We start from the raw sequence: 72,089 nt of genomic DNA on the forward strand, positions 1-72,089 counted from the left end.
CAGGCTGGCTGTGCTGCCGCTTCCTCTCCACCCCTTGTCCTGGGGAGGACATGCTCTCAGCTCTCCCACACTATAATTATCCCAGGACACTGTTCACTTTACACAGTATGGTGCTGTGCAATAGGTTCCTTGAAGACTGGTTCTGGGGGATAGCAGCACAAGTTACACAAATAAAGGGTTCCATTTTCAGGAAAAGTTTGAAAAACTCTGGAAGGAATTAAATCAAACAAGTTGTTTCTTACTTGGCTTCACAGAGTGTGCTAAGGAGCATGGTACCTCTTGTGAGGGGTAGACTGGGTGCACCCAATTTAGGGCCCCCCAAAAATTCACATCCACCTGGAACCTCAGGATGAGATCTTACTTGGAAACAGGGTCTTCGTAGATGTAATTACAGTCATGCATCGCTTAACGACAGGGCTATGTTCTGAGAAATGCATCCGGCGATTTGGTTGTTGTGTGAACAGCATAGAGTGCACTTACACAAACCTAGATGGTACAACCTACTACACCCCTAGGCTACGTGGTCCCATAAGATTATGGGCAGTCCATGTCGTATAGGCAGTCTATCATTGACTGAAATGTCATTATGCACGCACGACTATAGTTAAATTAAGATGAGATCATACCACATTATGTGGGCCCTGAGGCCAATCTGACTGGTGGTTTTATAAGAAGACAGACACACAGGGGGAGGGCCATGTGACCACAGAGACAAAGACTGGAGCGATGCAGCCACAAGCCAAGGAACACCTGGAACCACCAGAAGCTGGAAGAGGCCAGGAAGGATCCTCCCTAGGAGCCTTTGGAGGGAGTGTGGCCATGCCAAAACCTTGACATCACAGTTTCTGTCATTTTAAGCCACGCAGGACTTTGTTACGGCAGCCCCAGAAAACGAATACCATGTGCACATTTCCCCAGGCTGTTTGAGGAGGGAAGCCTTTACACGGGGAGCTGCAGCTGTTGGAGAGTGTGAAAGCCACACCGAGAGGAAGCAGATGCTGGGCAGGTCGGACTCATCCCTCTCCTCTGATCCCAGCAGCGTAAGCCAGCCCCAGGGCAGCTCACCCCAGTTCCCTCTGCACACCCCAGTTTCACCTCCAGCAAAGAGCATGACCACACTCTAGGCCTCGTTTTACCCCCGTCGACCCCCTCTCAGAGTAAGGGTTTGCCTCCCGGGACCCTCCACAGAGACAGGGTCCTCACTCTCAGCCTCCCCTGGGCCTCCTGGGTGTCCTTAGCTAGCACGGACCCTGGTGGCCATCTTGCTCCCCAGACCCCAGTGGATGGTGCAGCATCCCTTCGAGTCATGCTCAGAGGTCCCCTTTTTCCTGGAGAAGTGCTGTTAGTGGGTCCTAAGGTGGCATTTAGGGTCTGACAGTGGGCCCTCGTGTGAGGCTGGGGGGAGCCCCATTTCCCTGGGCCCCCTCCTCACAGAGACCCCCACACCGTCATAAAGGATAGAGAAGTCTGCACAGGGATGCAGCAAGTGTGTCCAGGGAAAGGCTTCTGACCTACAGACTGGAAAATAAAATATGTCAGTGGGTAAAGTTCACACCATGTGGCCCAATCACTCTACTTTCAAACATGCCACCTCGTTGAAAAATATCCTAGGATCCTTGGCATCTGTGGATTCCAAAGTCTAGGTTTCAACTAGTCCACACGAGAAGGGATTTGCCACTTTGCTTAGGCAGCCACCCAACTCTGGCAGTGGGAGCTGGTGGCCGTGGGCCTCACTTGGCTGGTGACTGATCTGATCTCACATGACCGTGGCCCTGGCACGGCTTAGCTCTCTCCCGGCTCACCAGGCAGTGACCCTGCAGGGACAGGCTTGGCCCCCGAGGATGCTCCTGGGAAACACCAGGGTCGGAGGAGAAACCTACTCCCTGGCCTCGCCCATGATGTTTCTCTCATGTTGATTAATTAGTTCAATGGGTCCTTTTCTGTGACATTGGACTGAACATCTGGGAGAAAATCACATCTGTGCCCTGGAGATCCAGAGCCCAGGGGACATGTTCCCTGCAAGTGCAGAGGGTTGACTGCTCTATGAGGCCATTTTGCAAGTAAGAAAGCTGAGGCTTAAAGACATCAACTCATTTTATCGGGGTCATGCGGTCGGGTCGGGTGCCCTGACTCCTACCCAGCACTTCACTGGTTCATGGAACCCATGTTTGTCTGGGGCCGCCACGAGCAGGCACATGGTGAGGGGCGGGGCTGCAACAATGAGCAAAAGGGGCAGAAGCTCCTGCCATAGAAGCTCCCACCCTGGTCGGAGGAAGGGACCGAACAACTGGCAGGGACAGGTCAGCCGGTGGTGAGGAAGCACAGGGCAGGGACAGCACATCAGGCCAGGCCGTAAACAGCTGTCTGCTCACCGAAAGTCTTAAAAGAAAACTTTTCCCGGATCCCAAAAAGGCGTGCACTGAATTGCGATACATAACACTGACCCAAGGGGCTCTCTGGTTGAGGTGGAAGCAGGGAGGGTCCTCTCAGTGCCCCTCCCTGGACCCCAGCCCATCCCTCATCCCCAGCCCCTGAAGCCCATCTGGGGAGCATCGGGGTCCATGGACCCCAGAGGGAAATTGGGTCTGCTGACTGGGACCCTGGTCCCCAGGACATCTAGACTTTTGCCTCAGTTCGGCCTTTTCGTTCTACTCCACTGGCCAGGCCTGGAGGTGAGCTGCCCTCTGAGAGACCAGCCAGGCTAAACTGGCAGGCTGGCAGTGCCCGAGACCCGCCACCATGCCGGCCCCGCATCAGTGACACCCAGGGGCTATCCCCCCACCTTTCAGCCTACTTCCCGATGCTTCCATATTGAAAGGGAGACGCTGAGAACCTGGAACCTCCCAGGAGGAAGGGGGCCACCTCAAGGGTGCTTTCCTGGAAACCAATGATGGTGACAAAAGGCCCTCTTGTCTAAAAGGCTCAGATGTCCATAGTGGCGAGCACCCAGGCCATGCCACATTAGTAGGGTCCTGAGAAAAGCTGGCCGCCTGGGCCGCCTCTCCGGGCCTCTATTCACTCGTCCACACTCTTTCTGCAGTGGAGACGGATCCAGTCATGGGACAATGAGCAGTGGAACATAAGAGTTCACCAGAACATAAGAGAAGCCTTTGATTCTGTGTTAGCTGGAGGCTGCGCGTGGAGTGGAATACTGAAATAAGGGGGCAAGCTATGCGGGGAGCACCGCGGAGCTCAGCCTTCCTTCCCTCAAGTTGCCCATCACCAGGAAGAAGCCCACCCTCTCCAAGGGCTCTCCCCACTCGCTTCTGTTCATTCCTGGGTTTGCTTAAGTGTCTCTCAATCTTCATGCTGGCATCTCTCTGTCTCCTTCTCCTCTCTCCTTCCTTCGACCTTTAGTATCACTGCCAGCTCCTTTCCTGGACTGCATTAAGTGCCCACTCTAGAATGGCAGATGAATCAGACTAAAAAGCTGGAAATTATTAAAGGGAAATCAGCATCATGAAGCCTGGTCCCTTTTGTGATCAGTTTCCTTATTATTAACAAATGAGTAGGACGCTGTAGATAGCCAGAGTTAGGGAGGCCATAAAATAAAGAGGCACAGTGGACACCTGTGCCCAGGCCCTTCTGCCTGGATGACCTCATTCCCCACCCGATGGACACAGGGGTCGGCTCCTCACTGTGACCCCCCAACTCCAGCTCACTGCCCTTCACTGTCCCCTGCCCCTTCCTCTTCATGCCACACACCCCCATCCCTGACCACTGTGACTTCCGGGTAGCACAGCTTTGGGCACCCTTCACATCGTGGGGTGAATGGCCCCTCGTGTGGCACCTTATGTACGTGTGGTTACCTGGGTGTGCGTTTGTCTCCCCACCACGCCCAATCCATCCACCTGGGATCTTTAAGCACAGGATTTGAGCCTTATCCATCTTCATAACCCAGTACTTCCCTGTGCTTGGCACCATGGGAGCTCCGCAGGGCTCGTCTTGGCCCCAAACCCCCACCCAGCATGTTCATCATGGAACTCCTCCTCACAGTCTACTGTGATCCTGCATCCCAAGCCTGCCTCCCCTGAGACCTTGGGACCTCCCTGAGGACAAGGAGCTATGGCTGCCTTGGCTTTGCTTCCTAGGACCTCAATCAGTGTCTGCGAAGCTGAATTGTTGAATGTCGCAATGACATCCTGGGATGCATCTCAAGCTGTAGAGTCCCAGTCATGAGTCGGCGTCCATAAATCCACCACGCTCCCTCCCCACCCCCTAAATACAGTAGCTCATAAGGCAAAGTCACCAAAACAGGCCAAAACATTGTTAAAATAGGGACATTTCCGAGACCAAACCTTCCAGAAGAAATTTGGGATAAAACTGGAGAACACACCCAAGGTTCAAATTTCCAGCCGACAGAACTGCCACGGTCGAGAAAGGCTCAGTTTCAGAAACAAGGAGCTTATCGGGTCCCCTTCCCTATGTCCCTGCTCCTCCCCAAACATCCCAGGGAGGCCTCCAAGTCCTAACGACCCATTCCTCCCCCAGAACCTGCTTCCCAACCTACACCCAGCAGGTGAACAGCAGGCTGTGGAGCAAAATGTTGATTCTTGAAAAATGGAGAAGAGGGTGCGCTCAGATGCTGGGAAGGTCCTCATGGCTCCAAGAATCTCTGAGTGGCTGGGTTGATCTGCTGAGAAGTTTTCCCATGTCAGTCCGTCAATAGGATGTGGAGCAATTGACTCTCAGATGGAAGCTCAACTCCACTTTGTGCACAAAACCCCTCTACACTATCCTAGGAAAGTAGACTAAGGCCTCCTCTTGGTTGCCTCTGTTGACCAGAACATCATCACCACTAATTCACATTGGTGCTAATGACCTGGGAATCTTTATACTGAGCCAGCCTCCAGCTCCTCACCCTGGAACCCCTCATCTGGAAGCATATAGAAGGAGTCTAACCCACATCCACGTGTACCATCTCAAGTCAGTCCTTCTCATTCCCTGACCAAGGCTGCCCAACCGCTTAGATATCACCTGTCCCCACCCCTCTCAAAGTCCAGCCTGGGACCCAGGGCCACGCTGCAAATGTGATCTGACCTGGGCACAGCCAGGGGAACCAGAGCCTTCTCTAGCCTTGACGTGATGGGCTATTTCAGTCTCAGAGCCGGGGGACGCTTGGGCAGCCACACTGTTGTCCTGACACTCTATATTTACAGCCGACTGTCTCCTTCCTGTCTCATTTTCAGATGTCCTGTTGCAAAACCAACTCTTTCTGCCCAACTGTCTTTAGTAGTTGGGTTTTTCTGTACTTCAGTGAGACTTTAAAATAACCCCCATTGCCTGTCTGCAAAGATACTTGAGTATCTTATAATAAATATACACACAACACAGCACACAGTATAGGCAAAATGGAGAAGCTGCAAGTATATGAAAGAAAGGCACAGCTAATTCCTCCAGGTCCCTGAAATTTGAGAATTATTACATTGGAGCAAGCTTTCACACAGAGCTTCCTTGAAGACAATGCAAAAAGGGAAGCGTGACAGGTTTCCACTGACAGGTAAAAGGAGGCATGGTGGACCTTGAGTCAAGACCAACGTCTTCCTGGCAGGAACTCAAAAAGAAATATGTATCACATATTTTCCTGTGTAAACGCCGTTAGGTAAAATAATAGGACAAATCGGCCACAGTAGGGTTCTTCAGGTTGACGTTTCTCATAATCAGATGTGGAGAGGACAAGCCGTCTGGCGCTCCCACCGGGATGCAGAGGCAGCGCCATCTTGGTCACATTTCAGCACCTTCAGTTCACTGCATAATCCAGCCCACGGGGTCTGTTGGGATCCGGAGCTGTTTCCAGAAAACTTAATGTCCTGCACAGCCTTGTGTCACTTGCAAGTTTAATCCACAGGTGGTCCAAGTTTGCATCTGATGACATTGATAACAGGGTCAAGCAGACAGCAACAGGGCAGGGTCAGAAGACACCGCACTGTGTGACTTTGACCAGAAGATGCAGAGCTTTGCGTCCCAGCCGGAGACTGATCAGCGTCTCTGTGGCCAAGAATAAAGCAGGTCCTGACAGAGGGCACGCCACCAGGGAGACAGAGGGGCCATGAGGGGCCAAGAGCAGAGACAAGGCCCAGGAAGCTGTTTTACTCTCAGGACAACAGAGCAGCGGCTGAGCACACAGCCCTGGGCTGGCTTTGCACCCCGGTGCCAGGCTGAGACTTCAGGGCCTCGGGAGCTAAACGTTGCCCTCAGATCATCTTAGATTATTGAATTTATCCTTTTTAATCCTTTCTTCCTGCTTTCACTCTGCCTCCATCTTAATTTTCCTTTCTAGTTTATTTTTCCCTTTTGTTTTTCTGAGTATGATTTTCTACTTATTTTTCTTGTTTTTCTTGTTAGTTTAAAAATCAGGTAAGCAGTAAGCAGGATGAAGGGAATCTCCACTCTCAGCACTTCTTCCTTCCAGGTGGCCCCTGGACAGCCCTTCCGTCCCCCCACCTTCTGAGATAAAGCTTCCAGCACCTTCCATGGTAAATCCCTATGAGATGAAATGTTCTTCTAGACCAAGGATGACTCTGCTTGATGGTAGCACATGGGTCCTGCAGGGTCAGAGGTGCTTCCTCCTTCCCTGATCTTGAGCCATTTGGTCTCTGAGAATGAACAAAATTAAGTCCTGTCTCTGCCTGTGCCTCATGGGGCACCACACACACCTCGCGAACCCGTCAGTCCTCGTTAAACCCTCTAGCAAGTTTGCTATCAGCAGCTCATTCAGCCAGGATCTGTCCTGTCACCAATCCTGTCCATGTGTCATGAGCACCCATAGGTGTTAAATATCGGAATCTTATCAGGCTACACAACATGGTGGGAAGAGCACAGGTTTGGGATTTGGATCCCCATGGCAGCTCTTCATCTTTCCCACTCATGTGCTCCTGGGCAACACCACTAGCCCTCTCTACAGCCAGCTTGCACATTTGTGGAATGGGGTGGTGGTGCAATCCGTTCACACTCACTGTCCAGAGTGAGGTCCTGCTTGTGAACATCCTGGCACAAGTCCCATCATGTGTCAGATGTAAGAGGTGGTGTCTATAGTTATAATTAGGAATATAAGAGAGGCTGCTTCCGGAGGAGGAATTCTGCCATCACTGGAGAGGTAACTCCACTGGTTGACCCCTGATGTCATGGGGGAAAGAGCACAGACAGTAGACACATGCCTGGGAAAATGCAAGACCTTTGTCCCTCTTCCCAGCCAGAGACGTGATTCCATTCTCTTTGGGTCTACTCTGTGTCCAGGCCTCTGCAGGGTGGTAATGAGAAGACAAGAGATGCAGAGCCTCCTCCTGAAGAGTAGTTGTGATAATCACAGGGAAGCAAGATGGTCATATAATCAAGAAGTAAAGTGTAAAGGTCATAGGCCTATGAAAAATGACATGTGATTGGGTTGGAAGAGAAGAGAAGGGATTTAAGATAGATGTCAACTCCACTAGCCTCACATGTTGGATAGAAGAGACGACAAGTGGTGGCGGAAGAGGGAACAGCATGGGCAAAGGCAGGAGGTGGGGGCCCAGCGGGCTGAGCATCTTTATTCCACTGCACAGTAGGCAGAGGCACCATTTTCAAACAGGCTGAGGCGAACAACTTGGACTGACTCGCCCCTCAACCCTGTATCCTGCAAAGCACTGGCTCCTCCCTTTCTCTTCTTCCGAGAAAGGAGAATGCTCCCAGTGCCCTCCCTTGGTCATCTCCCCTTCACTTAATGCTTTACCTTAATTACCTCTTTAAGGACTCTGTCTCCAAATACAGTCACACCGAGGTACTGGGTGTTAGGGCTTCAATATAAGAATTACGGGGGGACACAATTCAGCCCAAAGCACACCCCCTAAATAAGCACTTCACAAGGCTGTCCTCTCCTCCATCCCCTCTGCTTAGCAATGGTCCTCACACTATTGTCCAGCAGCTGGAACATACTCCCCCAGGCCTCCAGCCTCCAGGCTCTCATCTCCCTAATTCACCTCTCACGCTGCCCTCAGTCGGCCGTGCTGCTCCGTTGCTTAAATATCGTCACTGTAACACTGTTACTGCAAGAAAAGAAAAGACTCATGGCTCTTCACCATCTGTCCCAGCTGTTTGTTCCCTCACCCTCTGCCCTGCCCACCAGGTGCCCTGAATTGACACAGGAACAAACTTCCGGGCAGCAGTCCTGGGCTGCTCTTTCCCTGTCCCTGGGCCCCATGTTCCACTCATCCCTTACTTATTTACCTGGAAAACCAAACCGCTCCTCCTCCTTCAAGATCCCACCAATGTCGCTCCATTGGAGGCTTCCTGCACACTCCCCAGGTTGATGGTGACTCCATCCTCTGTGCACCCGGAGGGCATTCTGCAGACCTCATCTCCCACACGGAGCCCGAGGGAGGCTGTTTGCATGCTTGTCACCCACCAACTCCAGCCAACAGAGGCCAAGCCCTTTTCATCTTGTATTTACAGCGGCTGGCACAAGGTAGACACCCCTAGGTACTGGATAAATGAATGAATGATCGATTCAATGAAACAATGTACAGCCTCAGGTCTCCTCTACTAGGAGTCAACACAGCACCTTACTGAGAGCTTATTTTGCACTAACTTGCAGCCTCTGAAAAATAAATAACTGTCCCTGAATTCTGAGAAATCCAATATCTACTCCCTCAATGGGAGGCTGACACATGCTTGGTACCAACCCGGCAGAGGAATGTAAGGGGCTCTGGGTTTCACAGCATCCATCAGTCTGTACAAGCCTCAAAGCCCCCGAAATGCTCCGCAGGGAGACAGCATCGTCATTCATCCCGGCCTGCTGCAGGATCAACTTAGGGGAATGCTGAATGTTTCATTCCACATTTATTTTGCAGGCACACATAATTAATGTGAAGGGCCACAGGAGCTCCAGTGAATAAACAGCAAGGAAAAGCTCTCCTCTGTCTGCTGGTTGGAGCAAGCAGGAAAGATAGTTAGGAGCATGGCTCACCCTGAGAGTTTCCAGGTCTGCCTTAATCAGCTGCAAGGCTTGGGTTACAGCTGGAAAGCAGGGGCATTTGGGTTCTGTCTCCGAAGCAGGAAAGATTGGAAGAGGGAGAAGGTTTTCTGCATAATAAAGAGTTTGCGCGTTGGCATGGAATCTATTCCTTGGCGTATAGACATGAATGCTCGGTGCTTGCTAAGTCTCACATCTTCTCCTTCAGAAAGTGGCACAAAACCCAAAACCTTAAACTGCACAGAGCTCTCACTTCTGCCTGCCAAATCCCCATCAGTATTCCGGGCCACGCGCCGTCACCTTTTTTCTGGGTTCAATGCAACCTTACACGCTCTGAAGGCACCCTGAGCCTCTGAAACAGAGCAGGTGAAGAAGCCAGCCTCGTCGGGCCAGTTCTCATTTTCTGGCACAGGTCATGCCCAGCCCGTATCTCAGTTTCCCATGGGGATTTACAGAGCCCGGCCTCAGGAAGATGCTGACCCAGGACTACCAGCACCGCTCTTTCCTCCGTCAGTAGCAATATCCTCATCTACTCACCCATTCAACAAACCCTTCTTGAGCAGGTACTGTATGCCAGGCACAGCTCTAGGCACCGAGGGTGCTACAGTGACAGAGTCAGGCTAAACCCTGGTCTTTTTCCACCCTGGCCATCACCTTCTCCTTCCGACTCTCCCATATCCCCTGAACTTCATGGCTTCTTTCTTCTGCCTCCTTCACTAGCTCTACTTTCTTCCCTTCCCCAAACATGGAGGTGCCTCCAATAACCCACTCCCGGTCTGATTCTCTTCCACCTGGTGGTAAACTAAATAATGTACCACCACCCCCAAGAGAGATGCCCAAGTCCTAATCCTTGTAACCTGTGAATGTTTCCTTACACGGTGAAAGGGACTTTGCAGATGTAATGAAGATAGAGAGATCTCTCTTGGTATGGAGAGATTATCCTGGATTATCTAGGTGGGCCATAAATGGAATCACAAATGTTTTTATAAGAAGGAGGCAGAGGAAGATCTGACCACAGAAGAGAGAAGGGAATGTGGTGATGTAGGCAGAGGTTGGAGTGATGTGCTTTGAAGATGGAGGAAGGGGCCACGAGCCAAGGAATTCAGGTGGCTTCTAGAAACTGAAAAGGCAGGAGACAGAATCTCCCCTAAAAGCTTCCAGAAGGAACCAGCCCTGCCAACACCTTGACTTTAGCCCAACGAAACTGACTTTGGACTTCTGACCTCCAGAACTTTAAAAGAATAAATGTATGTTGTTTTAACCTACTAAGTTAGGGGTAATTTGTTACAGCAGCCATACGAAACTAGGACATGCCCCTTCTCTCTTGGGGATTTCATGGCGCCATAGTACCCAGGGCTGGAAGGAACATTCCAGGCCATCTAATATTTCTCCATAGTTGTGATATTCATCAATTCACCAATTGGGCAACTGTTATGGAGCATGTCTAAGCCAGGCATGGTGCTACTGCTGGGAATGGAGGCGATGAGAACAGTCCCCTGGTACCTGGCCTCATGCAGTCTCCTGCCTTGATGCTGCTTGCACACACCCAGCGACAGGGAACTCACTCTGATCCAATGAAGCCCATGTATCCTCAAATAGCTTTCACTCTTAGAAAGATATTTCTTTGAATAGAATAGGACTCCTGGGAAATTACTTCTTCCAACCAGTCCTGAGAAAGTGAGCTGCCCAGAGATGAGCACAGTATTTCAGGGTTGTCTTCTGTATCTTCATTCCACGTTCTACGCCGTGGTGAATGTAGCCTGCAGCTGAATCAACACATCTTGAATACATTACATCCTCCTCTGGATCCCCGGCCTCTCACACACCTACCATCATTCAGACACCTCTTCCTTATATCTACGCAATTGGTTTTTCTGAAGCCAAGTTAATTTTGTTATGAAACTCCATCTTTTTAGGTATTTTCCAGGATTCCCCCCGATTATGTCATCCCAACACATTCATAGACTTCTCAGCTATATGTCATCAGAGAAGTATTTCTTCTATTTTTCTGTCCAAGTAAAAACTTCAACGATATCTTTATGCAGCTCACTCCAAGCCCACGCCTCCGGATTCCCAGGCCTGCCCTGCTAAGGGCCATTGGACCCACATCAGAATGTCCTGCAGTGGAATGCCTACCACCACCTCCTTCATCTGACCTCTCAAGGCAGTGCCAGCTTCCTACCAAGCAAGAAATGGTTAACACAGCCCCTCACCCTCATCTATCTGGAGACCCAGACATCAGCCCTCCGGTGTGTTCATTCCATGAGTATTAGGGTACCAGGCAAAACCCTCCCAGAGGGATTCCACGGAAGACACATGGAGACAAAGAGTATGCTTATCATGACGCTGGCCTCCAGCAGAGATTGGTGAAGCCTTCCTTATCTGTCTTGAGAACTGCAGCCAGTCGCCCAAAGCACACACTAATCCTGCAGGAGAAAACAGATATCAGTAATGAGGGGCATGCCATTTATTAGAGACAAAGAGCTGTGTAACTGGAAAGCTAAGTTTGGGAGTACTGGAAGAAAACAATCAAAATACAGTTGGGGAGTGATAGCCCTCTGTGCATCCTTCCCAACCCTCCAGTAAAGTACATTCTCACACTTCGGGCTGGTGCTATACTTTGCTCACACCCTGGTCACAGCACAGGAATAAAGGGATATGTAAAAAACAGGGTAAGTTCCCATGGTCGTCCCTGCTACCATCCTCCCACTGTCCAGAAATAACCACTAATAACAGTTTGTGTTTTATCTTTCCAGATCTTTTCCTGAGCATCTACACAGGTAAAGCTATTATGGACACATGTGAGAGCCTCGAAACGGTTTTTTGGTATTTGGTTTTTTTCTTTGCATACATATGTCTTACAGGTTATACATTGTTTTGCAATTTGCTTTTTCCAGTCAACAGTATGGGTTGGATTTCCTTTCACGTTTGGATATATAAACTTATTTCACTCTTTTTCACAGCAGCAGAGCACTTGGCTGTAGGGACACACTTCCATTTGTCTCACCATTCCCTTCATGATGAACATTTGGGTTGTTTCCAGCTATTTTCTATTACTAACGGTGCTCCCTGAAGTCTTTGTTAACCTACCCCCTCTGTCATCATTTGTGAAGGTTGGTCTCCCCGGTTCCTTTCCCTGAGTCATCTCCCACAGTTCCTCCAGGAGCAGCACAGGGAGCCACATGCCACAGCCTAGCACTCGCTGAGGTTCCCCGCACCTCGAAGTGGCCCACTCAGTGGCCTCATCGGACGCCCTCTGCACAGCCTCTTAGCTATCCACCAGACCAGCCTCCTCTTCCTTCCCGCTCGGCTCCATGGAGACCTCTACTGCAGCCCTCACGCATCTTCCCAGGCAGTTTGTTGCCCCTGTCCTTAGAGCACTTCTCGCTTTGTCATCCTCACTTTGCATCCCAGAACCTGGCACGGTGCCTGGAATAGAGCAGGCGTCAATAAATAATGGTTGAATGGATGCAAGAGCGAATGAGCCTCGTGCAATGTTTGACGAATGTGGCGTGGGTGCCTCTTGCAGTTCACACCCACCCACAGGCAATACTCAACTCATTACTGTAGACCTCTTTGGAGGTCTACCTGTTTGCATTTCCTGTGTCACTATCAGCCACCCCTCAATGTCATGTCCCTTCAACAAACATCTGTATTTCTGTATTCCATCCAGGGGAAGCTCTTGGTGGTGCTGCAAGGAAGCAAAGAGAGTTTGCCGAGTATCACCCTGTGCCAGGCACCAAGGCAGAGCCTTTTGAGGCTATATCTCATTCATTTTGGTTCAAGAATTACCAAAGGTGCCAAATTGCCAGGTCCATCTGTACCGGGCTGAATAGTGTCTCTCCAAAATCTGTGTCTACACGGAACTTGTGAATGTGACCTTATTTGGAATTAGAGTCTTTGCTGATGTAATCAGGTTAAGTTGAGGTCATACTGGATTAGAGTGGGCTCTAAATCCAACGTGATTGGTGTTATAGAATGAATGATTGTGTCTCCCCAAATCTCTAATCCCAATGTGATGGTATTTGGAGGAGGGGGCTTTGGGAGGTAAATAGGTCTTGAGGATGGAGCCCTCATGAACGGGATTAGTGCCCATTCTTATAAGAAGAGACCAGCAAACTGGGTAGCTCTCTTTCTGCCGTGTGAGGACACAAGGAGTAGCTGGCAATCTGCAACCTGAAGTGGGCTCTCACCAGCACCCAAGCATGCTGGCACCCTGATCTCAGACTTCCAGTCTCCAGAACCATGAGAGAGAAATTGCTGCTGTGTATAAACCACCCAGTCTATGGCATTTTCTTATAGTAGCTGAACTAAGACAATTGGTGTCCTCATCAAAAGAGGAGAGATGCACAGAGACATGCAATGGGAGAACATAGCATGACAGGGGAGGCAGAGACTAAATAGCTACAGCTTCCAACTAAGGAACACTGAGGATTGCTGACAATCACCAGACACTGGGAAGGAGTCTCCCCTTCAACCCTCAGACATGGCATGGCCCTGTGGCACCTGGATTTCAGACTTCCAGCCTCCGGAACTGTGAAATAATACGTTTTGTTGTTTTAAGTTATCTAGGTTGTGGCACCTTTTTTATAGCAGCCTAGGAAACGAACCTGCCTTCCTTCCTTCCTCCCTTCTTCCTTCCTCCTTCCCTCACTAAGTAGTGAAGGCAGGGAACCTGGTTACACAAAATCCTCCTCTCATAAGGCTGATATTCACACAGGCTCTAGTACCCCCAGAGAGGCCATCAGACCCAGAGCCAGCTACATAGTTTGCAGAGCCCAGCACAAAATGAACACGCAAGGTCTCTGGTTCAAACAGCTGTCTCTTTTCTTCTGCAGTCTCTCTGTCCACCTATCATGGTGGGTTTTATTTGCTATTTACGTCACCCTCGCTTGGGCACAGGGATATCTGCAGGGTGACTGTAGACCTTCACAGGTGCCAGGCACCACCCTGCAACTCAGTGCACTCACCCTGACCCTCACCATGCCCACCCAGGCCTTCGCTGAGGGTGGAGGGCAGCGGAGGTTGCAGACCAAGAGTGGGTGAGGGAAAGGGAGTGCAGGGAACCAGCAGGGGGCGCACACTCCATTGTCCCATCAGACTTCGCTTACAAAACACAAATTGAAAGATAAAACCATCAAGGATTTCAAGATGGTGACCGCAGAGCATTCAACCCCAAGTACGCAGCCCTTCTGAGCGCAGGCGGTGTGGCTGAGCTGGTCACACACCCAGGAGGCCAGCACTGATCAGACCAACCCAAGGCCGCTGGGAAGGAGGATGTAAACATTTATTGAGTCCTTTGTGCGTCCAGGCTCGGCAACTTAAAAACCTCATCTCCCATTTCCACCAGGCCCTGGAAAGGCAGATGATGTGAGTACTGCTTTTTCCCAGGTGAGAAAGCTGAGGCTCACCGAGGTAGATCAGGTCTTACTCCAGAGTGCTCACTTGGAACGCCGGCATCGTTTGCATGAGCGTTCAGCTCCCTCTGACAGTCAAGTCTCAGCCACCACCCAGCACACACCACTGATAGAGAAGAAAGTGGCCTATTTCCAGGGCAGGTTTGGGGCAATTTACACTAAGAAAGATGCAGTAAATCCAAAAACCACTGAAGAATAAAGAGCCAAGAGTCAAAGAATAAGGCGGGGGAGGCGAATACTCTTACCAGAAAACCTAAGCTGAGGTAAACGACCCCCATCGCAGCACAGCACTTAGCTCCAAGCTTTCCGGCAGCTGCAACAAAGAGAGGACACGATAATCACACAGACCTTATTCTCTAATTAAAGGGAGTGCGCCTAGAGAAAGAGCGCTTTTCCTAAGGCAGAGCTGTGGAAGGAACGTAATGCCTGCGTCTTCGAGGGATGGACACAGAGCAGCATGATGGACTTCTAGAATTTTGGGATAGGGGTTTTATAAAAACGTGCAGATGCTCCGAATCAGGCCACTTCATAAAATGATGCTTTGTATGAAAATCGAGGGCAACATGTAAAGGTGATTATGGGGTACAGGAAGAGTGGTTTAGCACAAAAGGTGCAAATCAGTTTCAACCAGACCCAGCGCTTACATCCTAAGCCTTGAGGACCTAGGTGGGCTTTTGGAAGGACTTGTAAGCGAGTCACACTGGCCTGGCTGGCCCCCAGTATTCCATGCTGTCGGTGGAAAGGAGATCTAGACGCACAAGTGACTGTTGTGTAAGTGTTGAATGAGATGGTGGGTGCTAAGAAATGCCACCCTGTAGACAATAAATGCCCCTCCTCCCCAAATCCCGAATAGACACCTGGACACGCTAACTCCATACACAAAAAATGTATTTTAAGTAAAACCAAAGGCTTTAAAGTAGCCAAAATAATATTCCCTTCTCTAAAAGGTTGATGTTTTTGTTTTATTTGAGATAAAAGTATGTTTCTAGCAGAAGTGCTTTTTTAGCCATGTAAAATGTGCCCTTGGCAGGGAGATGCTCAGCTGGTGGCCTTGGCAAACATCAACCTTGGAGAGAATCCTAGAGAAAAAACAAACCCAGCAGATGGTGCAGTGGACTCAGATCTTGCAGTTGAGCGTGGACTGAGGAGCAGCTGCAGTTGGGGACAGGAGATTTGTTGCACATTAAGTGGCCTCTGCCTTACTTGAAGAGCTGCAGGTGGGCTGAGGAGAGGCATGGCAAGGGCAGCCCGTGCCTACAGCCAGGCCATCCGGGCTCCCTCCCAGCCCACCCCAGACCAGCTGTGCGCCTGCAGGCAAGCCCAGCCTCCGCATCTGTACACAGGGACCATAACGCTGAGAGGGGCCCAATGAACAAACATCAAGTACCCAGCCCAGCATTGGAAACACGTCCTCCAAGACATCACTTCCCTCCTCCACCCAGTTTGGTGGCCCACCTCCTACATGTGCACGTACACACACCCCATGATACAGAGGAGTTCTGGGTCCCTTGGAAGAAGGCATTGTGGCAAATGAAATCTGTTCCAGGGGACATCTCGGCTCAGAGTCACCTGACTCCTGCACAGGAATCGCTGAGGTCCCTGCAGGGAGGAGGTGCAGCCCTCCTGAGTCTTTGTAATCTTAGCTCAAGTGAAGAATAGTGGGGAACCTTGACCAATTGGAAAACGTGACTATGGGTCTGGCTATTTTTCCTTAAATCCCACTGTTCCATGGGTACCGGCAAAGATGGTGGAGAGAGAGCTCACCCACTGGAGCCACAGAAGGACACCAATGAGCAAAGGCTGGGTGGGTCTGTTTCCAAGCCAGGCGAGGCTGCCCAGTGCTTGGCCGGTGTAGACGAGGAGTCTCAGGTTCAATGATCTGTGGCCTTCCCATGAGGACCGCAATGCCAAGAAGAGGCTGCCCCTTCAAGGAGCCAGAACAGAGGTCCATCAGGCCAAATGGGCTGCTTCCTGCTCTGCAACACAGAGGGGAGGGAGAACCTGGAGGGTCGGGGCACGGTTGTTTTGTAGCTCAGGATATGGAGCAGCTGGGGGTCATGAGGTCCTACTCTTCTGAGCCGGGGGCTGCGGAGCAGACAGCACGGAGAAGGGCAAACCTAAGCCAGTGACCTTCTTATGACATGCTGAGTAAGCCCTGCCTGAAGGTCAACTAGGAGACCAGGATGAAGGACCCCAAGGATTCAGGCCACCCTAGGACCCCCCTGTGTGAGCCACAATGTGGACTCAGCACGAAACCCCTCTTAGCGGGAATTGGAGGCACAGAGAGGAAGCAATTAGGGGATTTTTCAGTCTGTGTAACTGATCCAAGAGCCTGGAGGCCTCTGGAGATGCTTTAAGAGATCTACTTAGCTGCAGACTTTCCCTGTGCTGGACCAAGCCCCTTGCAAGGGGGCAGCTTCAGAAAGGTGGCAGGTGAGCAGTCCCTTAGCTTCTATGCATGTGACCACTCATAGCAGAAACCAATCATTATCCCCAAACTATCCTTCCAAAGGATATAAAGAAAATTTGAATTTTAGTAAATAAAGATCAGTCATTTGTTGCTTTCCATTGAGTAAACTGCTCACTTCACCTCTTCTTCACTTCATCCTGTTCCAGTTCCCTCGATGCACATGTCCTGAGAACCTTAAGCCATGGGTAGGTGTGAGGCTGGTGGAGATATGAATAAGGTACCATCCCTGCCCTTGGAGAACTCACAGTCTGATACAGAAAGAGGACCAGGCGTGTGGTCTTCATGGTCAGACACATGGTTAAGTAGCAATAAGCTTCAATCCCATGTACCCCAAGACTGGACTCTAACATGTTCAGCAGGCAATGGCCACTTTGTCTGGTCCCCAGGCCCCGTTGCTATGTTTGACCCAATGAGATACCCCAACCTCAGGCTTCCTTAGTGCTGGTCCTAGAGCAAGGTGGCCAATAAGTTTCCCCTTTGAGGTCAACCCTAGCTGATTGGCGGTGGCTTCTGTGAGCACTGTGTTAAAGGGATTTTGAGCCAGGCCTGCTAGAGTCAGTGGGGGAGAGAACCAGGACGGATAAGCCATGCCTGCCACCAACATCAACGGTGTTAGTGATGCTACACATTCAGTCCTGACCTAAAGATATTTCTGCTCAACCGGCTTCATTCCCGCAGCTTGACCCAAGTGAACGACCCAACTTCATAAGAGCTCCTCTAACTCAATATCACCGTGACCTTCATAGCTTCCCAGTTCAGCCTCCATCCCTCCTGATAACCACTGAGTGTGCAATAGGAGGCCTGCCTGGCCCCAGGGTGCAGCTGGCCTGAGATGGTTACCAAAATAAATTTGGATCTAATTTGTTCACTCAAACGGTCTACCACCAAAAGCAGGCTAGAAGGTTTGGGCTGATGAATAATTGTTACTGAAGCTGAAGGTAATTAGTTATGTAATTTTGAGCAGTTGAACTCTAATTCCACTGAGCTTACATCACAAGACTGAAGCATTAGCAAGGATTGCTTTCAAAGGGCTAATAGGTACGACTAAGCTTCCATGTTCTCTCCACTTGCATTTGAACCAAGTCCAGTGCCAAAAGCTCACTATCAACTTGACATTGTTTTAATAAAACGTTTGTGGAGCCAAAACACAGGAGGATTTCTTTGTCGAAAAACCCTGATGTCCACTCCAAAACTGAGAGCACTGCTCTCAGGTGGTACATCAGCACCGGATGGGTTCCCCCATCTTCCGCCCCAGTGAGGCTGTCTGGTTGCAGCTGTCCCTGTCGCTCTCTGCCCAAAGCATGGCTTTTCTCCTCATTTCTTTACTGTCACGACTGACACATTGTGGAGCTTTACTTTCTATGTGTTGTTGCAGCTGCCGGTAGCTTTTATCATCGTGACCTGAAAAAAGTCCCTCGACCTTGTCTTCCTAAATTTGCCCCTGTAAGACCGTAGGTGATCGATGGATTCAACTTGTGTACCCTTTGGGTATGTTCTGTTTGCAAGAACATGAAATCTGGCCCTGGGCTAATTTCTAAAATAAGCATATACGGTATACGGCTAAAATTCCTGAACAGCCCTGGTCACGCATCACTCTCCCGTTTTCTAAATTAAGCCACCTGGGTGCTTGGGGCTCCATGATGGTGAAGGAGTTGGTTTTCGGTTCTTTTGTAATATTACATGTATTCGTACATAAAGCACGTAGAAGAGCACCTGGCCATGAATAAGGGCTCTATAAGTCTTTGCCTCCGTCAGCCAGCCACAAACCGTCTCTTTCTAACTCATCCCAGGTCACATCAAAAGAAAACCCATCCCGCTGTACCGTAAAGAAAAGATGGCCTAGGAATTAATCAGACCCACACCCCAATGCCAGTGGCCTCACCCCAGGCATGTTGATGTGAGAGGTCACAAGGATGCAGTCTTGCAAGGTGACCTTGAAGGCCTGAGATGGTGAATAACAAGCCCTCGTCAGACTGTAGGAACCGGATGAGACATGGGAGATCTGATGGCACAAAGAAACTGTGCCTTCTTCCATATCTCAGAATTCTAGCTCCATGGCCTGGGAGCATAGGTCTTTCCCACCCACATTCCGGGCTCGTCTCTTGTTTAGTAAGATCTCATCAAGGAGCTGTCATCTAAAAACTTTGTTTTATTTTGAAAATCCAGCCCAACGCAAACAAATGAGGGACAATGTTGATCGAGTTATTCATTATTTTGCTTATTTCCCCATTTCTTTCTACAATAAGTCCGAAGTAGGTTACAAATATACACAATGACTTGATTTTTTTTTAAATACCAAGCAAAAGTGAGAAAGTATATAAGTCAGGAGCTAAGAAAGTGGCTGGGATTAATTAAAATTTGGCTCTATGTCTTGCATTTAAAGATGGCCATTTGAGCCCATGGACTTCATCCCCCTCCACCCTTAAAAATTCCCACTGAATTATCTTTCAAAATAGGAGAGAAATTCTGCAGCTGAGCTGGAAAATAATGTTGGCATTACCATAGGTAATAAATAACAAGGACTTCCCATAGGTATGTCACTGACAGGACACAGACCCCACTCGTCATGGGAGAGTGACAAAGTCATGCTGCAAAAGAACACACATTGGATTATATTACTGCAAATATCTTTGGAAAATGCAATCAGCCATGGCACTATTGATTATTTTACCATCACCTGCGTTATTATTTCAATTAATGAACTAGTTCGAATAAGTGATATGGAGGTGTAATCATTTATCATTCATTGAAATAAAATTAATGGGGAGTCATTGGGTGATTTGTCATGATGAAACATCAGCAGAAGGTAGTCCTCTTGATCATTGAACATTCAAAGCATCAGTGTAGAAGCTGATAACTTGACTGGGTCTTAGACGTGAGCTGGTTCAATCGTTTGTGCATCATTGTTCCACAGCAGTGCCGGGGGGTCCCAGGTGGATGTGGGGAAAAGGGAAGCCTCGCTCTCCTGACTTCCACCTTAACCAGAGCAGCTTGGATTTTTCTATATTTGCCCATGTTTCATTTCATCTGAACAAAAGTTTATATGTCTAAAAAATGTTGCAGCAGCATTGACTTAATGCAATCTACCTTGTTCACAGGAAAGGAAACTGAGGTGGCCTCCATGGGACCTGCCTAGAGTCCACAGCTACCTGAAAAGCAGGCCCAGCTGAGACCCAGACTCCACACCCTCCCCTGGGATCCTTGCTAAAACATGGGGCAGCCACCATGAATCTGAACTTCCCTGTGTTTCTGTAATCAATGTTAGTCGGATCCCCCTATGCTCAGCCTTCAACATACCTCTGGGTGACTGGGTGTTTTTATTATAACAAAATATAAAATTGTGTTATAACATGGCAGAATCACACCATGCAGGCAAACCTGACATCTTTCTCATAGGACTTGATGAGAAATGGAGACATTACATCGTTTGAGATTATTCCAGAAAACAAAATGCAAAACAAGCTTAAGGATAGAGCGTAGCTCTTGGGGTATGTGGGATTCTCAGAGGCCTTTCATTTCTGTTAGAAGACTCACTAAATAATGTCAAGAACCAAAAATGTCGGTGACATCTATTACTGGAGCCTATGATTTTTTTTAAAAAGGCTAAAATTTGAGTTTTATCTCTTGTTTAGCTTGCAGGAATGTCAAGACACTTCCCATGTGAGACTAGCGAGGCCGAGGAACGTCCAGAACAGGCTCACAGCCCCAGTATTTCAGATCTCTCATCTGGAATTCATTAGATGGTAATATTATTAAGCTTCTAGTCAACTAGGAAAAAAGAACTGTTTTCACTGGAAATGGAAGGTATTTGAATGTCAGCAACCAAGCCCTGCCTCTAGGGACAAGGTTTTCTTGAAAGAAATGTTATTGCAGCAACAAGTCTGTTTTCCTGGTGATTTCACCCTGTTTCCACATTGTTGTCACCAGATTTCACTTTCAAAAATGATGTGGGATGTGTAGCAATTCTTCCCATGGGTCGGGCACTTTACCTCTCACCATAAGCCCTGTCTCCTTTGTCATTAGCCCAGCCCCGTGGGGTAAACAGGGCACATTCCAGCAGGTCAGACAGGTCGATGGACTTGGCTGAGGTCCCCCAGCTGAGAAGGGGCAGAGCTGGTTCTAGAAAGCCGCTCCTTGGGCTCCTGGCCCAGTGCAGCATCCTGAGTACCCCTTCCACATCCCTGAGTGCCAGAATGCCTTGGCTATGAACTGAATTGTGTTCTCCCAAATTTCATATGTTGAAGCCCTAACCCCCAATATGACTATATTTGGAGACAGGGTCTTTAGGGAGGTTATTCGTAAGGGTGGGGCCCCAATCTGATAGGACTGTCGCCTCATAAGAAGAGGAAGACACACCAGAGAGCTCTCTCTTTCTCTGCCTCTCTCCCCACATGCATAAAAGAAAGGCCACATGAGGTCACAGAGAAAGGCGGCTGTCTACAAGCCAGGAACTGGGTCCTGACCAGAAACTGAATTTGCTGGCACCTTGATCTTGGACTTCTGGCCTCCAGAACTGTGAAAAGATAATTGTCTGCTGTCTGTTGTCCGCCTCATCTGCATACTTTCTTATGACAGCTGAAGTTGACTAAGATAGTGCTCTAGCCCAAAGCCACAGAGTATGAGTTGAAGACCTTAGAGGGCCAAAGGAAAGGGGGCAGGAGGCCAAGGTGTAGGGCCCTTTTCTAGGAAAGTGAGAAAATGAGGAGTTCATGCTGTGAGCACCGCAGGCAGGGACAAGTCTGTGACATTCACTGTTCTGTGGAGGTGTCTGCCATGGGGCCTGAAAGCAGGTGAGTAAGTGAAGCCTGAGCTCGGTGTCCTCAGTCTGAGGGCTGAGTCCATTGAAAGATCCCAGGATACATTTAAGGAGGCCCAGCCAAGGTGGGAGGCAATGGGGCCCACTCCTGCCCAAGCAAGGGGCAAACTATAGGTTTGGAGGTTACATGGGGCCACTGTGCTGAGCCTGGCCAGCCCTCTTAGGTCAGAGGCAATCTCAGAAGGGACCCAGAGTCAAGGGCAGAGCTCGTGCCCTGAAGGCCTTCACTAGGCAGTCAGGCCCAGAAAAGATGCCCTCAGTACAGAGCTGTTGTCCCTCCTCTTCTAATCAGTGCCCAGAGGAAGCCTAGGAGGAGCATCTCAACTCCAAGGGTTGGAGGCAGATGGGGACACCACCAGTGGCCCACAATGAGGCTGAGGACCAGTGGACCTAGGATGAGGATGGAAGGTCCTATCTGTCAGGACAAAGCAGGGTCGTGTATATATGACATTTCTGCTGAGCACTGACTGAGTGCAAGGACCACGGTACCTGCTGGAGACTCTGAGGGGACAGGTTCAAGCACGTGGTAGAGTTTCATAGGGCATCAGAGTCTCAAATGGAGGTACCAGCCAACCATGTAGCTTAAAGGTGGGCACCTTGGCACAGAGAGATAAGGAAGCATGTAGTTTCTGCTAAGGAAGTTGCAGAAGTGCCTAAAAGAGGAGTTTGAACTTGTTCCTGTAAGTGAAGAGGCATCCTTGAGGATTTTAAATGTAGCTGTGAAATGCTCAAACATGCATTTCAGAAAGGTCTTTCTGGTGACATTTTGGAGGAGAGGAAGCTTGGAGGGAATGAGGCTGGTGGGAAAGTTGATACGATAGTCCAAACAATGACCCCCTGAACCAAGGCGGAGGTGGTGGAGATAGAGAAAGAACTGTCTGTGAACATCTCGTGAGGGCCAGACATGCAGGATGAGGCCAAGAATTTCCAGACCCACAGGTTTCTGGCTTGGGGGCAACTGGACCATGATGCAGCTGTTAATAAGGTGGGAACATAGGAGGACAAGTGTGGATGGGTAGAGGAAAGGACAGCATGGGCAGGCTGATTTGCTTGAGTTCCTGAGAAGTCACCTCAAAGCCGCCCAGAGAGCAGGTAAGCACTCAGATCTGGATCTCAGATGAGAAGTCTAGACTGGATGCAGGGAACGAGGAGTCCATTGACCCACTGATGGCATTTGGAGCCAACATATGATAAGATCATGTATTATAGGTGAAATGTGATGCCCAAATTCATACTTTGAAGCCCTAACCCCTACTACCTCAGAATGTAACTGCATTTGGAGATAGGACCTTTAAAGAGGTGATCAAGTTAAAATAAGGCCATTAGAGTGGACCCTACTCCAATCTGCCTGGTGTCCATATAAGAAGAGGAAATGTGGACGCATAGAGGGACGCCAGGGATGTGCATGCACGGAGGAAAGGCCACGTGAGGACACGGCAAGAAGTCAAGGAGAGGGGCTTTAGCAGAAACCAATCCTGCCGGCACCTTGATCTGGAATTCCAGCCTCAAGAACTGTGAGGAAATACACGACTGTTGTTTAAGCCACCCAGTCTGTGGTACTTTGTTATGGCAGCCCTAGCAGAGTAACATGTCACCCAAGGACAACAAGGAACTCTGCAGGAAAACAGGATGCACATGAGGTGGAGAGGACAAGAAGGCAAATCAAGGTGGTGGAGAGGGACAAACCGTGGAGAAGCACGGGGGCAGTAGGCGACCCCCAGTGAAGCACCATGTCAAGGAGCCGCTTCCTGGGGAGGCCGTATTGGTGGGGCCATTCTCGAGTGGAAAGCAATAGGACAAAGCAGGCTATGTGGCTGGAAGGAGCCAATGGGACGGTAGACCTTGGACATAGCAAGAGTCAATAGCGCTTCAAGAGGCTTGGGGTGAAGGGCAGAAACAGTAGCGGTGTGAGGGGGACCAAGCATCCGGGGAAGATTTCCAAATTTTGTTTTTTTTCGTTTTTGGTGAAGAGCATGTGTGGTGTATGAGGGACCCGGGACTGCTTTTGTGGGAGAGGGGAAGTAGTGCGTGGCTGGAGTATGATGCACTTACAAGAGCTAACCAAAAGCATACGGCAGGCTCCCCTGGGATTGTGGAGGGACTTTATTGAGAGAACTGTGGGCATCATTAAGAAAACCAAAACACATGCAGAGACACCCAGGGACAAAGTCGTTAAACGCTCAATCCTGAACGGAGAGAGAAAGAAACAGCAATACCCACCTCAAGTAAGAACAGGAACCGTGGATGGGAAGGTGACCAACAGAGGATATGTATTAGGGGACATGGTGCTGCTGGAACCACAGCATCAATGCAGGGAGGGACGGGAAGAAAGGCCTGAAGCCTCCTTCCTCCTTTCACTATCTGATCTCCTCCTAGAGGCTCCTGGAGACAAACCCAACCAAGGATGGAGGGCAAGAATGCACCAAGAAGGGGCCAGGCTGTAGGGGTCATGTCCTGGGGCACAGAGCAGAGGAGATGATGGATTTGGGGGATGTTATGGGTGAATTGTGTCTTCCCAAAAAAGATATGTTGAAGTCCTAACCCCTAGAACCTCAGAATGTGACCTTATTTAGAAATGGGGTCGTTACAGATGTAATTAGTTAAGATGAAGTCATTCTGGAGTGGAGCAGGCCCTAATGCCATACGACTGGAGTCCTTATAAGAAGACAGCTGTGTGGAGCCAGACACACAGGGAGAGCACGGGGTAAAGATAGACGATCAGAGTGATGCATCTACAAGCCAAGGGATGCCAGGATTGCGGCCAAGGATTGCAGCTAAGAGAAAGACGTGGGACAGATTCTCTCCGGGAGCCTCCAGGGAGAGCGTGGCCCTGCTGGCACCTTGATGTCGGACTTCTAGCCACCAGGACTTTGAGACAATACATTTCTGTTGTTTTCAAATACCAGTTTGTGGTGCTTTGTTACGGGAGCCCGAAGAAACTAACAGAGAGGCTAAACAGGCTAACCAGCACATTTAGAAAGAACCGCGACGGACAAAGTCCATGACTGGGCTGGAGGGTCAGGAGCGAGAAGCAAGAAGTAAGGTTTCCTGGGAAGAAAGAAGATGTGTGCGTGTGTGTGGTTGTGGGTGCTGGGAAGGAAATGAAGGGGAAGCCCTTCCTTCCATCCGGGCTTTCTCCAGTATGTAACAGACAAGGTTGTCTGAGTTAGGAGATAGGGGCTGGAATAGGAGTTTGAGGACCCAGGGAGGGCTGAGGACACCTGGCAGGGAAGGGAGAGAGAGGTTTCGGAAGAAGGACAGTTGCCAAGTGCCCAGGGGACCTACCTAGATTAAAAGCCATCCTTTTGACTGGCACGAGTCCACACAGTTCTGTGATTTTTCTCCAGTGGCAACTAGCCTATCTGGGAAGGGATGCAGGCTGTTTGTATCCATCCGAGGCTGGGGACTTGCAGTGTGGACAGTGTGGAGCAGTGCTACCCAATAGGACTGTCTGAGGTGAAGGAAGTGTCCTCTAAATCTACACTGTCCGAGTGGGACAGCCACCATCCACGTGTGGCCACTGAGCACTTTAAATGAGACTGGTGCAACTGACGAACTGCATTTGTTTTATTTTCATTAATGTAAATTTTAATAACCACAGGTGGCTCTTGGCTGCCACATTGGCCACGGCGTGCAATAGAGATGATGAGGGAAGGCGGGGGCAGTTCGAGCCAAGGAGGGCACTCGGGTAGCTGGGTCCACAAGGTCAGAGGCCAAGGTGAAGGCTAATCCGGGCAAAAGAACAGTCTGAAATCACTAGATTCTCTCTTTACTAAACTACGCGAGAGGGAAATTGGCCACTCTCCTAGAAGGTAGTGGGTAATGCCCTGGTCATTCTTTGGAGTGAAAGTTGTGTTGAGGCGTGAATCCTGGGAAGTATGGTTATTCTCTAACACTGTCACTCTTTTCTCAATTGACAGCGGTCACCACGCCCTCCAGGTATCTCGTGTGACTATTATGAGCAATCGGCTTTCTGAAATTTTTAAAAGCTTCCCAGATGTGCTGAAGAGATGTGTCCTAGAGAAGTTGCAGGCATGGTGTTTTCATGGTGCTTTATCGTTCATTGGATCCTTCTTCCAAGGTTTTAAAGTCCCTTAGGGGGGATAAGATGCCTGTTGATTAATTAAACTCAGTAACAAGCCATTTGCCCTCTTCTGGGGCTTATTAAGCTACAGATATTCTATAAGGAAGCCCCTGAAGGAATTGCAGTGTCTGGAGAAAAATATTTAATCAACCTTGCACTATCCGCTAAATTTCTCACTGGTTTTCTTGATGACAAAACGCGTTTTTGGAAACTAGGTACTTTCCCTCCATGTCCATGCTCCCTCCCACTCAATAAATTCTCGAGATCCTTACATGGGGCAGCCATGCTCCCACACATATTACAGAAAGGCAAGCTGGGATGTGGTCTCCAGGCAGATAGGGGCCCCACCCAGACCTCCAAACTCACGATGCAGTTCTCTTCCACCACGTCACGGCGCCTCTTGAACACTGTTGACCTAGAAAAAAGCAAAAATATCTTAAACTCACCCCTCTTCTCTCAAATTTCTGTAAAGTCTCCACCATGGTGTATGTTTAGGTGCAAGAAAAAAAAAATTGTCTTGTAAACAGCCACACAAAAGAATTCTAAGCCTAGAAGAAAAATAAATGTTGGGAAATCTGTACTCGTGCCAGCAGTGGAAAGATGTGCACACTGAAACCTATTCGAACGGCTGACAAATTGTCCCTTTAAGAGAGTAGGAAATGCGACCACAGGCCTCAGCACCACACCGTGGCTCACACAAGCACACACGGGGGAGGCTCTGCTTCCCAGATACCAATGGCTGATCATCATAAATTTCCGATTATAAGGAGGCCAGGGAGCCTGCCATGTGTGTCTGAATGATGAAATTCACAGGATTAATGAAAATTTACCTTACACAATGTTTTTCCTGGACTGATAAAAAAACACATGCTAATCCTTTGTTTAAGCTGGTTGTAGTCTCTGCCAGTGCCAGCTCTGTGCTGCCCACCTCAGGGCCACGTGGTTCGGTGCCCTCTCCATCCCAGCTCGGCCAGCTGTGGCTTGGGAGAAAGGAACCCCTTTGTGGTCTGTGGATATTTCACACATAATCCCTTAGCACTCTAGCTTTTTTTTTTTCCATTTATTCAAACCCAAGTGGTGAAAAAGTCATTCAGAGAACACTTATTAAATACTGTCATTTCAGAAGTAAGAGTGTTTATACTAAAGTAATAGTTATGATGTCATTTGGGGATTTTGAAAAACAACTCTTTTTTCAAAACCTATGAAGTTGGCCTTACCTCTTGAAGTTTGGGTGTTATCTCAGTAAAATGAGTATCCCCAGGCAATGTTTCAGAGGGAACGGGCTGGTCAACCCATATGCAGGCGACAAAAACAGCAATATTTCTCTCTACCCAAACAGCCGGTGAGGTTTCTCTTACTAAAGCAACATCCTAGGCTTGCCTTTGGCTCCTGCTGGTAAAAATCAATTCTAGCACCAGCATGGAGAACAGGCTTTCACGATTAATGGAGTCATTCTATATAGAGTATTTGGTAGCAAAGCTAAAGTCTTTCATGAGCTGCAGAGCTGGAGAAAGGTAAGTAACTCTGATTTGTGAGTTTTGTTCTCAGTAGGAAAAAGAAACCATTCAAAATAACATTTCATGTTTAGCTCTTCTTCTGAAAGTTACATGCCAGGTACTGGGGTGCATGTGGGAGTGGGGAGACCAGCCTGAGGTTGGCTTGGAGGCTTCCCCATCATCGATCTGGAGCAATGTCCCCATCACATGATGCTCCCGGGATGTGGGAAGGCACAGCATCGACAATCCAGGTTTTGTTGAGATGAAGGATACTATTTACAGATTCATCCAGTACTCAGCCCCCACCAGCCAAGGTGGATTCCCGCAGAAACGCTGCAGATCATTAGAGAGGGGCCTGCTTCCCGGGGGCTCTCACTGGTGAGTCTTGGCATGATTTATGTTGTTTGGTTTTCATTAAGGAACCCGCAGATAGTTGCTTTCAAAAACCCAGCCTTCCCTGAGGGTAGATGTGGTAAGTGTTGGCCAAATTTATGAGAGTTTCATGAAAGCGCATAAATCAATCAGCTGGATCTGAATGAGTGAAGTCTCTCTGTTCTCTCAAAGGGCATGAGTCTCATTCATTCATTCCTTAATTCAGCAAGTGTGCATGGCTCCTCCTGTGTTCTGGGCACGTATGAGGACCCGAAGACACCAAGATGAGCAGGGCAGTCTCCTGTTTAAGGGTTCCGCTGCCCTCCTCCCAACTCCTTTTAGGTGAAAACTATAGTGGAAGTTGGAGAACATACAGGTGAAACTAAATCCAGAGTCATTCTCTTATATGTCAGGGTGCTCGCTGGTGGGCTTGGTTCCTACTCTTCACCGTCCCTTCTCTCCCTTCTCTGAGATTGCCCAACAAGCAGTGGGGCATCGAGAGGGCTGGGACAAACTCAGTGTGGATGCTCAGGGATGAACAGAGTGGACGGCTGCCCCAATGGAGCATGTGCAGTAGATTCTGATTAAGGTCCCTTGAGGAATTCCACCTCCTCTAGGAAGCCCTCAGGGGCCCATAAGGCAAGGTGGAGCCCCATCCCTTTGCCTAGGTGTTGTTCCAACAAATGGAGTTGTCTGATCCTTACTTACTCAGGCCCTGGCTAAGACAGAGGGCTACGTGAATTGCGTCATCATAAGTGGGGCCAAGAATTTGTTTTTTATTTTCCCCACTGTCACCAATTTTTCAAAATATGTAAATTCCTCAGATATTATGTACATAACTGCAGGGTGGGGTTTAGAAACTAATCACGGAGGACTATTAACATGGAAAGGAACTTCACATTAGAAATGTAAGAATAAATGACCTCTGGTAAATCTGTATAAAAAGACTGATGATGTGGAAAGAATTTTTCTTCAAGAGGAACAAGAAAACTGCAACGCAATCGGCTGCAGCCAGATCAAGTTAAATCTGCCAAGTTTGCCGATGGTGAAATTGAGCTAATCGGTGATTCATTTGATAAACCATCCTCCGAGCCCCTCCTGTGGGCAGGGTCCCAACTTTGTCCAAGTCTGGGTATCACAGGCTTGCACACACATCCTCTCTATTGTCCTTTCACGATCATGTCACACATTGGAGCAAGGTTGGAAAAAGAAGGCAGAAAGGCAAGGGGAAAGAGAGCCAGCACTGATGGGCCAAGTGTCCCGTGCTTGGCTATGTGGTGGGGCTGTCATAGAACTGTCTCAATTAACTCTCACCACACAGTTTGAGATGGACACTAGTATGGAGTCCACACTCTAGAGGAGAATCAACGGCCGGAGAGGCTGGGTCACTTGTCCACAGTGAGAATTTGAATCTACATATGTCTGACTCCTAAGCCCTGTTGCCACCTCTGCACCAGAATGTTCTAGAAAGAGAGAGCAGCAATGGTTGGTGCGCAGAGGAAGCCAGCTTTGGAAGACGGGCAGTACTTGCTTCCAGATCCAGGCCGTGAGCTTGGTGGTCCATCCCAGGGAAATCCAGGATGAAAGTCTAGCTCACTGAGATCCTGGCTTCACAGATCTGAGTTGGCGAGATCCAGTGAGGATGGGTCCATTGGTGGCAGTGGGCCCACCCTGAAGCCAGGGATATTTGGAGAAACACAGCCTACGGTGGAATGAAGCACACTTCATCTGGCCCAAAGCCACACCTGACCCCAGCGATTACTATCTTCTCAGCCTTAGCCAATTTCCTGGAGCTGAATTAGAATCCAAATGGATCCATTCTGTCTGCATATTCCCTAATTGAGGGAAGAGTCGCCAAAAAGAGCAATCGTCGCCTGTATTCATTGAACTGCTTCTTAAATCAATGAGCTTCTGTTAGGCCTACTATGTTGCCAGCATCATGGCAGACCCTGGAGACACAGGGTGCAGAAGGCGCTTCCCCTATGAGCCCTTCTCTTGGAATATGATTGAATGAGAAGCCAACTGCAGAGCAACATACAAAACAAACACTGATTTCTGAGCATTCAAATCTACGGGCATTTTCTAGATCATGGGACCAAAAGTACGCACCACACATAAGTGAATAGCTCATTACAGAAATGACTTGTGATCAGAAATGCAGCAGAAAGCTTGGCCTCTCTCCATAAGGGATCTTCACAAAGTAATGCAGCCTCTGATTGTCCTTCCCTAAAAACAAAATCCAGTTTCAGACATTTCAGGATTTTACACCCAAAACAAGCCACGTGGTTTGGGGTTTCCAGCCGTGATAGTCGACCATATCTTTACAGCAGGGATCCAGCTTCTAGAAATAAGCTTTCTAGCCATATGGTGATCAATATTATTTTTACACACTGTCAGGAAAATGAATGGTTCATCAGTTTACTAACCTTAAAGTAATCTTAGAAGACCCAGTCTAGCTCTCAAAAAGAAAGAAGGGGGAAAATGAACCTCGAAGTAAAAATTGGTGTACTTTGCTCCATTTTAAACCTTCCTTTCATCTTTCCTTCCTTTTGAGAGGAGCCCCAAAGGCCCGATATTCTATTTTCAGATGATATTCGTGGCCTGCAATCTTGTTTGGCCTTTGGATAACTCCTGACTTTGGCAAATTCTTTAAAATAAATCTATGTTTCATCAAGTGTATCTGTTCTTGAAACCAAAGACTCAAGGACTTATGCCCAAACCTATAGCTCAGCCAAGAGAGAATAAAATTCTTCTGCAAATTGAGTTTCAGTTTCTGGCAGTGCTGGGGGTGGCACTGGGCAGTTGGGCTGGCTGTCTCAGAATCCCCACTGGGTCTCTGATGTAGTCTGCCTAGACCGATTCCTTTCCTGGGGCAGCCTAGGGGAGTGGCCTCAGAATCAGTGGTCCTAGTTTCACATTCGGTCCTCCTCCCCTTACACGGCTGTACCATTTCCTTTATGCACGAAGCAGGAGTGACGTCACACCTCCCTCCAAGCCCAGACCAGGACTAAATGAGATGACCTTTGCGGCGGGCTTAGCCCTCGCTGAGCACCTCAGATGGAGTTTCCTCCCACTCTCTCACTGCCAGGAGCTCAAACCTCAGCTGCAGCTGCCTCCGCTCCGGGGATCCGGTCGCCGCCCAGGCCACTGTCTCCAGCAGGCTGCTCCATGCCACTCCTTCCTGGAGCTGCCAAAACACCCAAAGCTGGAGCCAAACTGCCAGGAGCTCCTGCTTTTGTGCACCAAGAACACAGCAGCTTTTCTGTTTCTTCTTTTAATTGTGTGAGCCTGATACTTACTTTGTAAGTCAGAGCATACAAAGACATTTCTTTTTCTTTTGCACTGAGAAAAGAAAACCCGTCTACTCTCTAGTATCTTCGTTTTCAGGTCTCTGAGATGGAAACCACTTGACATGGTGGGGAGACAGAGTCCAAGGACGCCCCCAGCTAAGACGAGCGTCTGTAAGCTCCGACGTTCTATCCGTTATCCTTTCTGAACGTATCTACATGCCATCGCCTGTGAGACCATTGTTTAACCAGTTTAAACCAATCGTGTTCCTGCTTTCACTGTGTTTGTTATTACTACATCCCCTCTAAAAGCAACAGAACGTAGTGCGAAGAGCTTGGGTCTCAGAGCTAAAACCTCTGACTCTTGTTTATCCATTCGTTCATTTGTTTATTCAACAGCGATGCCATTGGCACAGAGCCAGGCTTTGTGCTGGGCACTGGGTGTGCAGAGAGGATTTGGTTCCCGGTTCACGGTGTTCAGGGTCTAGTTGGGGAGACAGGAGGTGAAGGGAGGCAGGTCACAGTGCTACAGGAGCCCAGAGGGACAGACAACTTCTGCTGACCATACCTACCCTATCTTGAGTGCATGTGTTCATCAGGCGTTATCCTGTACAGTTTATATGCTCTCTGATCCAGTGCTCAAAACAAGCCCATGAGGAAGATTCCATCAGTCTCCCCATGTTATAGTCGTGGAAACTGAAGCTCTGAGATATTGTATAACTTTCCCAAAGTCACACAGAGGTCAGTGCAGGTAAAACCCAGGTCTGCTAGAACCTGAAGCTCGAATTCTTCACAATCAGTTTGCGTGTTATCTGTTTCACCTGCAACTTCTGAGTTGCTACCCACACCCCCTTCTCTGGTAGTCTGCTACTTAAAACCCCTGAGGCACCTTGATTATGGGGATGGGGTGAAAATAATACATATGCAAAGTATATTAGTAAACTCCTGAGTTTTCTAGACAAGGAAGTACTCAGTGAGCTAAGCAAGATTTTGGTGCATGTTAATGACCCTGAATCTTAATCTGAGGATGAGATATGATCACTTAAACATAATGTATTCAACTGATTTTCAGATTTTTTTGTGCAGCCAAGCTTACCTATGTAAAAGCCACAAGGAGCCCTGGCAAATGGCTCCCACTCACTGCGGGGTCCACCCAGTCCAGGGTGCTTGTCACGGAACCTTCTCCCCGGGACACTGTCCTGGAGGTGACCACCTTCTGGTTCTCCCGTAATCCCACCGGTTGGGAGCTGGTTCCGTGAGAGTCGGACAGCCCCGTTTTTTGTGAGTCCCTCTGTCCTACACGATGGTTTCGTGGCATGAGATGGGATTTGGCGGCCAGGCTCCCTTGCTCCCCTCACATCCCCTCGCTGCTCAAGCTTGCCTTCGCAGAGTGTTTGCACAGGTCTAATAGCCTCCCCGGTTACTAAAAGGTGAATTGTGGATCATTTCTAAGCCATGACCCCGGGCTCTTCCTAGAGTAGTTGTAAATGGATCCACACACTTCTCAGATGTCTCCCATGACTTGATCTTTCCATATGCTGTTGAACACGTTTCCCAGGATGGGTAGAAATGCACTCTAAGCATTTGCCTGGATAGCATGCAAGCTAGGGATGAATAAACAGTTATGGAGGAAACCATTTCCTCCCCCTGCTTCCCAAAGGGACAATGACTTATTTAGCAGGGCAGGTGAGGGCCTCTGGAGGAAATGTTTTCCTTCCCACTCACAATCTCAGTGCAAGCCACTGATGTAAAGTGACTTCCCTCTAGCCATCTTTTCCAGCCCTTGAAAGGCATGATTACTCTCTCCGGGTCTCTCCTGAGACAGTGTCTTCCAAGATGCTCCCTTACAGGTTGGGTCCAAGACAGATTTGTGCCACCACTAACCTCTGTATTCTGTTTCCCTCTGGGATGCTCAGACTTAAAACAAAACAAAACAAACAAACAACAAAAAAAAAACTCAACTATTGGCCTCAATGCCCACTAAAAATGCCTCCATGGGCACGTGAGTCCACATTTTAACCTGAGTGATAATCGGAATCACCTGGGAAGTTTTAAAAAGTGTGGATTGTGGGATCCACCCTGGAGCTCCTAAACCAAAACATCCATGGATGGACCCCAGGAATTGCTTTTGTTTCAAACTCTTCGCAGTGAGTCTCCTTATTGCCAAGTATGGAAAACCTGCCATGTTCAATATCAGCACTGCAGGCTACACCAGCTCTGCCGGCCAGAAATACATGTTCTATAAGGAAAGGGCTCCACAGCCCACCGAGCTAAAAGGATTTCTTTACTCCAGGACTTCTCCAGCTGCGCATATGCCCAGGAGGCATGTGAAGTTCCCACGATGCAAGACAGCTCGTCTCAAACCTGCATGACCACAGAATTCCCTCTCTCGAGAAGCACTCCTGGGACTATGGCTGGGCCGGGCACCCCTGGAGAAGTGCTGCCAGGACGAGGGAGGTGGACATCCCCTTCATCCTCAGTGCTGGTACGTGTGTCCTTGGAGCCTGCTGGTGCTGCTCGGAGCTTAACTCAGCTACAATCTGTCACCCCAAGAACAATCCCACCATTCTCACTGGCTGACCTCAACCAAGACACTTGCCCTCGTTGTGTCTGTTTCTTCCTCATAAAACAAGAGCTGGCCTGGACAGCAGAGCCTGACATCTGAGAAGGCAGAGGCTATAACCTGCAAGCAGTGAGCCCTGGGCTTCTGGATTTGGTCACAAAGGAGGGCAATGACGAGGCCGGTCTCACTCATGATTTGTTTTACCCAACGCAGAATAGAACCAGGAAGACAAATGGGCAATGTCCGGACAGTACCCTGAGCCGGAGCATCCGGAAATGATGACTTGATTAAGTCAAGGCAGGCTACCAGTGACCACACCTGACTGCTCGCGGCCTGATCATTTGAATTCCGCATCCGTGAGTCACTCACCCTCCTTAGGCTTCTGGGGTGTGGTTCCTTCTCCAGCCTGTTAGATGGCTTCCGTGGAGAGCTGGGTGTCTCCTGTTAACACTACTGTCTTTGGTCACCATCAAGCAGGATGTTATCCTCTGAGAGCTAAAGAGGAGATATTTTGGGTCACAGGATTCTACGTGGGCAGCATTAGAAATAATATAGAGTTTTAACCAGGCTAGTGACAAGTATTGGCATTTACTAAAAGGAAATCAGAAAAGAAAAATATCAAGTGTGAAGGAGTGGGAGTGATGGGTGGGAATCAAGAATGCCCCCACGCCCGCCCTGCCCTTGGCAGGAGACTTTGTCAAGTTTGAGGAAAGGATTCATTGATTCACTCAAAGTCCAGCCAAGAACAAGGAGCCCAGGCCAGTTGTTAAGTAGAGTGGATATAGTATGGGCACCCTGGTGAAAGGTGCTGACGGTGCTGAAAGGCTATTCGAGGACAATGACCCAACCCAGGGACCGGCATCAGGGAGGGAGTAGCCTCCTCTATGGCCTACGGGACTCAGGAGGAGGTGGGTTACCCAAGCCCGGAGGCCAAGGCTACCTGGCAGGAGAGGCCATATGGCCAGGACCACCAGTGGGAATTACGCTCCCAGAGAAGCTCAGAGTAGCCACTGCCAGAGACACGGACCGAAGCAGAGACAGGAAGGAAGGACTATGCTGCCTTCTCCCTTCCTCCCTCTCTCCCCTAGGGCCATCCTCTAGCCCCGGGTGGCCAGAAGTCAGTGACCAGGGGTCCCAGGATGTGCAGGGCATTTGGGAGAATGACCCTGACCCTGTGTGAAGGATGAATTGGAGGGACAGAGCCACAGTAGGGGAACAACCAACAAACGAAACCTAGAAAGGGATTAAACTAAGGTGACGGCCCTGGTGGGAGATGACAGATGTGGCCGCTGACCGGGTTAGAAGAAAAATCCATACGACAGCTCCCTTGAACTGCCTGTGTAACACAGCAGGTTGACTGCACTGACTCCCCCATATCGGTCAGGGTCCAACCAGGAGAAGAAATTTGAACAGGGAAAGTTTAATGTATATATGTATGTGTATGTATATGTGTGTACATATGTATGTGTGTATGTGTATGTATGTATATATGTATGCACATATATGTATGTATATGTATGTGTATATGTAAATATATATATTCACCTTTACCATTCATCTTTTACTTTCCATCTTCTAAAACTGTAAGGAAATCAGAAGGCCTGAAGAGGGGGAAACCAATAAGAAACAAACCTATTTACACCACAAACCCCAAAAAGCCTTAGAAATTTGAGCTCCTGGGTACCCGGGAGAGGGCGAGCCGTGGCCCAGTGGTGAGGTGTGGTAGAGCCAGCTCAGGTCAGTTCACAAGAGCCAGTGGTTACATTTTTAGGGTCTTTGTGAGCCAGTTATTAAACATGGCCATTATGAAACCTTAAATTATATAAACTTAGAATTAAATGCATGATATTAAAAACAAAGGTGATAAACCCTCCGAGTGCATCACTCCCAATTCTTCTATTACCTTCTCTACCATCTGTGCCCTTCAGGTGACTCACATCTCCGGTATCTGTATGGTGGAAATACCATGCGCTGCTGCGCATCTCTTCTCGACTGCCGTCAGTGGTATCACCTGGGTAGCCTGGACTCGGCCATGGTGGGAATGTTTACACCACAGGGATCAACAGACACTATGGATCAGGGCCTTTTATTCTCTCCAGAGAGCCAGCTGTTAAACATTTATCAAGTCACCCCTGGATGAAACTAAACACATTATGATCTTAGGCCCCCACATCCCACCTCTACCTCACAGGAGACCACCCTTCCCTCTCCAGACAGAAGGCTAAGTGTATCCTGTGGGGAAATGGAATCAAGGGGCAGAGGGCAGGTGAGGGGCAGCTGGGAGCCCTGGGTGCTGTGGTCCTCTGCCACCTCTGGCAGTGCTGGACTGTGTTTTGCTCGTAGTAGATGATCAGAAGCTCATTAGCTGAAAGACCCCGTGTGTGGTAGGAGGAGAGAACATGATGGAAACACCAGATCTCGGCTGCCTAGGTGAGACCATGAGAGCCCAGCATTTAAAATGTGGTCTCCTCCACCTCTTCCTTGAACTGCCACAGAGACCCACAGGACCAGTCACCCTGCAGCAGGTGCCACCGAGCAGGACAAGGAGAGGAGTTCAGGTTCAAGGAGAACCACCCATTCCTTTTGGAAACACGGGTCCAGTAGCACATTCTACAGCCGGTGAGAGCTGGGTGCTGATTCCCCGCAGGCTCTCCGTCCACGTCCCCCAACTTCCTTGTCCTGAAGCCCTATTTTGTGTCCTCAGGGTGGGGGTAGCCATTATGACCTTTGATTCCCACCTGGAAATATGCTCCTATCAGACAATGATTAATGACCTCAGTATTTATTAACTTCTGGACACCTCTCAGATGCCTTTGCTGTTCCTTAGAGCGTCTACTTTTAACAGAGACAGCATTCCAGAAACTGTGCTGAGGCCTGCTGCCCCATACCTTGTCCCCTGGGCCTGCTCACTGGAGTCTTCGCTGTCCCCAGGCCGGGATGGGAGGACCCCTTCCTTACAAGCGTTTCCTGATGCCTCCTCTGAAGGACCACTCCCTCTTCTGGACTCTGAGCATTTCTAGAATAGGACACCAGGATCCTTCTCACCATGCTGCCCCGTACCATTTTTCTACGTCTCATTGTCCATCTCCCCTTCCAGGCTGGGAGCAAATCAAAAGAAAAATAGAATCCCCAGCCGTCTCTGCCGTTTTAAAGACGAGCACAGTTCTTGGCACCGTGGGTGCTCCATAAAGCTTGCCCGATCAGTGATTGAACGAACAAATGCAGGGATGGCTGAATAAATTAATGGGAACAAGTGCCGAATAAATCGCAGAGAAAGACATTCATCCGCTGCGCAGCTGGGCAACTGACGATTTTTCATTTACACTTCAGGCTCTACACGAAATTCAAATTCTCATTACAGTATGGCATAAAACACAATCCACACTTTTAACAACGACCCTGAGAAATTCAACGGTGGGGAAACCTTTAATGCGTTCCTCCTATTGATTACAGCTCTGCAAAGAGGAATGAAAAGATTAGCTTCAAACACTTTCATGTGAAAGGCTAAAAGGAAGCAAATTCAGCATGGTATACTGAAGCCCAAGGCTCTTTCAGACATACCACGGCCACCGACATGACATGCTCGCCGCTCGCCCCACGACATGTTGCCGTGCCAACATACATTCTGAGTCATCCAAGCAGATTTAATGCCATCCCCACAATGACTCTCTCTTTGCCTTTTCTTCTAAAATATTGTGAAAGGGAAGATTCCGACCTACCTAGGAAATGATTTTAATCAGTTTAGTTCCGGAAATAACTATGGGAATTCAGATTTTTCCATTCTGTTGCTTCTGAACATTATATTGTGACAAATGGCTGATGAAGCCACTGCTTTTTTTTTTTTTTTCGCTCCAACTCATCGGGTGAAATGACATGATTGGCAGCCGTTCTGAATCCTACATGGAAAGGTCTGAGTGCATAAGCATATGAAAAGCCAACAAAATGAAGCTTTTGAAAATAAGAAAAACACCAAAATTACCCAGCACTCTTCACATACCATACAGATAACCATGCCCTCCTTCGTTAAGAGTCCTCCCCCTGGCCATTTATCTCAACCCTGGGAAATCTAGACAGAGGTCATGAGCATGGTGACCTACAGCAATGTGCAGGTGAACATCAACCCATTCGTAACCTTCAAACAAGCTGAAAAGCATGAAGGTGCACTGGACGTGTGATATATTTTGATACTGACGACCTACCAAACAGCATATTAGTTAAGCGTTGGGGCAGCATGAAATGAATCATGCAAAAAGCTTGGGAAATTTTTAGGGACATTTGTGTGGCCCTCCGCGGGTTTTGAAGCTCACTCATCCCTTTATCCATTCATTAAACAGTGTTTATTGGCACACATGCTCCTTTGACCTCTGCAATAACCCTTCAGTGGAGGTAGAGAAGAAATTGGAAGGGTGAGAATACTGAGGTTCAGGAAGAAATATTGCTAACGTCATCGAGCTATTGAGAAGCAGAATGGAATCTGTCACCCTGGTCTGATCTGCAGTCATGGCCACTAATCATGTTCTTTCCAGGCCCTTTTAAACTAAATACTGTAAATATTAAGTTGAAAGTTAAAACCTCTCAAGTGCACTTAAAATATTGACTAAAGTTTAATTTGTGTGTACCTTTTTCATGAGCACATCTTTCATAGAAACCATTAATAAACCAAATTCATGTAATTGAAATGTATTCAGGCACGATGAGAACACTGGTGTGGATCCTGCACGAGCACTGATGGTATGTCTCGCCTTGACTATCAGCTTGAGTCCTTCTGCAGAGTTGAGGGGCAAGAAAGGGGAAGCTGAGAGCTCTAGGGAGCCCCTACGATGTACTCCAGCCCTGGGATTGTGGAAGACCCCTGCTCAGGGCAGAGCATAGGAAGGCAATGAATAGCATCCAGAATTCTTGTTGGCTTATCTCAGACCCAGCTCTATTGACATTGGGGGCCAAGTGATTCTTTGTCATGGGGCCACCCTGTACACTACAGGATGTTCAGCAGCATCCCTGGCCACTACCCGCTAGATGCTAGTAGCACCCCCACCCCTACTTGAGGCAACAAAAATGTCTCCAGACATGCCAAAGGTCCCCTGGGGGACAAAATCGCCCCCTCAGTTGAGAACCATTGTCTGAGGCAGCTGTGCCTCTCTCTTTGGCCACTGCCTACGGACAGATATTCTCTCGCCATATTTCTCTGGAATGCATTGTTTCTTGCAAAGAAGAATGCAGACTGAGCCCAAAGGCTGCAGACTGGACGACCACTATACCTGAGCACATACTGTGAGTGCCCAGGCACCCTGACGAGCACTTTGTAGGGACTGTGGAATTGGATGAGCACAGGAACCCGGGGAAGCAGGTACTATTATCATCCGACTTTATAAATGAGGAGACTGAGGTTTTGTAAAGCTTCCCCAGGACATTAATAGTGACAGCTCTTTGGGCCGCACACTGGGCTGCCCCCACCTCTGGCAGAGGCCCCTGCATTCTAGAAAGTGGACCTCAACACTGTGACCCAGACACTGGCTAGAACCATCCTAGATGTGACCGAGGAAACCGTGTCCATGACACGCGTGTTAGTTGTCACAGACGGTAACGAATCCACATTGTGCACATGTGTGTGAGTGCAGAAGAACTGGCACTGGGTAAGTGAACTCTGCTAGAATTTTACAGAAGAGTGAGGCCATCAGCTGCCCAGAAAGTGGAAAAAAAAATCACTACAAATACAAATTTCCAATAATAAGTAATTTAGTTTCCTATCATACCTTACCCAAACTATCATGGTTCCCTATTAAATGTCATGGTATCAAGATTTTAGGATCCTGGCAGATGCTGCATGTATGTGCACTGTCAAGGATGTAAAGGAGCTTTCCTTGGGAGGTCCAGGACTAGGGGGAAAGGGAGACGAAGTGTTTTATAAACTGGGGAGATCTTTTCAAGCATTTAGCTCACTGAAACCATTGCCCTGGAAGGACTGATATCTCGGCAGCATGTTTCCATGCAGAGACATCCCTCAAGTTTAGGAGCAAAGCCTGTACCTGCAGGAGGGAACTTTGGGGACTTTCCCACGTTCATCAGTCATCCCACTCTCCCGATTCGGTGCATATTCACAGCTCCCCATGTGTCCCCAAGTTCTGAGATACCAGGATCAGCTTAGATGGGAAGTCTCCTGGACCCATGATTCATAGCCAGTGTCCTTGGAGGAGAAGCCCAGCAAAGGCAGAATTTCCACATTCCCAATAAAATGGGCCATATCCCCTCCGGGCAGCAGCCTCCTGGGGAGACCACGAGAAACAGTCAGCTGCAGGTGATTTAAAATTTCCTGCTGCTCGGTCAGAGATCTGAACACAAATGTCCATTACCCGGAGGCTAGATTATTCTTTTACATATGCCCAAGGATTTCACATCTGGCATTTTCAGTGGCATTACTTTTCTTCTTCACTTGTGGGGAGCCCAGAATATAAATAAAGTAGGTTGTTTACATGTTGAACGAATGGAAAGCATTTCCTACAGACTCACTGACAACAGGCTGCCATCGGGACCTCTGGTGGTGGTCTGCGGTGGCCCACCGCACCCTTGGAGCGGGGTCAGATGGGAGGAGTGGAGCAGAAAGCTCTCCCCTCTCTCCGGGGTGGAGTGGGGGCTCCAGGCAGGGCCATCATGGAAGCGATGGCTGCTTTTCTCCCCATTCTAGGTCCCCTCCTATGCCGGAGTTCCACACATCCTTTCTGGGGTCCGAATGCCATAGTTTGCTAAATCACTAACAGCTTTATTACTATCTCACAAGGCCGGCATTTCCAAAGATCTTTCCACCAAAAAGGATGCCAAAAGAATGAGCCTCAAATGGCAGAACTTCAGGCTCTCTTGCCTCTGCCTTGGAGGAGGGCCGGGGGTTTCTGCCTGGCCCTTCATCCTCCCAACACCCATCTCATATGCCAAACCCAGCTCCTTCTGCCCACTCCATGTCCACATCCGCAAGGGTGAGATAGAATTTTCTTTAGTATTAACTGATGATCCCCTCTTGGAGGTTCTGTACCCTTGAGCTGTGCCTCTGTCATCCCACCTGCAGCTCCACGGTCCAGCACCATTGCTCCCAGGAAGGATGTTACAGCCAGAGAGCAAAGGAAAGGCTTTTGAATCTGGATAACTGGGGATTAATCAAAACAAGTCTTCCAGCCCCAGACAGGGCAAAGAAGGGGTTTTCTAGAAGGGGCAGAGAGAGCTTAGTCACTGGAGCACCCCCAAGATGGAGCCTGCACCCCGGCCACCCCGCAGAGGTCTGAGGGCACCAGGACCTGGGCCCTGCGGGGAGGTGGGAAATCCGCATGGTGCATCTAGATCCAGTTCAGCGTCTACCCTCCCTGTCTCTGCATCAGTGCAGGAGGAAGCAGCTGGGTGATTCTCATGGGCGACAGAGGAGGAGGAAGGCAGAAAAGGACCAGAGCAGTCACTGGGTACCCGAGTACCCCGTGGTCCAGCATGGTATGGAACAACAGAAAGAGACCCTGGAATAGGGGTGACAGAAGAAGACCTGCACGAGGACCAGGACAGACAGTGGACATCTCAGCAGAGGCCGGCAGGGGTGGGGGTGGAGGGGCATCTTTGAATTGACTGAGATGGGGCCTCAAAATAGAAAGTAAATTAAATTATTTTTTATGCTACACCTATTGCACAGCTGAGCTTGTGGATGCAACGTAAGCCCCCACCTTGAATTTACTACTTGGTGAGCACACTTGTCTGAATTTAAACCGCTGGAAAGCTCAGAGTAAGCTTGTCAGGAACACGTATTTGGGTCATAATTTCCTGACTTCACTTTGCCATTCTACCCTTCTTGTCCTTGACCTGGGCATCTTCGATTATGGTTAGGCTATTATCCTACTATCTGCATTACTGTTATCCAACCTGAGTCCTATCTGGAACAAAGCAAGTTACCTGCGCACCTGAGAACATATATGTGTATCAAGTAGATATTTAGGGTAACTTATAACCCTGGTTTCAAAACTCTCAGCCATCAAGTCCTTCGCAGGAAGTAGGAGCCCTCCTGTAGCAGGCTCGGTTCATGGCCCCAGGGGCTGCTGGGGGCCGTTCTCTACGAATCTATGGGTGAGGTGACATGTATGGGATGCTTTCCTATACGGTAGCAGCCCCCAAACTCGCAGGTGAGACCGGAGCTCCTGGTCTGGGCCCACCTTTGCGTTGGCAAATAGCTCTCTGTGCAAATCGGTCCCATCAGAGGTAGAGGGGGTGAGGACAGCCAGGCCCTCCTCTGAGCTCCTGCCCAGACGGACCTGCCTGCTGACGTCCCCGCCATTCTTGTGGCCCCACCTAGAGTTGGTGAGTGCATGGCGGCCTCAGCCGTTCTGAGAGTGCTCTATCAAACTGCCTGTAAAGCAGGTTTATTTGGCAATGCACAAGTCAGGAATTCACTCATTGCAGGGCCTCAGGAAGAGGGTGATTGACGGGTTCTCTCTTAAATGAAGAGTTTGCCATGTACAGAGACAGGGAAAGCAGGACTTAAACCACAGAACATTAGCAGAGAAGGTTCAAGGGGCTATGATACGTGGCACATAGTGGGGGCACATATGAGGACATGAGTCCCGGGCTCTGAACCCTCCAGGCCAACAGCAGGCAGGAACTTCCTGCACCAACTTTGTCTTCGAAGCTGCATATCAACCATTCCCTTTCCCTCAAAAACATCGTTGTGAAAATTTTTTTAAAACCCCAAAACACTCAATGCACTCAAATGTGTTTCCTTTTATATCATTGCATCCTGGTTAACCCATTGGGTTTGGGGTTGATGGTCATACTCTCTCTCTTTAAACATATTTATTAGGTTGACCTGTATATATTTGTACACTATTATCATCCATGCCACCTAAATGCCAAACATGCAATTAAAACTGAGACTCACATGCTTTTTTTAGGGGGAAAAAAAAAGATCTTTATTAAAAAAAATAACTTACAAATACGACTGTTCGTGCTGCACGGTGTCACAGCCTGGAACAGCTTTGCCTCGTTTCGTTTTTTAAATGTAACTTTACAACACTATTCCTGTCACCAACTGCATTACACAGCAGTTTCGGTCCACTTCCCAGGCTGGCACAGAGCACCACACAGATATAAAACTATCGTAAATAAAACATTTGGCCAAAACTGGCATATATTTATATATTTATATATTTATATATATATATATATAATTTCAGAACAGCTAACAATTAATGTCATCCTTAGTCAACACCAAAGTCCACCTAATCTTAAAACTACAACACTCTGAATATATGTCAGCATTATACCTCCCATAAGATATTTAAAATATATTTAAACTTTCAAATACATTTATAAGGTACACCAAGAGTGAGAAAATAAAGTCTTAAAATTTAAATACAAATCACCATATAAAACCTTCAGGGAACACAGAAAGTCCTATTTTACAGAAGTGCAGGCTAGCCTGTCCCGAGGCTGGCTTTGACAGGTAATCCTGGTGGTGATGCAAAACCATCAGAACGCCAAGCCACGCGACAGCCACATTGGCATGAGAAAGGGAGAACAGATGCACAGTGATGCCCGTTCCCTTCTTCACGCTACTCAGGCATCAAGCCCCGAAACCACCTTGCTGTACTGTTGAAAACAATGTAGCCCAGTGCCCTGGTCACATGTCCGGAGACCCTGCAGAGCGCATCATTTGGTGTTCTGCTCCAGAGCGGAGTACTCTGTTTCCGACACTCTGGAGGCATCGATGAGCTTGGTGAGCCCTGTTTTGGCCGAGTACTTAAAAATGAAGGCCTTCATCAGCTCGTATCTGTAGTTGCGGTTGATGAAGCTATAAAGCACGGGGTTGACACAGCAGTGCACGAGAGACAGGCACTGGGTGACGTGCAGGGCCGTGAAGAGGAAGTTCTCCAGCTGACAGGTGAAGGGGATGTAGTGGAGGATGGAGAAGATGTCCAGGAGCACCACGACATGGTAAGGGAGCCAGCAAACCAGGAAGACCACCACGTAGGAGAAGATGATTTTGCGGCTGCTGTGCTTCTCTTGGTCGTTGGATGCGGAGATGGCTCGGGCAAGCAGGAAGTAGAAGACGGCAATGATGGAGAAAGGAATGGCGAAGCCCAAGATGACAGAGACCAGCTCCATGCTGATCAGCCACTCCTTGACGCTGTGCTCGGGGTAGACGGACCGGCAGTAGGTCTCATTGTTGGAAGCCGACGTGACGGTCTTCAGGTAGTAGGTGTCAGGCAGGGACACGCAGAAGGCCAGCAGCCACACCAGCACACAGACCACACGGCGAGCCATCTTCTTCCTGCGGCTCGAGGTGTTGGTGAAGTAGGTGATGGAGAGGTAGCGGTCCACACTCATGCACGTGAGGAAGAAGATGCTGCCGAAGAGGTTGATTGAGAAGATGAGGTGAGTGATCTTGCACGTGAGCTCTCCCATGGGCCACTGGTTATGCTGCACGAGGCTGACCACCCAGACTGGGATGGTGACCACCACCCACAGGTCAGCAATGGCCAGGTTTAAAATGTAGCAGTGCGTGTCGTAGCCTGTGGTCTTGGCCTGGATGTTCACCCAGACCACCACGGAGTTGGCGATCATGCCGATCACGAAGATGAAAATGTAAATAAAGGAGAGCGTGTACAGCAGAATGCTCTTGTGGGGCATGTTGGGACACAGCACCATGTCGACGCCGATGCAGTCGCTGCTGTTGCATGGCCAGCTGATGTCAGAGAAGTTCGCTGGTTCTGAGTAGTCAAAGAGATGCAAATCCATGGTGCTGAGGGCAGTGATCAAATGACCTACAGGAAAAGCAGACAAAAATGACGGAGGAAGAAAATGGCTTCATTAGAAAACATTCGAGTTTCCATCAAAGTGCTTTTCCAGCACCCCGAGATGCTCAGCTGTTTTGCCTTAGCTTTGTGGTGTCTTTGCAAAGAAAGGAGAAATGAAAACAACCATAACAGAACTCTGCAAAACCAAGTAAAACATACGCAGAATCCAAATCCATGTGGTGTTCAAAGAGAGAAACAGGGTTTGCTTCTCCGTCTTTGATGGCTGTGTTCTCAAGACATCGCCAGCCTGGAGGTGCCCAGGGTGTGAAATCAACAGTGTTTGGGAGCCAGAGAAATGTCAGGCAGCCGAGCCGCAGCCATGGCGACACGGATGGCCGGCTGGTTCTCAGCGGGGACAGTGGAGCCATTTTACCTACGTCCCCAAAGAATGCGGAGTGGCTCTGTTCCTGGCACTGCTGTACTACAAGTGTCCTGCTCTGGTGTCTTAATGAGAGTGTTTCAGATTCTCTTCCAAATTTGCATCAGAAATGTGACTCAGTGCTTTTCATCTTTCTGCAAAATGTGTGTGTAAACCTGGGTCTTAGGCCGCCTCCGGTTTGCAATCGTGAAGACCACTGGGAATGTGGTCCGCGTGTGGAACGCCCCGCAGCATGACTGCACCCCAAACCCGCCAACTCTGTGTTTGCCATGTGATTTTCAACTAAGGGCGGCCACCAGCTGTCTAAAGCTCTGGGCCATCGCCTCTTTTCCATCCTTTATTTGTCCAACCGCTTCAAGAGCAGCTTGTGCCAAGACCCAAAGATGAAATCACCACCTGCTGCATTTCTGGAGGGGCTGAACATCTTCTCAACTGTCTTCCCTGCTGACCTGATGTGAGGCCAACACTCTGAACTGTCACCATTTTAACACCCAAGGAGTCACAGAGACACCCCAAGGTGTCACTGTGCCTGGAAATGATTTCTCCACAAATACACGAGCCGCAAGAGCTGCCAGGGGCTGTCTTCTCCCGTTGACCTGTCCACTTGAGAGCCCTAAAATCCCTCCATGACACAGCCCTGGGTCAGCAGCATGGCGATGGGAAGGGGGAGGTGAAAATGAAAATAATGGGCCCAAGGCTGCCCAGCTGAGAGTGATCTCATATAGTAAGATGTTTGTTCTTCTGTCTCACCTATCACAGGTAATGACTGACTGCAAGTCAAGCTTAATGGCCAAGCTCATTTAAAGTGGACTCCAGGTCACATATGAGAACTCCCTGGAGGATGGAGGGCGGGGGCCGGTGGGTCAGTGCCCAGGTGGCTATGCTAATGGTGTGAATAGACATGGCTGGGAAAACACCCATCCCGATATGAGACCTTCCTGGGTTGGAATCCTGACTCCTCACTCACTAGCGTTTGACTTGAGACTAGTTAACCCGTCCCCGGCTGCCGTCTCTGGACACCAGCACCTGTCTCACAGAGTGATCTAAGAATTAAAGAGCCTCACACAGAATCTCACACAAAGCAGATGCTCAATAAACTCCATCCCGCCCTCCCCTTCCTTTAGCAAAAAGCACACCCTCGCTTAATTCTGCTCCACCTTTGAAACCGATTCTTACTGACAAAGTAATCAATGTCCCCGCCGTGGAGGGAGATGCAGGCGCTAACACAAAGTCGGGCAGTTTGACACCGTGGCTTCAGGATAAGTGAACAGAATCCCTGAGAAATGAGACATTCTGCTGCCTCCCAGGACCATCCCTTAGCCTCAAAACTCACAGCAGACAACCGACTCCGGAACCCCAGCTAAGGGAGGCCGCCTGCAGGCCTCTGGGCAGCTCTCTGTGGCTCTAAGTGGCTGTTGGTTCACGTCCCAGTGACCTAACTGGGCCTCAATGTCCCCTGCTGCTGATGGAGAGGGCTGGACCTCCCATGAGGAGGTGGAAGTCATCGGCCTCACAACCAGGAAGCCTAGTGGTCCTCGGAGCCACCCCACCAGGTGGACCCTTGGGCCCTGCAACCACTGACTTGTTGCAAGACCCAACACACAAGCACAGGAGGGCGCCAGTGGAGACTCAGCGAGATCAAGTTTAGGACAGACAAAGTCTCCACATTAAGAGATTTTGGAACGCCCTATCCTAAGATGCAGCTCAAGGACCTCGAAAGGACATGGGCACACTGGGCAACAGAGGACGCCTTTGAGGAGCCAGGGCCCTATGACCCACTGAACTGGCCTCAGAGCAGGAAGCCAGCCCCAGACCCGGCCTTGAAGCTACTGTCGCCACCTCTCCCGAGGCTGCTAACCAGCCTGGAGCTGACCCTCCGCTCTGCATCCCTGATCCCAGAAGGGAGCAAAACAAGGAATTTGGCTTTGCTCTCCTGCATAGTTCTAATGTGGTGACCCTTTTTTTCCCATTTCCATTAAATGAAACACATTCGCAGTGTGGCTTAGTTCGTAAAGTGCTTTCACCCCATGACCTCATCTGACCCCAGAGTCCCTGCAGAGTGGAGAAGCTCGGCCGGAGGACAAGCCACAGCCCCACAGCTGGGCAGAGGTGGGCTGGGGCTGGGGACCAGAGAGCCGCTCGGCTGGCGCCTGGCTGAGGCTCTTCCTCTGCCCACACTGGCACAGCCCTCAAGGTCTCCGCAGAAACGACCATAAATCCTGGGGTTTGGGCCATTCACAGGGGCCCCAGAAAGGAAGGAACAACCTCCAGCCTTCATTGACCTGACTTGGATCCCAAGCCCCGCCCCACTTTCTTCACCCCAAGGAGACATCCGCTTGCTTGGGCCTCTGTGCTCTCCGGCGCACGGGTGGCGGGGCGCTGTTCAGTGTGGACAGTTGGCCCACGCAGGGGGCAAGGGTATACAATGAGAAGACGCTGCCTTTCATGCCCCGGGCCTCTACGAAATCACCAGGCAAATGTATCATTCTAGGCCCCTCACCTCTCCTGCACAACAGACTGTCACATTCACAGCCCTGGGGTGGCTGCGGGCCTTTGGTATTCCCAGAGCCTGAGATGAGCGGGGAAAGGGCTCTGAGACCCACTCCAGTCCTTTGGTTTCTGCCTCTGCCATCTGGGCAATGAAAACCTGATTTAGAGATCACTGATCCTCTGAGCCAGAAACATCATTTATGAGCCTGGTACACCTCCCCTTCAGCTGCCCCTCCCCTCCCTCCCAAGCGGCACAGTGGGAATCTTCCAGCAGGAGCTGAAGGGGAGGGCAGAGGCTGGGAGGCTCCCTGCTGGAGCGTGAAAGTCAGCTGGCCCCGCCATTCATCGTTCATGAATCACCAATCATGGATCACCAATCAGCCCAGCAGACGAAGCCAGAGGCCCACGCCTTGACCACCGCCTTCCTCTGGGGGACCACGGTGGCCCCTCCCCTCCCATTGCAGAAGGCTCTAGTGGTCAAGAGAAGGAAGGCAAGCACAGAGAAAGGAGATTAAACCAAGAGGGCAGTAATCAAATCCTCTGCAAACTGAAATGGAGAACTAAAGAGGGAAGAAAAAGGCACACAATAGCTTAAGTTTTTGTTATGTCAGTATTTTTCACGCATTAGGCTTTGGAAAGAAACAAGGGCTATTTCCAGAAAAGAGAATATTATTTGACAGTCTGCTATGTTATGTGAAGTGTGGTCTGTAAGGAAGGCCCAGCTACCCAAGGGTCTGTCCAGGAGGTCAGGGTGGGCAGAGTCGGTCCATTTAAGGCCATTACACTCAGAGTGCGTGGCCACTGCTGGAGAAAAGAATCTTCCTAAGTCACCTGCTTGGATTTTAACAAGTGACACTCTCAGAGCCCCTGATGTGAACAAAGGCAGATGAAGAAATGTCTACCCAGGCGCCTGGTTTCCAAAGGCCTGGCCACAAAGCTCTGAGCGAAATCTGAGTGTGGAGGGAGTGAGGGAGGCTTCTAATGAACTCCCCGGGGCCGCTTAAACTCCCTGAGTGCCCTGCTGCGGAATTTCAGCTCCCCTCCAGCAGAAGCAGCGGATCCAGCACACAGAGAGCCAAGTGCATTCTGTGCAAATCGGGAAGGAGCCGCCCGCTCCTGCATATGTGGTGATGCCGCTCAGCTGGTGTGGCTGGTCTGTTTACGCTGGCAGGCTGATGACCACCAGGACCTGGAGGAGACTCCCTCGTCCCGCTCAGACCAGTCACCCTCTGCTGGAATGAACCAGCAATTCCGTTCCCGCTGGCTTGGGGCCAGAGCTTAGGAGAAACTTCCGGACATTAGTCAAACCTGCCCCTTGCCTGCCACTCTGTGGGCTCAGAGCCCACACCAGGTAGGCACAAGAATGAGAGACCCATTTGGATACTTATGTTGTAAGGCATCTGCATAAAATATTCCTGATGGAAAGAAAAAACGGGGCTTAGAATAAAAGATTCTTCCACTTCTATGATTTTACGGGTTCACACATTTCTCCTCTCGAAAGATTCACTAGTCCCCAAATGTAAATACAGGAATGTTTATTGAAGCACTATTTATATACTGGCAAAAAATCAAAGACAACATAAATGCCCATTAACAGAGAAACAGTTCAATAAAGTACAGCAGATCCATTGCCTGGAATATAATATAGCTGTAAAATGAAAGAGGGGGACTTACTTTTATGAACATGGAAAGCTATAACATACTATAAGTGAAAGGCAATGTGCAGATACACACACACACACACACACACACACACAGCATAATCTCATTTATGTTTAAAAAAAAGCAAAAATTATGTGTTCTTCTATATGTAAATATATGTGCGTAAAGGCATGGAAAAAGATCTGTAATCAATAGAAAACTTTGGGCCAGGAGGGTGGGATGAGGGCACAAAGGAGGAATTGTAGTTTTTACTCTATAAACTTCTGTATTATTTGACATTTGGGATCAAGAATTATGTAAATTTTAATAGAAGGAGCAATGTTCCACAAAATAATAAAGGTTCACAGTCCATATTTCTAGACCACAGAGACCCAAGTGAGGACAAAAGGCAGTAATCGTCACTTTTCAGTCCCTTTTTCCCAACACTTGCTGTGTTTTATCTCACTGGGTCCTCTCTGTAGGGATCACTTTCTACAGATTCCTTGTTGGACACCTGCACCCAGAGAGCATCATACGTCCCCCATGACAGGAAGTGAATGTTCTAACGGCCTGCGGAGGGCCCAGGGTCTGTCCAGCCCTCCCCATGGGCCCGGGGTCTGTAAAGGGACACATCTGCCACTCCCCTTCCCTAGTGGTGGAAGGGCTCCTCTTTGTCGACTCGAGGACTTTTCTGGGAGATGCGCCTCTCACTTCTTAGGCTTATTATTCATCAACCAAGTATCCTTGACAACGATTGAGCTGCAGCACGCGGCCTGAGGTATTTAGCTGCCTCCAAATAGTTTCCCCTGAGCTTACCCAGTGAGCCGGGGGTAGAGCCAGAATTAGAAGTCTCCAAGTTTAGAGTCTCCGTGGGGTGGCGGTTTGGCCTGCAATAAACATGTCCTTTCACTGGTCAAAAGTCACTTCCTCCATGACAGAGACTGCCAAGTGCTCAGGTATCTGGCCAGTGTTCACCCAGTATGTTTGCCTTCAATATGTTTGCCATTTCTGAGCGCAGACCAGGAAGACCCTTCCCAATTAATCCCTTAGCCGCTCCCGTCCCAAATAACTCATCCCCTCTGCTTCTCTTGCCTTCTCCCCCAACCCCAGCCACACACCTCCATTCTGTGTCATTGCATTGTTTACGTTTCTCCTTCTTCCTCAAGCCCCACATCCCACCATGTCCTATTCATCTTTGTATGCCACAGCCAGCAAAGTTACCTGGCACAAAGCAGGTATTCAATGAATTAATAGTCAATGAATCAATAGTTAGTCAAGCTCCACTGAGATCAGTGATCCGAGGCCATTGCTAGAATGGGAGTCCAGAAGAGACTTTTCTGAAGTCCTCACTGAGCTGAGATAAACATCACCCCTTTTCATGCCCCCAAGTGTTTGTGGAGCTTCTTCTGTGAGGGGCGCTGCTCTGGGGCCTAACAGACCAGAATCGTCATGCCCTGCCCCCAAGAACTCGACAACTGACCGCGAAGGTCAGGAAGGCAGGAGGCGGGTGGTGGACGCTGCCCTCTGAGTAGGCCGGTGAGAGATTTCCACTCAAGTGGCTTACGGGGCCTTTGAGGAGAAAGGGGATGGGAAGGAAGTGATCAGTGACATGCCATGGAGAGGCTGGATTTGTCGAACCTGGCTGAGGCCAAGTCCCCTCAAAGAAAACCTGGCTGCAAGAGAGCCGGGCCCTAAAGATGGGGGCAGCGGGGAGTCAGGCTGGGCCTGGCCTTGCAGGAGCCACGCAGGTCTTGAGCAAGGGAGTGGCTTTGTGCAGAAAAGTCTTTTGAGGGCGGAGGTGACACAAACCACATAGAAGGCTTACAGTGGTTGCAAGGTGCACAGCAGGCCAGAGGCCATCACGAGTGAGGAAGGCGAGTAAGGAAGGCGCTCTCGGCCTCCAGCAGTGCAGATAAGATAAGGCGGGCCAGGCTGGGGCCCCAGGCATCAGCTCGGTCACTGAGGGGCCCTCTGGGCTCTTCAGGACCTCTTCTTACAGAGCACCATTTTTTTTGATGAGGAAGATTAGCCCTGAGCTAACATCTGTGCCCATCTTCCTCTATTTTGGGTATGTGGGACACCTGCCACAGCACAGCTTCCTGAGTGGTGTGTAGATACACGTCTGGGATCCGAACCCACGAACCCAGGGGCCTCCTCCGAAGCCGAGTGCTGGAACTTAACCACTACGCCACCAGGCCGGCCCTGACAGGGGACCTTCCTTATTGGTTTTCTGCAACTAGGACCTGTGTCCTCCAGGATAGAATTCCACAGAGCAATTCAGGATTGTCCCCAGACAAGACCACCTTGTTCAGCCCCTCCCACTGCTGCGCAACCTGGAAACTGAGGCCAGGACAGGTGAAGAGACCGGCTAATCCCGGGTTTGCGGCTACTAACAGTTCTCTCTGCTCTCCCAGCTTTTCCAGAGACTTTATTTAGGGGGAATCATGCTCTGGTCTCCTTGTGAAAGTCCCACTCCTCTACCCCGCTGGCACGCAATTTAGATAAAAGAATCCACACGACCTCTAAAGAATCATTAGGCAATTGCACATCACTGGGGCTTGGTTTTTATTTGTTTGTTTTTTGTTTTGGGTTTTTGTTTTTGTTTTTTTCACCAATCCTGCATGAAATCAATGGGGAAGTGCAGGACAGCTTCAGCCCAGGCCGGGTCCCTGTGGCCATCTGCGAGGGCTGACAGTAGAGTGGGAAGCGATCTGTCCCCCAGAGTCAAGCAAACAGAGAACAATGCTGCCTTGACGGCACATTCAGTAGCAACCCTGAATGATCTTATTTTACACAAGGAACTGCTCTGAACCATTTGAGAACTCAAGAAATAATACAGAGAGAGAGAAAGAAAACTCCATACCCTGATTCAGATATAGGCCACCTATTCCTGGGGTCCTCAAACACACTTGCCGTTAACCCATGGAGCATCCTCATCCACTTTAAGCATTTGGGGAGAAAATGAACCCACATCCAGAAACCCGACCTGGTGTATTGTGCTCAGCTGGCCGACAGGGAAGCAATGCTGGACCCAGAAGGGCAGATCCAGAGACTCCTACGTCACAAAGGCTGGCCGGGTGTAACCAGAGCCCTGGCTCCCACCCAGCTTAGGAACAGGACCAGGGAGTGGGAGGTCAGCCAGGATAGGAGAGCCACTCACTGTCGGCTCTCAGCTAGACACAACGGGACTCCCAGGAGAACGCTCTCAATCTTAGACTCTTCTAATAAAATTCAGGCAAGATCCCCACAAAAGTATCTGCTACAACAGGAAAATTTGAGGATGCTGGCTATCTAGCTGACGGAGCCCTCAGTGTGCACAGTCCCCATGCTGCCCATTGCTCCTTTATCTGTCCCTTAGCCAGCAGCAGTTCAAGGCCACCTGAGATAGTGTGAGCCCCTCTACCCTTTGAGCACTTGGAAGAAAACACGGGGCCAGCTTCCAAAGCTACATGTGGCTCCGCAAAATTTTCACTATAAAATATGCAATTCCCTCATCACTTTAAAACGAGGCAATAATGGGTTTTTTCCCCATTCTAAATTAGTAGGTTCTTACATAACAAAAGCATCTGATATTCTCTGCAGAAAACCATCAAATATTGAAAATCCGAGAATGCACCCTTTTCTTCCCTTTTTTTTTTGTTTTGTGTTTTACTTTAACAGAAAATGTGTCCCAGAGCCATAATTTTCTGGACTTTTAAAACACTTGACATGACACAGCCTTTGGTTTCTTTCTAAATTGTCCCCACACGCATGCAATTCGATTAGAAGGCATTCAAGTACTAATTTTGTTCCTAAGAGTAAAACCAAGTTTCTTGGTTGTCTGGTTTAAAAGAGCAAATAATTTCCAGCCCCAAATTCCATTCATGTTCTGCAAAACCACTGAGAGAAATCTCAACTCCTGAAATCTTCAAGATCTTTTTCTTCTCCTCCATTACTCCTAGGGTTTATAGAGTGACTGTCTTCAGTCTCAGGTTGAGTAACTTCAACTAACTTTTCTCCTGTCTCCTCGAAAACAGGAGCCTCTCTGCCTAGTATGATCGCACAAAAAGCCACTGTTCCCGATTAAGTAGGTTTTTTTGTTGGGGTTTTTTTCCATCCCGAAAGCCTATACTTTGTCTGCTCTGGGCCTGATTAGAAACCATAATACTTACTCAATTCTCTCAGGACTTGCTGTTAATATGGGATCAACTCACCTCCAAAGTCCTGACTCAGTTAAGCACAGGCATGTTGCCTTGGCTATCCTTTCTGGAACTTTTTTAAAAGTATGATTGCAATGCACGCCCCTTTAAAACATCAGATGGCCAGCAAAACACAGGCATTTCTCAATTTCTTTTGCTTTCCCACCCCCCTCCCTGCAGCTCCCCCACTCCATCTCCTGCAGCTTGTACCTCAAGCTTAGCAGTTAGTTGTGTGCACAGTCAAGTGTTTATGGCAGAGACTGGGGAAAAAGGAGCAAATTGTTTCCAAGCTGGAGCTCCCCTGTGCAACTTGGCTCTAGAGAAAGGCTCTGCATCTGGGGAAGCTCGTGTTCTGATGAGAGAGGGGCGAGCAGTTTATCCATTTAAAATCTATAGACAGTTGAGCACAGACACCAGCAGCCTCCACTCTCTTTTCTAGTCAAGCCTATTTGATCTCTGCATTTTCCCGGAATAAATAAAGGGACACAAAAGCAGCATCTGCGTTTAAAAGAAAAGAAAAAGTTACCACATTGAGGCTTTGCAGACTGAAGTTTCAGAGAATGTCAGTGTACCGAATACCCTCAAAGAGCTATAAACCATTTCAGGGGGCCCTCTCCCCCTTCTGAAAAACATAATTATCCTGTTGTGAGCAAATGAATTGAGAGAAAGAAAAAAAGACAGACAGACATAGAGAACGAAAGAGAGAAAGAAAAAGGGAGACAGCCAGTCTGACTTTTACAACTTCTCATTCTCTCTGGAAGTTACAAGTCTTGGCTAACCACCCGTCCCGGACCTCACTCCAAAGTTCTCACTCTCTGCCACCCCTTGAATCTTTATGCATGCTAACAAAATTGAACAAAACCCATGTTTTACCTGAAGAGCATATTTAAATTACAAAATCCTAGACTTGTGCGTGCCGTTTTTGTCCCAGTTGAAGCTGGACTTACCACCTTCTGAGAGAACAATAAATATTCAAATTAGATTATCAAGGATGCAATCAAGAGACAAGAAGACTGAGCTGCATTTAACATTCATCCTTATAGCTTCCGGACTTGCAGGATCTGGCAATCCCCTGAAGGACTGGATTCAAATACATTCTGGATCCACAAAGAGTCTTAGCACAGTTTTCTGCTTCACTTAAGGATGCCTCTTAATAAAGTGTCCATCTTTCTGGAAATACAAATTTACTGCCAATTCTTTCTATTTGCCAACTGATATACCAGAAGTGAGGCAGGTAAGCAGTGGTGCCAAGCTGCTCCCTATGCCAACGCTGAACAAGCAGAATGGACAGTCTGCATTCTTGCAAGTTCTCTGCTTACTCAAGCTTAAATACCCATAGCAGCAAATAAACACCAGATTCCTAAATCCAACAAATATTGTACACTCGGAGAGTCCCCTCCACAAGGGACTTAAGAAAACCACGCTTTGCTTCCTGCAGGGAGAGGTGAAGCCCCCAAGTTAGCAGACCCACTCTGCAATGCAGCCATGCAGCATGCAGCCTGTGCTTTGAGAAAGCAGACTCTCCAGCACCCATCACAGAGATTAAAAAGAAGTCTTCTGAAAAGGATCACTCAGTTTAAGAGCAGAAAACCTGCCCTCCATCCTCCCCTCCTTTCTAAGCAGAGCTGCTGACAGAGCACAGTTTCCTTACCTCTCGGCTGGGCTCCGGCTTCGGCTCGCTAGCTTCCTGGCTCGTGCACTCGCTGCCTCAGGGCTGAGCAGTTTGGAGCAACTGTGAGCTCTCCGGCTGCAGAGCTGCATTATATACACTGCAGGAAGGCGCCTCTAGATGGCAGCTTTGTAACCCGCATCTCCCTCCCTCCCTCCCCTGCACCACCCCCCTCGCATCACACGGGCACACACACATGTATGAATGCACGCACAACTGCTGCACACACTTGCGCACACACCCCTCTTGTAAACCCCGGTCTGTCATTTCCAGCAAACCTCTCCCACACAAGCACACTCTTGGGAAACCCCAGCCGTCCTTCATCTGCAATGTCTAAATGAAGCCACCAAGTCGAGACCCCATGGGGAAAAATGTGTCAGCAGAAGAAAAACTGCCAAGAAACCCTAGTGCTTTGCAAAATCATCAAATATTTATCTGGTCTCAGGTATATCTTTAATAATTCCATTAACACCAAGAGTTCCTTTGAATGCCTCTTAGCTCTAGGGAAGACTTTGTTCCCAAGACAAATTGCTCTGAACTTCTGAACTTCGGTGTTGATTTATTAAGCCTAGGTATTTATTAAGCCTGGGTTTTCTTTGTTAATTCCTCCAACACAGAAATAACAGTTTTGGTGGGAGCAATTAATCGGTACCATATTATTATACACCCCAAAAGTGGGGGTAAGAGCCTTTATAATGGATTCTAATCAATTTTATTTGAATACTTTTATTTGTAAAGGTCCTTGAAAATCTAATCAAAATGGTGTTCTGAAGTGCCTACCCAGCACCAGGCATACATTAGCGGTATAATAAATGTCTTTTGATATCTTTTTCTGAGGTGAGTTTAGCAAACACTTTTTAATTATTATTATTGAAATCTCCATTCTCATCTAGAAGCGGAGAGTTCTGTTCACGGGAGAACTCAACCTAAAAATGTGTTCCATATGATAGTCACCTCTAACGCCCTATTCAGAAAAATCAGCCATAAAGCTACGGCCTAAACTTTACTTTTAAACCATGCTTATGAGCTTTTCCCCAGAGTAAAGTGCCGGGTTTTGGCTTTTGTTTTGTTTTCTGTTTCTCTGGGGTTCCGCGAGGGCAGCTGAGGTCACGTGTGAAGACACCCGCATAACCCACTTTCTCCCGAGCTAAAACTTGTTGAGATTCTTTTTATACTTCTACTAAAAATAACAGCAGACTGCCAAATGCCGAGTCTGAAGGATTGGGAGGTCAAACTCTCCCGAGGGTGGCTAGCAGGCCCCGGTGTGGAGAAAGCCCTTAACAAAAGAAATATTTTGTTTAGTTAAAAGCTTCACAGAGCACCGTGGAAACCACTCCCAAATGGGAGCGAGGAGCACACCTGCTCCCCCGAGGCTCGGGGCGGGGCGCGGAGGGAGGGTGCCCACAGGAGCCCACTGGCTGTGGTCAGCCTTGCCCACCCTGTCCCTGCAGCACCCAGTCGCTGTCCTTAAAACTGGCACGATTCGTCGTGTCTGCTGGGCACCCGAAGCTCCAACTCCAAGCTCCCAGAGTAAACGCTGCTGTAAAGGAAAACTGCAGACAGCTCCGTCCGCACACACCCAGGGTTTAGGGGAGGCTGTAAGAATACCCTTTCACAGCTTTTTCGGTCCTGTTTGCTTCTTGTGGGTGACCCTGTGCCTGAGCCTGCTCGAAATGTCCCTGCCGGCCCGCCGGGCAGAGGTCTCTGTGACACTGACACACAGGCTTGACTTTCTATTTCTATGAACTTGACAATCTGCTCTTTCGAGAACGCTTTCCTCCTTGGGCAGGTTTGGGTGCAAGAGTGAAACAGGCTGGGTTTGACTCCGCTCTGAGTTAAGCGTGCTCTCTTTAAACGAAACCACGCACTGACGAGAGACCTGCGACAGGATGCAGTTGCTAAAGTGGCGGAAGGAAAACGCAAAGTAGTTGTAAAAAAAAGAACCCACTTCGGTGCAGACGCTGTGCCGCCCCCGCCCCCTCCCCGGGCTGGGCAGGCACCGCAGCAGCCGCGCGGCGGGCGCAGGAGCCGCGCACCCAGGGGCCGGGGCGCGGGGGTGGCGGCACGCGGTCGGTCCCGGACCCGCCCGCGGGTCCCACCCAGCGGGAGGAGCTGGGCCGTGCGGGCTCCCTGCGCCCTGGGAGGAGGCCCCAGCCCTCCCGCGTCTGCGTTCTGCTCGGGACTCTCCACCCCCGACCCCTGTCCCAGAGCCCAGTCCTGGGGGAAGTGAGAGGGTAAGTAAGCAACTCTGTAAGGAAACAGGATTCCATCGCCCCGGGACCTGAAATGTCTCTGGGAACGTTTGGAAGTCTGCCCTGGCTGTTGGAAGGATTGCGTTTGTAAGGGAGGGGTCACACAGAGCGGTTAGCTCGGTAGGAATGAGTTTGGTTACTCCCAATAGGAAATTCTGAGAAGGCAGGAACGGGCGGCTGTCCTAGAGCTGGCCCAGCTGACCCAGAGCTCAGTTCCTGGGCCGCTTTTCGAGCCCTGAGTACTTAGCGTCAGGGCGGCGGGAAGGGGTTTTCAGCCAAGCTCCAGACTCCTTCCCGTCTGTAATCTGCAGCTGGGATTTTAGACGCCACAGAGCAGGCTCTCCCGCTGGGATCTGATTTGCCTGCAGAGTGGCCATCAGCCTCCTGTCTGAAACCCCGCATCACTTGAAAAGCGCTGGGATCCTGGAGGGCCAGAGCTGAGGCAGGCAGGGTCTGGGCTCCTAGTGACACAGTTACAATGGAGACAGTGTGGCTCCTGATGGCTGCATATGTGGCTCCAGAGACGCTCGACCGCACCGTTAGCCTGAGGACTGACTTTGCTGAAGAGCAGGTCTTCCTTCCAACCTTGAGAATATCACACAGGGCATTACGGATTCCTGGAGTCATGCCCCTGGGAAGAAGATTCATCCTCTAGTGGCTTGTCCTGGCCAGAGTCATCTCAGCACTGGACATTCCCCTGAATAACAGATGCCAAGCCCCTTCTGTGGGGGAAGGACCTAGAAGTAAAGACACAGCCCTGCCCTCAAGGAGATGGGGTTCCCCAGCCTGGGCTCTGTCCAGACAGGTCTAATTTGGAACCCCCACTTATAACACCATGTCTCCTTGGGCATCTTAGCCTTGTTGCATATTAGGTTCCTATCTTTACAATAATTATAATAGAACCTTCTATTCTCACTGGGTGCTCCTCAGGATTCAATGAGAACGCACGTGTGAAAGGCACCTCACAGGTCCCAGAACAACTAGTTCTCTTCCTCCTCCCACCGAGGTCCAGCCAAATTCCAGGGACACAGAGCATTTTTTAAGGAATACAACAGATCTCTAAGCCAAGGCTTGCAACATTTTATGAACTCTTTGACGAAGTTTGGAAAGATTTTGTAATAACAACTAAATCTGAGTGCTTTCTGTTTGCCTGTCTCTGCTAAGTGTTTTGCCTACATTCCTTTATTTAATCTTCACAGCAACCATAAAGGCTGGCACTCTTTTTGTCCCAATTTGTAACTGAGGAAACTAAGGCCCAGCAGGAGTGGCTAACCTGCCTGAGGGTGACCAACAGTGAATACAGGCGGATTCCAACCCAGGTTTGCCTGACTTCACGGCACATGCTGTTACCACAGAAAGACACATTCTTTTTTTTTTTTTTTTTTGCTGAGGAAGGTTCACCCTGAGCTAACATCTGTGCCAGTCTTCCTCTATTTTTTTGTTTGTGGGTCGCTGCCAAAGCATAGCTGATGAGTGGTGTAGGTCCGCACCTGGGATCTGAACCCAGGCCGCTGAAGTGGAGAGTGCCAAACTTAACCATTAGGCCACAGGGCCAGCCCCCAGAAAGACACATTCTTAAAAGAGTCAGGAAAAACCACTGTAACACGTATATCAGGGTGTCGTAAGTTGGGTTCCTAAAAGCAGACCCTTGGATGAGAATTCGGGGGCAACCGATTTGTTAAGGAAGTGCTCCCAGAAGAAACCAGCAAGGGAAGAAGACAACCAAAGGTATGATTTCTGGCTGAGCCTCAGCTGTGGCCTGACCCCTCATGGCTCTCTGAAGCCCAAATGACACCATGAATTTGCCCCAACTCCAGGCAAGGAAGCTGGCCCTCATACTGCTGCATCTGTCATCTGCTGAATCAGGACTGCTGGGTGGTGGGTGGGCTAGTGTACCTCAGCGGAGACCTCCTGTTCTCAGCCTATGTGAGCAGAGCAGCTCCAGTAACTGCAGGTCAGCCTCTCCAAGATCCATTCCAGCCACAAGCCTGGGCAGTAAACCCCCATTAAAAGTGGGGGAGGGGCACACAGAAATAGAAAGGGGCCGAGGAGATCTGGGAGGGGTACCACCCATGTCCACTGTACTAGGCACCTATTATATCAATTTTGACCCAAATTAGAGAATCCTCTCTAATTAATGTTCAGACTAACTTGTTTCTGCCTCAGGACCTTGGCACCTGCCATTTTCTCTTCCTGGAATGCTCGTCCCAGTGATCGTTATATGGTTCTCTCCTTCTTATTATTCTGATGCAGGCTTCAATATAATTTCTATAGAAGAACCTTCTCTAACATTCTAGCCAAAGCATCCTCCTATCCCAGTTACTCTCTCATTGTCCTGTTCTCCTCATGGCACTTTTTACCATCCGTAGATATCGGTTTATTGTCTTTCTTCTCCCCACTACAGTATAAATCCCTTGAGGGCAGTTATATTGCTGTTTTATTCAATGCCGTATTCCCCATTGTTACACCTGGTGCTTGTCACATGGTAGGTGCTCATATATATTAACTGAATGAATAAACTCAGATGAGTCTCACTTTTGAATCAGGTTTTTGCCTCCCCATATTTCACTCACTTTCTGCCTCATAAAAATGGGAGAGGGGTAGTGAAGAAACAGTGCTGGTTACATGTTTTAGGAAAACTTAAACCATATACCTTGAAAGTGGGCAAAAGACTTGACCAGGTACTTCACACAACGGGAGCTCCAGAGGACCGATAAACGTATGAAAAGTGCAACTTTCTTAGTCACTGAAAAACTACAAATTAAAATCACAATACCGTACAACCGGACACCTACCATAAAGGATAAAATGAAAATTACTGAATGTTAGCAAGGAGGTGGAACCCCCAGAATTCTCACACACCAGTGCTTCTCAAACTGTATAAGGTGAAGAACCAGCATTTGTTTTTTCTTTTTGAATTTCCAGTGCATTGCAGACCAAAACATGGTCCCAATGAGCATGACTAGTGTGGAGCTCCTGCCACCTGTGCCTCATCATGCAGGTGCAACGTCTGAACTATCTGTACACTGTCAGACAAGGCTGCTGGCTGAGAAGCTGTACATCACAGCAATGTCACCTTTCCATAAAAGTGTCTAAATGCTCACTCTCAATTTCTGGACTTATCCCTTAGCAGACCAAAAGCAAATGGCTCATAGCCCACACTTTCCATGACACTGCTGTACCCTGGTGGTGGATGTGTACATTGGCACAATGGCATTGGCAGTATTTGCTAAAATTAAACATACACATACCCTATGACCCAGCAATTTCATTGCAAGGTATATACCCAACTTAAAGGTGTAATATTGCACCCAGAAAATATGCAAGATTGTTTGTAACGGGACTATTTATAAAAACCCCAGACTAGAAATAACCCAACATTAGCAGAAAAGAATATAACAGACGAATATCCCTCATGGTGTCTTAAAGGTAGGCATAAAAATCCTTTCAAAAAGCAAATCAAGATCATGGCAGAGTGAGCTTCCCCCACTGAACTCTCCCCCTCTAAGACACAACAGAAAGGACATACATATTCCAACAGAAGCTATACACACAACACAGGGGACATCTGAGGCACCCATGCAGCCATACCCCCAAGGACAGAGGTGCTGGAATCCCCAGAGTAAGTGGAAGGAGGCAAGAGGAGATCCCTTCCTTCCCCAAGGACTGCGACCCTGAGACTGAGACCATGCGGCTCTCAGAGAGGAGGGGAGGGGCGGCTCTCCATGGGAAAACCGGTGCTCTCCAAGACTGCTCACAGCCCATGGAGATCCCCCTATGGAGGGAGCGGAACTGTTGCAAGGGGTACTTTCAACAAGCTAGCCCCTCAGGAGAGCAGAGAGGAACAGTGAGGCGAGAGACTTCTGAGATTGGGGAGGCGAAAGTAAGTACCCCTTCCCTCACCCGCCAGCCCACCTGGGGCATCAGCACAACGGTGCTTCAGCTTGGCCCTGCCCCTAGAAGCAGCAGCCCCCAGGCACCCAGGCCCCACCAGCAGCAGCAGAGTGCCTGTGCCCCGCCCCCAGAGGCAGCGGCACCCAGGCACCCAGGCCCCACCAGCGGCATGATGTGCCCGCACCCCCACACCAGAGGCAGCAGTAGCTCAGGCCCTATCATGCCACAGTCCCAGCTGCTCCAGTTGGATCACAACATGGCCCCAGCTGCCCTAGCTCCACAACACCACGGCCCCAGCTCCTTCTGCTTGACTGCCCCCCAGCTCCAGCTGCTTTGGCCTGGCCATGCTCAGGCTTCAGCTGACTTGGAACCAGCAACTTTGGCCCAGCTGCACTTCAGTTCCAGCTTCTTCAGTCCAGCAGCGCTTCAGCTCCTGCTTCTTCAGCCCAGCCATGCTTCAGCTGCAGCTGCTTCAACCCACCTGCACCCGAGCCCCAGCTGCTTCGGCCTAGCTGCGCTCCAGTTCCAGCTGTTCCCATACTCCATCTCCAGCTGTCCTCATGCTTCACCGCCAGCAGCCTGTGCTCAGCCATGGGTCAGCTCAGCCAGGAGCCAATCAGAGTGCCTACGGATCAAGGCAAGCCAGAATACACAGCACTTGATCCCCACGCAATGGCAGCAAGAGGAAACTGCAACCATATATTTTCACTATAAGGAAAAATAAGCCAGTGCTGACAGGCACCATGCCAAAATATATTAAATTTCCAGACCAGAAGGAAAATGACAAGCACCCAGAAGTCAACCCAGAAAGCACAGAAATATATAACCTTAGTGACAGAGAATTCAAAATAGCCATCATAAAAAAGTTTAATGAAATACAAGAAAACATGGATAGACAATTCAATGAAATCAGGAGTTTCTTCACAAAAGAGATTGAAACTATAAAGAAAAACCAATCAGAAATCTTAGAGATGAAAAACACAGTAGGGAAGATAAAGGCAAATCTGGAAGCCTTAAGCATCAGGGCTGACAATATGGAGGAAATAATTAGCAATATTGAGGACAGCAATGCAGAAATGCTCCAGATGGAGGAGGAAAAAGAACTAAGACTAAAAGGAAATGAAGAATCTCTCCGAGAAATATCCAACTCAATTAGAAAATCCAACATAAGGATTATAGGTATTCTAGAGGGAGAAGAGAGGGAAAAAGGAGCAGAGAACTTGTTCAAAGAAATAATAGCTGAGAACTTCCCAAACTGGGGGAAGGAGCTGGAAATACCAGTGAATGAAATAAATAGATCGCCTAAATATATCAACACAAAAAGACCCTCTCCAAGGCATATAGTAGTAAAGCTGGCAAAAGTCAATGACAAAGAAAAAATATTAAGGGCAGCTGGACAAAAAAAAATAATGTACAAAGGATTTCTTATCAGGGTCTCAGCCAATTTCTTGACAGAAACTTTACAGGCCAGGAGAGAGTGGAACAATATATTCAAAATTCTGAAGGACAAAAACTTTCAGCCAAGAATACTCTATCCAGCAAAAATATCCTTCAGATATGATGGAGAAATAATAAGTATCCCAGATAAACAAAAGCTAAGGGAGTTCGTTGCCGGAAGACCCCCACTACAAGAAGTGCTCAAGAAGGCCCTCATCCCTGAGGGAAAAAAGAGAAAGGGGATTCAAAGTTTTGAACAAGGAGGAAAATAGGTCGACAAAACCAGAAAAATTGCAGTCCTCTATCAAAATAGATTAGCAAACACTTAAATATAAAACCAAAGATCAAGGGAAGGTAAGCACCAAAAATAAATATAACCTCCTCATGTTAAACACGAACTCACAACACAAGAAGGAATAAGATATGACAACAATAACTTAGAAGTGGAACGGGGGGCTGGCCCCGTGGTGTAGTGGTTAAGTGCGTGCTCTCTGCTGCTAGCGGCCCGGGTTCAGATCCCAGGCACGCACCGATGCACCGCTTGTCAGGCCGTGCTGTGGCGGCATCCCACATAAAGTGGAGGAAGATTAGCACAGATGTTAGCTCAGGGCCAGTGATCCTCAGCAAAAAGAGGAGGATTGGCATGGATGTTAGCTCAGGGCTGATCTTCCTCACAAAAAAAAAGAAGGGGAACAGGGAAGTGATTGAATTGACTTAGTCTAAGGGAATAAGAGGCCATCAAAAAATGGACTGTCACATCCACGAGATTTTTTTTATACAAACCTCATGGTAACCACTAACCAAATAATCAGAACAGAATCACACGTGATGAAGACAGAGAAAACTAAAAGAACCACCATACGGAACTACCAAACCAGATTGGTAGTCTGAAACACATGGGATGAGAAACAAAAGAAATGTAAAAGAACTAGAAAAAGAGTGATAAAATAGCAACAATAAGCCCTCATATATCAGTAATTAACCTAAATGTAAATGGACTGAACTCTCCAATCAAAAGACATAGAGTAGTGGGATGTATTGAAAAACAAGACCCAACAATACACTGCCTCCAGGAAACACATCTCAGCTCTAAAAACAAACACAGGCTTAGAGTGAAAGGATGGAAGACAATACTCCAAGCTAATGGCAAACGAAATAAAGCAGGTGTTGCTATACTTATATCAGACAAAGTTGACTTCAAGATAAAACAGGTAATGAGAGGTAAAGAGAGGCAATATACAATGACAAAAGGGACATTCCACCAAGAAGATGTATCACTTTTAAATATATATGCACCCAACACAGGAGCACCAAGGTACATAAAGCGACTATTAACAAACCTAAAAGGAGATATTAACAACAACACAATAATAGTAGGGGATCTTAATACCCCACTTTCATCAATGGATAGATCATCCAGACAGAAAATCAATAAGGAAATAATAGACTTAAATGAAAAGCTTGATGATATGGAATTAATAGATAGAGAGAGAGCACTCTATCCAAAAACAGCAGATTACACATTCTTCTCAAGTGTGCATGGAACATTCTCAAGAATAGACCATATGTTGGGAAACAAGGCATGCTTATATAAATTTAAGAAGATTGAAATTATACAAGCATCTTTTCCGACCATAATGCCATGAAGCTAGAAATCAACTACAAGAAAAAAACCGGGAAATTGACAAAGCTATGGAGACTCAACAACATGCTACTAAACAATCAATGAATCATCAATGAAATTAAAGGAGAAATTAAATCATATCTGGAGACAAATGAAAACGAAAATACACCATACCAACTCATATGGGATGCAGCAAAAGCAGTCCTGAAAGGGAAACTCATAGCAATACAGGCCCACCTTAATAAACAAGAAAAAGCCCAAATGAGCAACCTCAAACTATGTCTAACAGAATTAGAAAAAGAAGAACAAATGAAGCCTAAAGTCAGCGGAAGGAGGGAAATAATAAAAATCAGGGCAGAAATAAATGAAAATGAAATAAAATAGTAGAAAGGATCAATGAAACAAAGAGCTGGTTCTTTAAGAAGATAAACAAAATTGACAAACCCTTAGCCAGACTCACCAAGAAAAAAAGAGAGAAGGCTCAAATAAAATTAGAAATGGAAAAGGAGAAATTACAACAGAAACCACAGAAATACAAAAGATTATAAGAGAATACTATGAAAAACTATATGCCAATAAATGGGACAATCTAGAAGAAATTGATAAATTCCTAGACTCATACAACCTCCAAAAACTGAATCAAGAAGAAATAGAGAACCTGAATAGACCAATCACAAGTAAAGAGATTGAAACAGTAATAAAAAACCTCCCAAAAAATAAAAGTCCAGGACCAGATGGCTTCTCTGGAGAATTTTACCAAACATTCAAAGATTTAATACCTATCCTTCTCAAGATATTCCAAAAAATAGAGGAAAATGGAACACTTCCCAACACATTCTATGAGGCCAACATCACCCTGATACCAAAGCCAGAGAAAGACAATACTAAGAAGGAAAACTACAGGCCAATATCCTTGATGAACATAGATGCAAAAATTGTCAACAAAATATTGGCAAACCGAATACAGCAATATGTTAAAAAGATCATACACCATGATCAAGTGGGATTTATACCAGGGACACAGGGATGGTTCAACACCTGCAAATCAATCAATGTGATACACCACATTAACAAAATGAGGAATAAAAACCATATGATCATCTCAATAGATGCAGGGAAGGCATTTGACAAAGTCCAACATCCATTTATGATAAAAACCCTCAACAAAATGGGCATAGAAGGAAAATACCTTCACATAGTAAGGGCCATATATGACAAATCCACAGCCAACATCATACTCAACAGGGAAAAACTGAAAGCCATCCCTCTGAAAACAGGAACAAGATAAGGGTGCCCACTCTTGCCATTCTTATTGAACACACTACTGGAGGTTCTCGCCAGAGAAATTAGGCAATAAAAAGGAATAAAAGGAATCCAAATAGGCAACAAAGAAGTGAAACTCTCACTGTTTGCAGATGACATGATCTTATATATAGAAAACCCTAAATAATCCATTGCAAAACTATTAGAAATAATCAACAACTATAGCAAAGTTGCAGGGTACAAAATCAACTTACAGAAATCGGTTGCATTTCTATATACCAACAACAAACTAACAGAAAGAGAACTCAAGAAGACAATCCCATTTACAATTGAGACAAAAAGAATAAAATATCTGGGAATAAATTTAACCAAGGAAGTGAAAGACCTATACAATGAAAACTATAAGACATTATTGAGTGAAATCAATGATGACATAAAGAAATAGAAAAATATTCCATGCACTTGGATTGGAAGAATAAACATAGTTAAAATGTCCATACTACCTAAAGTAATCTACAGATTCAATGCAATCCCAATCAGAATCCCAAGGACATTCTTCACAGAAATAGAGCAAAGACTACTAAAATTCATATGTGGCAACGAAAGACCCTGAATTGCTAAAGCAATCCTGAAAAAAAAGAACAAAGCTGGAGACATCACATCACAAACATACTACAAAGCGATAGTAATTAAAACAGCATGGTACTGGTACAAAAAAAGACACATAGATCAATGGAACAGAATTGAAAGCCCAGAAATAAAATATCACATCTACGGGCAGCTAATCTTTGACAAAGGAGCTAAGAACATACAATGGAGAAAGGAAAGTCCCTTCAATAGATGGTGCTGGGAAAACTGGACAGCCACCTGCAAAAGAATGAAAGTAGACCACCTTCTTTCACCATACACAAAAATTAACTCAAAATGAATCAAATACCTGAAGATGAAACCTGAAACTATAGAAATCCTGGAGGAAAATTAAGGCAGTACACTATTTGTCATCGGCCATAAAGGGATCTTTTCGAATTCCATGTCTACTCAGACAAGGGAAACAAAAGAAAAAATAAACAAGTGAGACATCATCAGATTAAAGAGCTTCTACAAGGCAAATGAAACCAGGATCAAAATGAACAGGCAACCCACCAGCTGGGAAAAAATATTTACAAACCATATATCCAACAAGGGATTAATCTCCATAATATATAAGGAACTCATGCAACTGAACAACAAAAAAACAAACAACTCAATCAAAAAATGGGCAAAGGAAAAGAACAGATGCTTCTCCAAAGAAGATATACAGATGGCCAATAGGCACATGAAAAGATGCCCAACATCACTAATCATCAGGGAAATGCAAATCAAAACCACACTAAGATATCCGCTTACACCCATTAGAATGGCTATAATCACCAAGACAAAAAAACAACAAATGCTGGAGAGGCTGTGGAGAAAAGGGAACCCTAATCCACTGCTGGTGGGAATGCAAACTGGCACAGCCTCTATGGGAAACAGTATGGAGATTCCTCAAAAAGTTACAAACAGAAATACCTTATGATCCAGTTATCCCACTACTGGGTATCTACCCAATTAACATGAAATCAACAATCCAAAGAGGTTTATGCACCCCTATGTTCATCGCAGCATTATCCACTATAGCCAAGACATGGAAGCAATCCAAGTGTCCCTTGACTGATGATTGGATAAAGAAGATGTGGTATATATATACCATGGAATACTACTCAGCCATAAAAAAAAGACAAAATTATCCCATTTGCAACAACATGGCTGGACCTGGAAGGTATTATGTTAAGTGAAATAAGCCAGAAAGAGAAAGATGAACACTGCATGATTTCACTCATATGTGGATGACAAACCAACACATGGACAGATAGAACTGTTTTGTGGTTACCAGGGGCAAGGGGGGTGGGGGGTTGGCACACAGGGTGGAAGGATGCACTTATACGGTGACTGACAAACAATAATGTACAACAAAAATCTCACAATAAAGAAAAAATGCAAATCAAATACAACAATATATATCATGACTAAGTGAGATTTATCCTTGAAATGCAAGGCCAGTTTAACATTTGAAAATCAATATAATTCACTAAATTAATGAAACAAAGCATTTGAAAAAATTCAAAATCAATTCATAATAACAACTTCCAGCAATCTAAAAATAGAATGATTTTGATTTGATTGATTCCTCAATTTGATATAAGACGTGTATGAATTTGATATAGGGCATGTATAAATACTTATAGCTAACATTATACTTAATGGTGAAAAACTGAATGCTTTACTTCTAAAATTGAGAGCATGGCAAGGATATCCATTTTCACCACTTCTTTTCGTCATTGTACTGGTAGTCCTAGCTAGTACCAATAAGAAAGAAATAAAGGCATGTGGATTGGAAAGAAATATGTAAAACCACTTTTATTAGCAGTTGACATGATTATTTACATAGAAAATCCTGATGAATCTACAAAACAACTTCAAGAACTAACACATGAATTTAGAAAGGCCACAGAATATAAAGTCAGTATACAAAAGTCAATTATAGTTCTATATATAAGCAGCAAACAATTAGAAAATAAAATGTAAAGTTTCATTACAATAGCCTCAAAAAACATAAAATACATAAGAACAATTTAACAAAAGACATATGGGACCCCTACACTGAACACAACAAAAACAGCCCTGAGAGAAATTAAAGGAGACCAAAATAATTGGAGAAGAATACCATGTTCATGGATTGGGAGACTCAATATTGTTAATATATCAGTTGTCCCCAAATTGGTCTATAGATTCAATGTAGTCTTAATCAAAATCCCAGAAAGTTCTTTTGTAGAAATTGGCAAGTTGGTTTTTAAATTTTTATGGAAATTCAAAAGACCTAAAAATAGCTAAAACTATCTTGAAATGGAAGATTGTGGGAGGACTCACTCTTTGCGATTCATGACTTATTGTAAAGCTGTGGTAATCAATCTAGTATGGTATTAGCATGATAAAGAAACAGAGACAGGGAACAAAATAGAGAGTCCAGAAATAGACTCACACATGTGCAGTCTGTTGATCCTCAACAAAGGCACCATGGCCATTAGCAAAGTTTAAGAACAATTATATTACTATATCATGGTATAAATCAAACAGTTGCTGTTTATAGGGGTGGGGATTAATGGAAGGGAATTTTCTGGAGTGGTTGCAATGTTCTATATCTTGGTCTGGCTAGTGGTTACTTGGTGTATATATTTATCAAATCTCACCAAAACTGTACTCTTAAGATATGTGCTTTTCGTTTAATTTTACCTCAATAAAAAAAGCAAGTTGAGCTAGCCCTGATGGCTTAGTGGTTAAAGTTCACCGCACTCCACTTTGGTGGTCTGGGTTCAGTTCCTGGGCACGGAACCACACCACTCATCTGTCAGTAGCCATGCTGTGGTGGCGGCTCACATAGAGGAACTAGAAGGACTTACAACTAGAATACACAACTATGTACTGGGGCTTTGGGAAGGGAAAAAAAGAGAGGAATATTGGCAACAGATGTTAGCTCAGGGAGAATCTTGCCCAGTAAAAAAAAAAAAAAAAAGCAAGCTGCAGAATGTACACCAAAAGTGAAACCATTTATGTAAACTTTTAAAGCACTCAAAACAAAAGTACATATTTGTAGAACTAGACCAAAAGCCTATGCAGATGGAAGAAAGAATATACATGAACTTGAAGGCAATGATTGCCTCTGCAGAGGGACAGAGAGAAAAGGGATGGAGTGGGATATATAGGAGTATCTAAGTCTCTATAATGTTTTTAATTCTTTGTTATATCTTATTGGTGAGAACATGGGTGTACTTTATATTACTTGCTGTTCTCTATTTTTGAAACTTTTCATTCTTAGCTTTTAAATTTTAAGAAAAGAAAAAAAAACTTGAGTAGAAAGTTCTGAGTGAAACATTGCTTTCTCTCCTTTCACTTCATTGTGAAGTTTGACACAGAAAAGCATGTTTTCTGATCTCTGAGTGGTTCCAGGAAACTTCTGCCACGAGAGCATATCAAAGCATGGAGGGCCTAATGAGATACCAAGCACGTAAGGTCAAATCCAACTCATTTTTCTGAAACTTTGGCAACATTCTAAAGTATTGTGAGTTCACACTCCTCAAACTTCAATATATAGATTCGAGCTTCAAAGTCTGAAAATGATTCAGCTCAAAAATATCTAAACCTGAAGACAAAGAAGAAATGTCTGAGTCTATCTAATAAAATTATTTTAGCTGATATGGATTTTAAGATTATGAATTTTATATATACTAATAGAGTTATATATTTTCATTCCCACTATGTCTGAAAGTACTTCTAAAGAGCTTAAAACACCGTGTGAGGTCAAATTAGTAAGAGAGACTCTTCCTTCCTTCTTTATTCCCTTCCTTTTTATTTTTAAATAATTATAAACTTACAGAAAATTTTCAAGTAAATAACAAAGACTTTTTTCCCTGAACCATTTGAAAGTTGCTGACATGATGCCCTATCACTCACAGAATACAGTCATGCCCTGCATCACGATGTTTCAGTCAATGACAGACCGCATATACAATGGTGGTCCCATAACATTAGTATCATATAGCTGAGGTGTGTAGTAGGCTATACCATCTAGGTTTGTGTAAGTACACTCTCTGATGTTCGAACAACTACAAAATCACCTTTCTCAGAACATGTCCCCATCATTAAGTGATGCATGACTCTACCTAAGTGTGCATTTCTCACAAACAAGAATATGCTCCTTCTTATCCCAATGCAGTCACCAAAATCAGACAGTTAACAGCAAAATGTTGTTACCCTCAAGTCCCCAGACCCCATTCAAGTTTTGCCAATTATCCAATAATGTCTTTTATAGAGAAAGGATCCTCTGAATCATGTGTTGCATTGAGTTGTTGTGTCTCTTTCATTTCTTTCAGTCTGGTGGATTTCTCAGTCTTTCCTTGACTTTCATAACCTTGACATGTTTGAAAATAACAGGTTGGTTATTTTGTAGATTGTCCTTCCATTTGGGTTAGTCTGATGATTCCTTATGCTTAGATTCAGCTTATGCATTTTGCACAGGAATGTCACAAAAGTGAGGTTGTGTTCTCATTACACCCAATTAGATGGTGAACAATTTCCATTTGTTCCATTACTGATCGTGTTCACATTGATTCCTTGATTAAGAACTGTCTGTCTTCTCCACTGTAGTCACTCTTTTCTCCATGTAGTTTTGAGGGGAGGTACTTTGAATCTATGCCAATATCCCATTCTCCCTCAAACTTTGTTTATTCATTTATCTATTTATATCCCTATGAACTAGTGGTTTCCTGCCTTATTTAGTGAGTTATAACCCATTACTCTTAGTATTTATTTTGCAGCTCAAATCGTCCCTGATTTGGCCAGTGGAAGCCAGCTTCTGTGTCCTTTTAATATACCCCTTTTAATATGGAGATGATTCTTTGAACACTTCCTTACTTTCTGGCAGAAGAAGATGGTCCAGGGTCATCTTGCACTTTCTCTAACCCGGCCTGGAGTCGGCCTTCCAAGGAGCCTTCGTGGACAATGGTATTTAGAAGCCAAGACCTGGGTGCAAAATGTGCTCACAGCTAATGTGGTGTCACATCTCCCAGGCTCTCTCGGTGGTCAGAGCCAAGATACATATATGTATGCATATACACACACCAATACACACATACATGCACATTAAAAAATATATATACATAAAACAACAGATTCACACCAACACCTCTAATTCCAATCCAGTGGACAGGTTTCATTCAAGTGTTCTCCCTTTCCATATTTGTAAGTCCCTTCTCCACAGTGACTGTCCTAGCCTCCATTATCCTTATTATATTTATTTATTTGATTGTTCCCCTTGTATTAGTTTCCTATTGCTGCTGTAACAAATCACCACAAACTTGGCAGCTTAAAAAAACACAAACTTATTTTCTTACAATTATGGACATATAAGTCCAAAATCAATGTGCCAGGGGGGCTGCTTTCCTTCTGGAGACATATTCTTCCTTTTTCAGCTTCCAGAGGCTGTCCACATGCCTTGGCCCAGGCTCCTTCCTCATATCACTCTAACCTCTGCTTCCATTGTCACATCTCGTACTCCTGACTCTGACCTCCTGCCTCCCTCATATAAGGACCTTGTGATTATATTGGGCCCAGACAGATAATCCAGGATCATCTCCCCATCTCAACATCCTTAACTTAATCACATCTGCATGGTCCCTTTTGCCACAGAGGTAACATTCACAGGTTTGGGGAATGTGGACACCCTTGGGGGGTCTTGTCACCCCCTCTTCTCTTTCTGTGGAGGTCCTCCTCACCCTGTCTGGGCCTGAGTACACCCCCATTGTCCCTCTGTAAGGATGTCCTCCTTACCCCATTCTGAGCCTCCATGGCGTCCAACTGCAGGCCCTACCTAATTGCTTGAGGGCTGAATTGTTCAGGAAGAAATGTAGCAGAGCAAGATCTTATTTTCTAAATACATTTTCTGTAAAAGTCATTAACAATAAATTCCCAGAGTTTCTATTTAAAGTTATATTTGCTTCTACAGAAACCCTATATCAAGGAAGTGAGCCAATGGCACTCTTGTCTCTTTTTTTCTGTAAAGTAAGGAAGGCTGCAGTTGGTATTCTTTGTTGTAATTGCCAGAAACCCAACTTGCACTAGTTTAAGCAAAAAAGAGGGATTTATCGGCTCATGTAACCAAGCAAAGGCAAAGAGGGGCTGTACCTGGCCTCAGAGATGGCAGGCACCAGGGACCCCAATGGCATCGGATGCCTTCTCCTTCTCCTCTCTGCCTCTCTCTCATCTTGGATGCTTTCTCCCAGGCTGGAATCAGCATGGAAGACAGCTTTTTGGGTTTGTATCTTCTTAGCTTCATCATCAGGTGCAAAATGAGACTTCTCTTTCCTAGTGCCAGTTTGAAAAGTCCCACTTCTGACACAGATCAAGAGTCACTCCTTCGAT

At 47.4% G+C, this 72,089-nt stretch overlaps 1 protein-coding gene across 1 annotated transcript; it reads right to left on the minus strand.

Annotated features, from left to right (window-relative positions):
* Positions 1-42,372: 42,372 nt before the first annotated feature.
* ACKR3 (atypical chemokine receptor 3) lies at positions 42,373-54,684 on the minus strand. The gene is made up of 2 exons (XM_004427715.3): positions 54,609-54,684; positions 42,373-44,236 (listed from the first exon to the last, which is right to left on the minus strand). Exon 2 carries the CDS (start codon positions 44,208-44,210, stop codon positions 43,122-43,124), a length of 1,089 nt encoding a protein of 362 aa, XP_004427772.1. The 5' UTR covers positions 44,211-44,236; positions 54,609-54,684; the 3' UTR covers positions 42,373-43,121.
* Between the last annotated feature and the right edge of the window lie 17,405 nt (positions 54,685-72,089).

Source organism: Ceratotherium simum, chromosome 37, assembly GCF_057802395.1.
Source record: "Ceratotherium simum simum isolate JZ-2026a chromosome 37, ASM5780239v1, whole genome shotgun sequence".
NCBI lineage: Eukaryota > Metazoa > Chordata > Mammalia > Perissodactyla > Rhinocerotidae > Ceratotherium > Ceratotherium simum.

Excerpts from the sequence above, each read along its gene's own strand:
- ACKR3 (XM_004427715.3), bottom strand. The coding sequence starts at position 44,210 with ATGGATTTGCATCTCTTTGACTACTCAGAACCAGCGAACTTCTCTGAC.